General features: G+C 39.1%; 7 protein-coding genes and 5 long non-coding RNA genes across 27 annotated transcripts; 4 read left to right on the forward strand and 8 right to left on the reverse strand.

Moving 5' to 3' along the window:
- Positions 1-1,176: 1,176 nt before the first annotated feature.
- LOC131319074 (uncharacterized) lies at positions 1,177-8,224 on the reverse strand. Its single transcript, XM_058349185.1, has 8 exons — positions 7,938-8,224; positions 6,097-7,643; positions 5,788-5,977; positions 5,297-5,400; positions 5,087-5,192; positions 4,703-4,995; positions 2,173-2,478; positions 1,177-1,845 (listed from the first exon to the last, which is right to left on the reverse strand). Exons 2-8 carry the CDS (start codon positions 7,579-7,581, stop codon positions 1,510-1,512), a joined length of 2,820 nt encoding a protein of 939 aa, XP_058205168.1. The 5' UTR covers positions 7,582-7,643; positions 7,938-8,224; the 3' UTR covers positions 1,177-1,509.
- Positions 8,225-11,750: 3,526 nt separating this feature from the next.
- LOC131329126 (uncharacterized) lies at positions 11,751-15,058 on the forward strand. The gene is made up of 3 exons (XR_009200639.1): positions 11,751-11,866; positions 12,593-13,191; positions 14,940-15,058. It is a non-coding gene; the product is annotated as an uncharacterized LOC131329126 (long non-coding RNA).
- A 512-nt stretch (positions 15,059-15,570) lies between these two features.
- LOC131331240 (uncharacterized) lies at positions 15,571-16,137 on the reverse strand. Its single transcript, XM_058365125.1, has one exon. The coding sequence runs from the start codon at positions 16,135-16,137 to the stop codon at positions 15,571-15,573; it is 567 nt and encodes a 188-aa protein (XP_058221108.1).
- Positions 16,138-16,909: 772 nt separating this feature from the next.
- LOC131325864 (uncharacterized) lies at positions 16,910-18,020 on the reverse strand. Its single transcript, XR_009199857.1, has 3 exons — positions 17,839-18,020; positions 17,288-17,409; positions 16,910-17,183 (listed from the first exon to the last, which is right to left on the reverse strand). It is a non-coding gene; the product is annotated as an uncharacterized LOC131325864 (long non-coding RNA).
- Positions 18,021-19,845: 1,825 nt separating this feature from the next.
- LOC131331250 (uncharacterized mitochondrial protein AtMg00810-like) lies at positions 19,846-21,071 on the reverse strand. Its single transcript, XM_058365136.1, has 2 exons — positions 20,998-21,071; positions 19,846-20,896 (listed from the first exon to the last, which is right to left on the reverse strand). Exons 1-2 carry the CDS (start codon positions 21,069-21,071, stop codon positions 19,846-19,848), a joined length of 1,125 nt encoding a protein of 374 aa, XP_058221119.1.
- A 919-nt stretch (positions 21,072-21,990) lies between these two features.
- Positions 21,991-28,824, reverse strand: LOC131325825 (uncharacterized). 16 transcript variants are annotated; one of them, XR_009199823.1, is made up of 8 exons: positions 26,777-27,627; positions 25,331-25,856; positions 24,991-25,125; positions 24,840-24,912; positions 24,434-24,756; positions 24,052-24,224; positions 23,617-23,685; positions 21,991-22,918 (listed from the first exon to the last, which is right to left on the reverse strand). It is a non-coding gene; the product is annotated as an uncharacterized LOC131325825 (long non-coding RNA). The 16 variants fall into 16 exon arrangements; XR_009199826.1 differs by lacking the exon at positions 21,991-22,918 and adding exons at positions 27,635-27,711; positions 27,851-28,824 and having other exon boundaries at positions 22,927-23,685; positions 24,991-25,856; positions 26,777-26,913; XR_009199825.1 differs by lacking the exon at positions 21,991-22,918 and adding exons at positions 27,635-27,711; positions 27,851-28,824 and having other exon boundaries at positions 22,927-23,685; positions 24,991-25,856; positions 26,777-26,934.
- A 1,337-nt stretch (positions 28,825-30,161) lies between these two features.
- On the reverse strand, positions 30,162-32,271 carry LOC131325818 (uncharacterized). The gene has a single exon (XM_058358278.1). The coding sequence runs from the start codon at positions 32,115-32,117 to the stop codon at positions 30,456-30,458; it is 1,662 nt and encodes a 553-aa protein (XP_058214261.1). The 5' UTR covers positions 32,118-32,271; the 3' UTR covers positions 30,162-30,455.
- Positions 32,272-35,303: 3,032 nt separating this feature from the next.
- Positions 35,304-44,180, forward strand: LOC131318606 (T-complex protein 1 subunit theta). Its single transcript, XM_058348512.1, has 13 exons — positions 35,304-35,633; positions 36,360-36,622; positions 36,726-36,872; positions 36,963-37,124; positions 38,259-38,336; positions 38,589-38,722; positions 39,585-39,657; positions 39,744-39,821; positions 39,963-40,085; positions 40,273-40,367; positions 40,462-40,671; positions 42,116-42,173; positions 43,838-44,180. The coding sequence occupies exons 1-13, from the start codon at positions 35,486-35,488 to the stop codon at positions 43,904-43,906; spliced, it is 1,638 nt and encodes a 545-aa protein (XP_058204495.1). The 5' UTR covers positions 35,304-35,485; the 3' UTR covers positions 43,907-44,180.
- Positions 44,181-50,327: 6,147 nt separating this feature from the next.
- On the reverse strand, positions 50,328-50,718 carry LOC131330508 (uncharacterized). The gene is made up of 2 exons (XR_009201133.1): positions 50,524-50,718; positions 50,328-50,478 (listed from the first exon to the last, which is right to left on the reverse strand). It is a non-coding gene; the product is annotated as an uncharacterized LOC131330508 (long non-coding RNA).
- Positions 50,719-52,136: 1,418 nt separating this feature from the next.
- On the reverse strand, positions 52,137-54,797 carry LOC131331261 (beta-galactosidase-like). The gene is made up of 8 exons (XM_058365145.1): positions 54,780-54,797; positions 54,592-54,676; positions 54,310-54,435; positions 54,112-54,221; positions 53,794-54,021; positions 53,475-53,689; positions 53,093-53,326; positions 52,137-52,353 (listed from the first exon to the last, which is right to left on the reverse strand). The coding sequence occupies exons 1-8, from the start codon at positions 54,795-54,797 to the stop codon at positions 52,137-52,139; spliced, it is 1,233 nt and encodes a 410-aa protein (XP_058221128.1).
- Positions 54,798-58,794: 3,997 nt separating this feature from the next.
- LOC131333404 (uncharacterized) lies at positions 58,795-60,935 on the forward strand. Its single transcript, XM_058367910.1, has one exon. It carries the CDS (start codon positions 58,911-58,913, stop codon positions 60,672-60,674), a length of 1,764 nt encoding a protein of 587 aa, XP_058223893.1. The 5' UTR covers positions 58,795-58,910; the 3' UTR covers positions 60,675-60,935.
- A 1,043-nt stretch (positions 60,936-61,978) lies between these two features.
- Positions 61,979-66,373, forward strand: LOC131333484 (uncharacterized). Its single transcript, XR_009201814.1, has 3 exons — positions 61,979-62,250; positions 63,278-63,600; positions 65,458-66,373. It is a non-coding gene; the product is annotated as an uncharacterized LOC131333484 (long non-coding RNA).
- Positions 66,374-69,428: the final 3,055 nt, after the last annotated feature.

Raw genomic sequence — 69,428 nt, forward strand, 5'->3', positions numbered from 1 at the left:
GAAGCCTTTTTTGCGAACTTTAAGATTTGATTAATGAAATATTAAGGGCCAAGATGCTCTAACATCCCTTGAACCTTTTACCAGAACATATAATTTATTGACCTCCAAGAGAAAGCGAGCCGAATCCCGTTTGCAGAGACCTCATGTGGTACCATCTCCAAGAGAAAGCGAGCCATGACAACCGTGCCTGCCTACTCGCCGGAGATTTCAACGATCATGTGAGATTTTAACCTCTTTTTTAAGACAGAAAAACCTATCAGAGGTAAGACTGTAAGAGCATCATTGGCTATGCTAATTATGTAATGTCAACCTCTTGTTTTAGTGGTAAAGTATTAAAAATAATCTAATTTCTGAATCTTGCTTCAATAATAGGGCTATTGTTTCGTATTTTGGTCATACGATATATCAAATGAACCACAAAACCTTCATAATTCTGATAATAAAAGCTACCAAAATTCAAAAAGGAAAAGCGTATGCTGTTGAGAATAATGTATGATCGTAAAAATGGAACACTGAACAACGATGGAATAAAACAAGGTACAGCTAACAATGATCTACACTTTGTTTTTCTGGTGGGTTTGCTCCATATGCAATTGATTAGGGTTTGATTCTTGAAATCAAACTGCAAGAAAGTAATTTTTTGTGAAGCCCCTAGTTCCACACGGATGGCCTATGTTTAACCGGACCGGAGAGGATATTAGTCGAGGTGCCATGAGCTGACCCGAACACCCCTAATTGTTGGGGGGGAAAAAAAACCACACCAAACACAGCAATATTAAAGGGATACGGAGGAAGTGTGCAAGGACAAAGAGTTCATGTGCTGGAATGTGATGGGTCTTTCTTTCAATGTAGTAGAACAAACAAAACCAACCTACAACCGTCATCCAACGTAACTCTACAACCAATTCCGAAACAGAATGTGCACATACAAATTTGGCACTTTTAAGAGCCAGTGATCTGATGATGCAAGTGTTGTTCATCTCCGCATTGTACCAGAGAATCAATCACAGAATCACTCTAACCACACAAAAATTTGGCACTAAACTGCGTAAATATTTCCCACCGGCTCCGCCTTTTAGCTAAGATTACGTAGACGGTAGATCTATACATGGGGGACTTTAAATTGGAAAATTGTAATGCTTCAAGTAAAACATAACCGAAAAAGAGGCATGCGTCTCCAAAGAATAATAACCATAACTAAGAAATGATAATTGCTGACCTCAAATTGAAAGTCACACCCAAAGCCTTTGAACAAGAAAGAAACAATTGCAACACTTGAATCTCAACCCCCAATGAACAGCTACAGATACTACTAGCACAGGAGCAAACTAACCCTGCAGTTACACTAAAGTGTGCCTGATTTAAAGCCTTAGAAAAGTTATGGAAGCTCGAACTTTTAAAGTAAAAAAATTTCCCCAGTAAAACTGCAAATTAACAGCGTCACACTAATAGATTGACACCAGTATAATTTATCAATGTGAACAAAACAACACAGAATTATCTTATACATCACCCTCTCCTCTTCCGCTTCCTTCGTCTGTCGTCACTCTCATCGGAGCTTGATGACTCAGAGTCTGACTCGGCAGTTGAAGCATCTGACTCGGAAGAATCGGAACTCCCAGAATCATCTGGTTTCTGCTGTTGCATGATTAGACGGGGCATGTTCTTTAAATATTCACGCAGGTTCTCTGTAATTCCACCAAGTCCAATAGAAGTGAAGAAATTGATGGAAAATCTTGTGTTCTTGGGATTATCCTTCGGGAAAATCGACTCAAAAGAGTCCTGCATCGCGGGATCAGAGAGACGCTCGTTCAACAGGCGAATGCCAAGGTGCTCTGACAATTCCTGCACCATAAATCATGCAACCATAAAATTTCGCAACTTCTACGGACAAAACTAAAAAGCAATCTCCTTAGTTTCTGGAGTTAACAACCACCCTTACAGCATTGCTAAAACAAGAAAGTAGAAACCACCAAAAGAAGAATGCTAATGATATTCCCATCAAATATTCATTGGATATATCCCCCAATCAATGGTGATTTATGAATAACACGGAGGTAAAAATCCGGCAAAAGTAATCAAGGGAAACCATAATATCATAGTTTCAAAGATAAAACAAAAATATAAAATGTTACTGGAACTCATTTGCATAACCAGAATATGTTCAGATACCTGAAAGAGAATCTTAATGAAAATACGGGAAGATGAGGTAGTATCCTCTTCAGTCAACCGTATATAAGCTAGAACGTGCCAAGGAAGAGCATCCGTGCCAAGTAAATGAGCAAAAAACTTGGCCACATTACGCAGCTTATTCGTCTCAAGGCGATGAATCATGGAATACTGTTGCACAAAGCATTTCTCAAAATTTTCCTGGTGGATCTTGTTGATCATGCAGAACCGCTGCCCCAGAAGGCCATAATACCGCAGATACGTTCTCTCTTGACTGCAGCATTCCAAAAGCATGATGCACAGTTCCATCTGCAGTAAGCCAGATAACAAGCCCGATAAGCATCCCTATTTTATTCAAACTTGCTACAAGTTGAGAAAGTGAGATAGTTTCACACTAAAATTGATAATAGATGCATACAGATGCTCAGGGAGGGAAATGCAAAAATAGTTGAAACGAAGCAGTTTCTTAGTGACAGAACTCACACAGGAAAGAATCTCTCTACACAAATGTTCCAATAGAAACGCTCAACATTAATTGTATTTGCCTCATTATCAATTTATACCATAAATAAACAAGAACAATGCCAATTGCCAAGTGTAATAAAACCCTGAGGTTGTTTCTGGGTTGTTAAAAAAAGTGCCTCAACACAGGGCATTGTAGTATTTCCAGACAGCTAGTGAACACCATCTCGGCCTCATGCTGCTACTTCCTTTTTCTGCTCACTCTTTTTTGTTTCTTCTACTTTCTCTTATTTAACTCCAGTTCTCTCCTCTTCTCTCACTAGTCTTCTACTGTGAAGTGTGAGCAAAGGCGTAGGAATGAAGATATCTTCAACATCTTCTTGTGCTCACAGATGCTTTTGCCAGCAACTCTAATGGGAGTCCTTCCTTCTTCACCCTTCTCCCACAAGTTTTCTCCTTCTAGACAATACAAAGTACTGCGGCTCAACCTGTTTCATCTTTGCTTAGTGCCTTACAGGTCTGATCATTTCAGTTTGTTAGGATATCAATTCTTGGTTGGACTGTTTACAAATTAGCTGCAATGGTGGCTCGATAGTAGATTGTCTTGCAAGTGATAGAGAGGTGTTTAGTTTCACTTTTGTTGCTATACATACATTTATATGAGAGAGAGAGAGAGAGAGAGAGAGAGAGAGAGAGAGAGAGAGAGAGAGAGAGAGAGAGAGAGAGAGATGTTAACCATAAGGGGATATGTGTCGAGGATATGGTGGTAGGCACTTTCATAATTTGATTTGTGGGTATTCGGTTATCATCTAGGTCCAAGGTATTTGCACAACCAGCCCAACAGCCAACATAAATACGAAAAGGTATGATTAAGTGAGAGATTAATATTTCCGGCAAAAAAAACTCTCCTACCATTCTGGGGTTCCAACCAAATGCCAGTAATTCATGGAGAAAAATATCAACCCGGCGCGCACAGAAACAGATGGTTTCTTTTTTAAGACAGCCAAAAATATGAATTTCAGTTACTAAACTCAAAGTTCAGCAATAGCTGCAATACAAAAGTATACAAAAACAAGCGTTCTTGAAGATAAATGGTGTACATGTGCGTTTGTAGAGTTGCGTATGTGTCCGAGACTATGAAGCACGGATACTCTATTTTGGCCTCCGTATCACGTACCGTATCAGCTCCGGATACGCTCCAGATACGAATCGGATACGTTTCCTAGAGTATCCAGATTTTGGAATTAATTTTTGGTACCCCGATACGTTTCGGATACGCTTGGATACATTTCGGATACGTGCGGGGTAAATTTGTTATTTCTTAAAACATATGGGTTAAACTGCAATTAGGGCTATATGTGTTTCTTCTCCCCTATCGACCAGAAATTCAGAAACGAATAAAAGGTAGGAAGAAAGAAGACGATCTCCTCGCTGTTGTCTCTCATCTCTCTCGACCTGTACCTCTCTCTCTCTTCTCTCTTGCCTCTCATCTCTCTTGCTGTTTTAGTGTATATATATACATAACATAAAACAAACTGATTTCAATTCTCTCTCTCTCTCTCTCTCTCTCTCTCTCTCTCTCTCTCTCTCTCTCTCTCGTCTGTCATCTCTTTAATCATTAATGCAATTTTAGGAATGAAAAATTATATATATAATTTTTTTTTAATTTTATATTCAACGTATCCCCAACGTATCGTATCCTACTTTTTGGAAAAATCACGTATCCACGCATCCGTATATGTATCCGTGCTTCTAAGGTCCGAGAGATAGAGTAGGAAGGAAAATACACAAAAAACTCACCACATTTCATAAAGAAATGGAATACCCCAATCCCTTCCTATCTTTCCCTTTTTCCTTCTTGGCCAGTGACCAAACAATTTCAGTGAAAAGCTAAGTACAACAAACACAAAGGTGGACACGAAGTTCACAAAATTACATGTCTCCTTCCCTATGTTAAACTATGTTGGAAAGGGACACAACCAAGAAGGAGCATCTACGTTCCATAGAACTACAAATCTGAAGTAACTTCACTTGTATGACACAAACTGAAGTGAGAGCATATACAACATACCTCTTGACCAGGCTCAAGTTTAATCTTCAATAGTTTGTGGCCAGCTTCCTCAAAATCTACACTAGACATAATTGTCAGATAGATTGTCCTCCGAAGGTTTACAAGATTTGTCTCTGTCTCATCTTTTATTTCCATCTGCTCCTCGTCCTCTTCGTCGGATTCTTCATCATCCTCGTCTTCCGAGCCAGCATCTGAATCTGCTTCATCTTCAGACTCGTCGCCAAGGATGGCCTTTTTCACTTCTTCATATCGTTTCTCGTTCTCGATAAACTGTGTATCCAGCTTGAATATATCTGCATATAAGCAATAAAATTTATTATAAAGCTCAAAACTAACAGAAAATATAAGTACGTAAATCCATATACAAGAATCATTTAGAGATACCTAGAGTAGTTTCTGGGTCCATTTCCTCTTCCTGAAGAGATATTTCGTGTGTGAGCTGATCTTCTTGCTCGACAAGGTCCAACTCAGGACGAACAGCAGGGTACCCCTACATACATATAAACAGCATAGACAAACAACAGTTTGGGTTCTGATTACAATCGACTGCTAAATTCTCATGGAAACTATTCTACAAATAAAAAAATATTGCACCTGAAATTTTGCTTTCCTTATTGCAAATAAACCTTCGATCAAAAATTGAACTCTCTTGTCTATTTCTCCTTCGTGAAGAATCCCACGAAAACGCTCAAATATACCTGTGCACATGGGAAACGATTAAACAGTGTTACACAAAGTATCAGATTTCTTTACTCAGAATCCAAAAGAACTCTCATTCACGGAACTGGCAAGGTAAAAGATTTCCTTAGCTCCAAAGCATGCCAGTTAAAGAATTCAAGTAGAAGACTCTTAATACAAAGGCTACTACAGTTATAAAGTAAGCAGTTTATCAATGAAAAAACCAATCAGCTGGAGGAGTTCTCACAACCCCAACCACAAACATCAAAAACACATAATTTGTGATAAAGCACAAACATTCAAACAGTGGAAAAGAAGCCATAAAAATCAATGCAGATGAACAAATCGGTAATGTAAACCGTGAAGTAAACTGTGCTACTCACATCTTCTACTACAAGAAATCTTACCATGCAAGCCTCGAGGGCAAAGGTCTTGAAGAATTGACCCACATTCTGTCACGAAACCCACTGCTACCTCCACGCTGTCATCAGTAGGTTTGTCCAACAAAAGTGTGAGCAGCTCCAGAGCCACAAGCTCGTGAACCACTTGCTGGTTCACTAGATGTGCTATGAATTTAACAGCTGCTAGTAATTGTGGCTTTCAAAAGAAAACACCAACAAGGCATGACAAGTTAGCAAAACAAAGCTCACAACTAATTGAACTGCATAAAGACTGAAAGAGTGAAGCAACAGAAAAAGGATAGAAAATTTTCGCACCTTGTCATTGCGTTTGTAAGCTCGTTTGAGCTGCAATATTATCCTCCTCAACAAAAGATCACCCACTTCCGGAAACTTTGTATTCACCACAGCAACCAACGCAGCAAACACGTCTGTGAATCCCGGTGAGGCCATCTGAGACTTCATACATGACCGACAAAACAAGCCTCTACCACGAATCAAGTTCTCCGCGAAAAGTTCAGGAATTATGTTCTTAACGTTGGTTGCATTCACCTTATTCACCAACCCATTTATACTCTTCCTCAGAGCATCCCACGTCAACCTCTGGTACTCCACACTACTCTTATCTTCCACCTCTTTCATCATCCGCGCTAGCTTGAAAGGCGGAATGTAAACTCCCCCACTCCTCCCCAAATTCGCCGGTTCCACATTCAAGTTTCCTCCTTGCAACAAAATAGGGTTTTGCACCTTTTGATCTCCATTTGCCTTTTTCCCGTCTCTCTCCTCCTTCTCCCTCAAACTCCTATCATATTCTCTTCCCCCATCTCCACCCTTGTCTCTCTTGTGCTTTCTATCCCCATCATCCCTTTCACTTCTTATCCTCTTCTGATCTCTATCATCATCATCATCATCATCATCATCATCATCAACCACGTCTCTACCTCTATGTTCCTTATCTTCGAAATCCTCATGCCCACCCTTCACCCTCCTGTGCTTTCTATCCCTGGCACCCCTATCATCCCTTTCACTTCTTCTCCTATCATCTCTATCCTCGTCATTCCCTTTTTTATCCCTCTGTCTCATAACTTTGAAATCCTCATGCCCCCCATTCTCCCTCCCGTGCTTTCTATCCCTATCATCCCTCCCACTTCTTCCCCTAACCCTATTGTTATCATCATCGTCGTCAACCACTTCCCTACCTCTATGTCCCTTAACTTCTCCCTCCTCAAGCCCGCCCTTCTCCCTCCCGTGCTTTCTATCTCTATCATCACTTCTTATCCTATCATCCCTATCCTCCTCAAACCCTTTCTTAACCCCCATCCCCTTACCTTCAAAAATCTCCCCATCTTCTATCCTCCTATCTCCATTCTTATCTCTATCATCGTCTCGAACCGAATGCCGCTCTCTTCCTCTATCCTCAAACCCATCCCCTCTCTCTCTATCGCGCTTACCCCGTCCTCTCTCAACCGAACCCTTTTCGTAGTTAAACCTATCACTTCTCTCTTCGTCTTGCTTGCCCCTTTCTCTCTCAACCCTCCCATACTCCCTAACCGAACCCTTTTCGTACTTATCATACCTATCGTTTATCTCTTCGTCTTGCTTACCTCTTTTGCCGGACCATCGATGAGAGTCCTTGCGCTCTCGGTCATGGTCGGTTTTCCGTTTGCTGGCGTCGGCGTCCCTAGTTCGGTCGTTCTCGTCCGAATCAGATGAATTGCTCTTGCGGCGAGTTCTCCAGCTCGAATGGTTCCTTTCAGTGTCGTCTTCGTCGTCACTGGAGTCGCTCCTGTGCTTGCGCACCATGCTGATGTAAAACCCTAACTGGGTTGAACCTCTCGATGTATGGAGAGAGGGAGAGTATGGATCTGTGAGGGGTAAAGGGTAAAGAGAGTTAACTTCCGATTAAGTTCTGATTGAGAATCGAACAGGTAGGAAGCGCCTTAGAATTGGGCATTTAGATTCTTCTAAAATTAATTTGGAGCTTAAATTAAATTTTTTTTTTAGCTCTAGAATTCTTTTAAATTTATTTGGCTAAAAAACAATTACAATATTGCCCAGAAAGATAAATGCCCAATTCAGTAATTGGAATGTCCAGAAACCAAATCATTAACACAGGTCAATAGCTTAAAAGATAAATTCCCAAATCAACAATCACGTACCTTGGTTTTTGGCAGTCCGAAAGCGGTGACAACGTAACTGGATGAGGAGCGGACTTCAGCGGCCTCTCACAGATTTGACATTATCGGATGCTGTCGATTCCTTTGGTCACGGAGAAGCAGCCTTGGCGTACGAGGAGGAGGAGGAGTCGTTGTTGTGTTGTTCGCAGCTTCTGTGGTCCGGAGAGAGAGAGAGAGAGAGAGAGAGAGAGAGAGAGAGAGCGAGTGTGGGGGGTGGAGGGGGAGGATATCGGTGTTCAGGGAATCAGGAGAATAGAAAGAGGGTTAGGGTTTTTATTTTTATTTTTTCAAACACGGGGCGATTTTGACGTTACACAAGTAGTGCAAGGCCACTTTTTTTTTTTTTTGCCAATCGGGACTATTTATCATTCACATTAATTTATTACTGTAAGTTTTTTCTCGTAAATTTTGAAATTAATGTTTGTTTCGATGAGATGAATCAAATAATTATAAAAATATAGACCAAATTTAAATAAATTCATGCAGGATGACGCTAAAAACCAAAAGTTGCTTTTTTTGTCGTTGGTGAACTTTTTTTCCCTTCTCTTGATCATGATTTTTCTTTTTAGAGTCATTTTTTCTGAAACGAAAACGTAAATTTAAAGAAAATCAGGAAAGATGAAACTGAAACAAAAGTTTAGGAAGAAGATGGCCTAAGGCCCGTTCCACTAAGATTCTTATTTTTTAAGACCCCCATTCCGTTAAAGAAAATAAATACTTTTTTAAATAAATACTTATTTTTTTTAAATTAAAAGTGATGAGTGTGAGGGAATGACCAGGAAGTAAATACTCAAAAAATAAAAACTTTAGCGGAACTTATTTTCCGCTTTACGAGATAAGTCATTCTCTTACAATACATCACTTTTAATTGAAAAAAAAATACTTATTTTAATTAGCAGAACATGACCTAATAAGTACTTATTTTAGTTAACTGTATATAATCTCCCGTAAATATTGCTCCTAAAATGAATGTAAAGGTGGACAGTCGACACATGAGACTGTGAGAGCATCTCCATCTCCAATTGAGAGCCATTAGAGCATCCGCAATGGTAATAATCAAAATCAATAATCAAAATGTGTCACGTCAGCATTTGATTATCCATTTAGTTCACAATCAAACTTAACAACATCTACCTCCACATTGGTTATTTTTGCATCCCTAACCAAAAAACCCCCACAATATAAAATGCACATTTGTCCAATCACAAACGAATTTCAATTACGCACCCGACCACACCAAATTATTCGTCTCGATGAGACGATTCCAATGTGGGGTGTTTTTGAGTTTATTGAGTTTTGAGTTTGGTTTATTGAGTTTTGAGTTTGATTATTGATAAAAGTTGTTAAGTTTGGTTATGGAATGAGTGAAATTTGATTATTTACTAAAAAACTTGTAACTTTGCTTATTACAATGTGGGGTATTTTTTGAACATTGTTGTTAAGTTTGATTATCCAAACTCATTTGCTTATTACAATGTAGATGCTCTCATGAGAGCAAAAGCCAAAAAATGGCTTCAAGGTCCAACAGCCAGTGGTGAGACACTTGAGGCCTAGTGGGGGCCGTGACCTATTGGAATTTCAGCTGTTTTTTACATTTATTTACTTACTTTTTACTATGAGTATCATCTTGTGCATTGCTCTTATTCACTACAATACATGTGCTCCACTCATTCAAGTTTTGGCCTTCAATCTCATGGAGTCAGGCCGCAAGAGATAAAGCTCTTGTAAACTTCCTAGTCTCGATGTCGATGACCTGCATTTGATTGTACCGGAGAGGGGAAAAAATCAAGGTGCACCGTGCACGTAAGTTGGTCCGGACATCCTTGACCGTCGAACCAAAAAAAATACAATGTGAATGATCCAATGACTAAGATTTATCTTAATTTGTTTTCTAGATAATTGTGATTGGGAATGATTAACTGGTTGTGCTTATGTGTCATATTTGAATTATTTTTTTTTCATAAATCCAACCATTGGAATGTATTCTCTCACATGCCAAATAGTTCAGAAACGGAGTTTAAAAGGCATTTTGCATGTGTAGATAAAATAGTTTGTGTTTAAAAGTGAGTTAAAAAAAATGGTTAGAAGTTAACTTGAGGTATATAGCATACATTTGGCTTTGTCACCACTGGAGCGGTTCGGTCAAATTTTATAGTTAAAAAAGCACTGAAGGGAGCCACGTTATAGGTTTGGCTATGAAAATTTGCCTCCAACTAAGAGAGTCTTCAATACATGCCCTAACGTTACTATTTTTAATGCATTTTAAATTTTAGCTAGCGAATTTATAAAAATTTCACAGTATTGGACTAGATAAAAGGGGCCATAAACTTATCAACTGACTCCATACATTTGATCATTTACTTTAGAGTGAAAGAGTGGAAAAGAGAAAAGATAGAAACTTCTTGCTCAGTGTGTTTTTGAAATATTTTGATTTTTCTTTAAGGCAATGATTTTGTCACTCTCTTTTTTGTTAACGTCATTCTCCTGCAAGTATATTTTTGCACCAAAAATACACTTGCAGGAAAGTGGCGTTAACAAAAAATAGAGTGGCAAAATTAGTAGTCTTTCTATAATTCATTTTTCCACATGAAAGTGTGTGCCATTTAAATTTGTACACATTTTAGCTATTCCATTGGAATATCATTCACTCTACAACTAATTAATACTCAGATGAATAGGTTCCAATTTTATCGAAATCTAATCTACTCTCTAGCCATCACATTTCAACTCCAACCAAACCTTCATTTTCTTCGTTTTCTAAAGTATTGTCAGCACCCAACCATGCTTCTTTTGAATACTTCAAAACAAAAAGAAAAAATCACTTTTGCTTCTTGATATGAAGTTTCCGCAAAAAAAAAAAAAAAAAAAAAAAAAATATATATATATATATATATATATATATATATATATACACACACACACACATATATAAAAGAAAAATAATCTACATTTTCCTTTAACACGGGTCTAACTTCTGATTCAATATTTGCAATAATATTAAATGGTCGGATGTGGATGCTCTTATCTAAGGCCCTAAAATTGAAAGTGTGTTTTAGGTAACAATAGTGAGTCGTATGAGGGATTATTGGCCTCATTTAGGGCGTGTTTGATAGCTGGATTGGAACTTGGGATGGGACTCCGAAAGTGAAGTGTAGTTCAAGAAGTGTGTTTGATTGAATTTTTATCCCATGGATTACAAATCCCATGGGAATACCAATCCACCCATTTGATGGGATTAGTCAACCCATGGGGGGGGGGGGGGGGGTTATTACGAATCCCATCCCCATGGGATTGAGCAAAATCAGTTTAAAAACCCACCTCAATTCCAATCTCAATCCTAATCCTAGCCAAAACAAACATGTTATTTACAATCCCACCTCATTCTCAATTCCAATCCCAATCCTAATTATGTGCAAAGCAAACATGAGTAAATGATTTATCCCCTCATTAATAATCCCACCTCATTCTCAATCCCAATCCTAATCCCATCTCATTACGAATCCCTCTAAAACGAAATCTGCAATCAAACACGCCCTTAGTCTCAACCATAATTCAATCCCATCCCACCTAATTCAATCCCATCCCACCTGTTCGTTTTCCCAAGGGATTAGAAGACAATCTCTTACAAGGTAGGCCCCATGTGTTTTCTACTAATCCAATCACATCCACAATCCTCCCAATCAAACAGGCCCAAGGTGTTCAAATGGGACAACGAAATGCAACATTTTTTCACTAGCTGATACATGTCATAAAAATGTCAGACTAAAAATGGTCCTCAATTGCCAAATGTGGATACTCTAAGAGCATGTACACCAGAATAGCCAAACTAGGCATTTGAGCTATTTTAGCTACCAAAATAAGAGAGAGGCTCCCACACCATCCTCTGTTAATACATCGGTATATTAGAGCATGTACATGAGAATAGCAAAAATCATCTTTTTAGCTATTTTACCTAATTAAAGGTACCAAAATAGCTTACAGCAGCCTAGGTAAAAAAGAAGTAATTTTACCTCAACCCAAAAACCTCTCCAGATATACCGATCTACTGTTCACAAGGTATTCAATAAAATATTATTTTTTCTCTCTCCTTCCTCATCCTGTCTTCATGGTTTAGACTCCAGACCACATCTGACCCTCACTGATCCTCATCGGCTCGATTCCAAGTATGCCGTGGCCGTGCTCCAGTAGTAGACAAGCGGCGGAATAAGAATTGGGCAGCGGCGGAGAGGGTTTGATTGGGGAAAGAGAAAGGGGAGAGCAGCAACGGGGAGAAGGATCGACGTCAACGGGGAGAGCAACAACGGACAGATCTGCGAAACGATCGACGTCCATCTTCGTCCATTGATCTCGTTGGAGTATTTCTTTGGTTCTTCATCTCTGCAACGAACTATTCCTTGGGCTAGCTCTGACGATCGACGACGAAGGAAGTCTGGGATGTGGGTTGATCTCCGGCTCTCCACTTTTCGTCCGTTCATCTGTTAGAGTTTCTGGGTAAATTTTATGACAGTTTTTTTTTTGGAACTTCTATGATAGAGAGTCTGGTGTAGAGTTAAAGGAAAAAGTGAATCGGGAAAACATAAAAGCACCTTTTTGAGTAGGTAATTTTGCTAGGCTTGATGTACATGCTCTTACCTCAGCCTTCTGACCTCGCTTCTTCTACAGAGGAACTGTTCATGAGCAATCCAATATTCTATCAATTTATTCTCCCGCGCTTCACTTCTCCAGCGATGATTTTCTCCCGCCTACTCCTGCCTTTTCTCCCTCTCTCTCTCTCTCTCTCTCTCTCTCTCTCTTTGTGGTAAGATTTCCTTTCATCCCTGGATTTCTTCTCTCGTTTTATGTCGGGTTTGCATCTCAGGTATGAAATCCCTAACTTTTATTGTATTTTTTTTTTGTATGTGTTTGATAGAGAAATTAGTGTACAATGAATCCATGATCATAGTTAGGGCTTAAAATCTTGTACGAAACAACATGAAAATCTGCATTCAGATCACTAAGAGAAAACATGAAACCCTATATAACCAAACCGTTCAACTGAGCGATTGACATAGATGAGTGCAAGAGACGCAATTCTCTAATTTTTGTGCATAATACCTGCTACTGTTTTTTCCTTGGATAAGATTGGAGCTTTTGTTGGGAGTCATGTTGATGAACAAAATTGTTGAAGAAAACTGTTCACTAACTGTTCGATAAATTTACTGAGTGAGTTTTAAGGGACGCGAGTTTTAAGCATGGGGTTGTGTTTACACCCATTTTTGGCCAAAATTCAGCAAATCAATTTGTGGTTAGAAGAAGGCCTTAAATGAAGGTCTCAGGCGCTAAAAAGCCTCATGATCGGTCATCCACGAAATCGGGCCGATTTGAACACCACTAATCGAGTTGAGTTTTCAAAGGCCTGGGCCAAATTATGCCTAAGATTTCGTTATCACAAGCCCAAGCCCAAGATTGGCCGAAGACTTGGGTTGACCCACCAGATCTGAGTGTTTTATCCAGGCCTAGGCTAGTTCTTAGAAATAATAAGGCCTTCTAAGTGGGCCTAAATCAGTTAAAGCCCAAGTTTTCTTTCCAAACTTGGGCTCGCATTGCTTACAAAGAGAATAGGCCTATGATGCTCCTCAAGTTCAAGCCCAAGTAATAGATGGGCCTATTTCTTAAAGAAAACGTCACCTATGGCCTGTTAATTGGCAGGGAAAAAGGGCTTAAGTTGCTCACAAGCAGCTCAAAGGCCTAGAATGTTCCTGCTGGGTAAGTCCTGGCCAAGCTTCTCACAAGAAGCTCAAAGGCATAGAATGTTCCTGTTAGACAGGTCTGGGTAAGCTGCTCACAAGCAGCTCAAGGTCTGAGCTGGTAGGACCCCATTCTTTAGCATGAAGCAAGGCTTGGGACACGTGGCAGCCATGCATGGAGTCATCCTAAGCAGCTCAAGCCTGCATAAGCAGCTGCAAGCAGCTCAAAGGCCTAGAAGGTTCTCTCAAGCTGCTCACAAGCAGCTCAACTAGGCCTGCAGTATAAAAGCCTAAAGAAAGCAAGTGGTAGGGCACAAGTTCCACGAAATCTCTCTTTCCATATATAAATGTATATGTATATATATGGAAATGCCTAATAATAGCAAGTGGGCCCTCAAAAGGGGCTCAAGAGCCAATGAAATGGCTGAAAGGCCTGATAAAATTTTGGCCTTTGACCTTGGTGGGCCCAAGATCTTCTATTCAGGCATTCAAGCAGCTCAAAAGGCCTTCGTGATTCTGCACAGCCAATTCCTTTTGCCCTTTTACAAGTTTTTTATGTAGGAAAAGAGAGCTTTTTCAGGCCTTTCAGACCTTAGCTGAATTCTTGGAGTGAGGAGTAAGGCTTGGATAGGTGGCAATCGCTCATTGGAGGAAGTAGAAGCAGCTCAAGCCTAAGCCTTTACCAGGAGGACACTTGGCAGCCATGCATGAAGGCCTGTGGAAGTAGCTCAAGCAGCTCAAGGCCTGGAACTTCTGCCTATAAATACCACAGTTGAAGGCCTTGGCAGGGGTCTTCGACCATCAAGCCCCCGGCTTATGCAAATTTATGTTTTAATTATCTTTTATCTTTCGGTCCCCTACCAATCAAGCCCCCGGCTTACTCAATTTACATTTCAATTATCTTTAGTTTCCCGTTCAATCTAGCCAAGCCTAGATTTTATTTCATTTCCTTGTAATCAGACTTTATTAAACCGTTAATGAAGTCCTTTTATTTCTGTTTTAGGCCTTGCTCTACTTTTCTTTCCATTTTTCACACGATTAGAAAATTTTAAGTCCTTAGCCCGCAAAGGCAAACCACGAACCTCCTCACGGTCTCCACCCTTAGGCCGTGCACTTTCGTCCAGTTAGAAGTCAGATTAAGGCTTCCAGGCCTTGATACAAATTTGGGCAGCAATCCTACCCTGGCACGCCCGCATCAGGCCTAGAACTGCACTACTCGCTGTTCCTAGGCCAATTTTTACATTTGTGGAACAATCAGGTTGGGAGTTCGATTCTTGGCCTCTTCACTTTTTAGTTAGCAGTTCGTAACTCTGATCGATCCTAACCAGGGACTTGCATCTCCTAGTTCTCTGTTCCTAATGATTGGCAGGCCTCTCCCGGATTGTGATGCGATGCGCGTCTCTTTTTTTTGGGAAGAATCTTTCCTTATTGTGCCGGCGGCGTGATAAGTTCAGTACTCTTGGGCGACTCAACTTTGGAGAAAGTTCCTCTTGAAAGTCCTGCTTTGTAAGTGAAGCAAGTCAACTTATTTGCTCTTTCTTTGTTTTAGTAGGCTTTTGGTCGGATTAGCTCTAAGGATCATACAGTAGGCACTCGGGATAGTTAAGTCAAGCTAGTTCAGTTATCGGTCGGTGGATTAGAGAATACATCTCAAGTTTTGGTAGTCGTTCCAGTGGCTTAGCTTAGATAAAACTCCTTCTGTTTCGGGCGTTTAGCGAGCTGCAACAGTTTTTCGAACTTGTAAGCAAAAAGGTTTTGAACTGATTGTGACTTGAACTCATGACCAGAGGTAATAGAGGAATGACATAACCACAAGTTTTGTTGCCTAAATGAATCGTAAATGATTGTGATTTATTGAAGGGATCATTCATGTGTATAGTCTTTGTTGCCTAAATGAATCCACGGCATTCATTAACCGCTAGCAATCTAGCAATGTCGGCGGCATTTGGTGGCCTTAAATACTCTTCAGAGAAAACTTCATTTACTGCTTTAACAAAAAAATTTAGGCTTTTGATTGCAGTGCTTGCTCCGATCCTCACATATTCATCCACAGAATCAGCCGGAGCGCCGTAGGCTAGCATCCTGAGTACGCCGGTAATTTTTTGAAGAGATGACAAGCTAAGCTTTCCGGCACAATTTCTTTTCTGGGCGAAGTATGAGTCATGCTCTACTACCGCATCATGAATGCGAAGAAAAAGAGAACGACTCATCCGAAACCTCCTTCGAAAAAAGTGGGGAGGAAATACAGGCAATTCTGCAAAATAGTCATCAAAGAGTCTTTTTTGCCCGCCAAGAGTATCACGATTGATAACAGTGCGACGTCGGCTTAAGCTTGGACTCCCCTCTCCATTCTGTTCTTGATACCTCGCAATTGGTTCTAATAACTCCAATTCATTGTCAGAGTCGGAAAAATCCGAGTCGTTCATTATGAGATCACGTAGGCGATTGGGCGCCATGGATAGCTGATGAAGGAGCGAATAAATGGATTGAACAAGGAAGTAAATCTTTTTCTCAAAGAAGGAAGGAGAGCAAAGGTTGAATGATGGTTAATAAGAAGACAATGACCCGTTTTGTAGGTGGAAATTTTTACCGTTGGAAGCTTGAAAGAATCATCCCTGGTGTAAATGGTAGAAGTTGCAGCAGCCAGCAAGTTACCGTTTGGAAGGAGGAAACAAAAAAATATATATATGAAAGAATACATATTTTAATAAGTCATAGGTAAAATAGAGATGGTTTGTGTAGTTCTAACACAAAAATTGCCTAGGTAAAATAGAATTATGGGTTGTTGGGTAGCTAAATTACCTATTTCTTGGTGTACTTGCTCTAAAAGTTTGATATAAGTGGTCTTAACTATAAAGATCACAAGTACCAAGCTGTTTTAAGTAAAAAGACCTTGTCATAAAATAGACTAGCTCTGCTTCATCGAAAAGCCTATTTGCACAGACCTTTGAACAGATCTTGCACAGATTTCCAAACCACTCATTTTTCTTAAAATAATTTTCTAAAGAATTCCATAAAAAATTAACTCAATCCACAGTTTCACTCTAAATTTTAAAAAAGCACTTACTATATTGAATTGAGCTAATTTTTTTACGGAGTCCCTTAGAAACCCATTTTTAAAAAGATGAGCGATTTCGATCATTTTTGTGAAATTCGAAAAGAGCCCAAAAAAAAACCGTGTAATATCTGCGCAGATAGCAGGGTTCCTGATTCTTTCTTCTAGGCGTATCTGTCACCATAAGTAACAATTTGCACACAACATAAGTAATAGTAGTATTTACGATAATAATAAGAAGCCAACCGATTTCCAATTTTGGGAAAAGTTGGACAAGCTTGCACAACTCCAAGTTGTCTGCGATGAAGGATGCAAAAGAGAAACTCGAACATAGCTAATCCCAAAGCGCTTCGACGATTCTCGGAAGGCATTGAGGGTTTCTCTTTCCTATCAGCTTTCGAATTCGGAAGCCCTTCACAAATACAATGATTGTCATGTGAAACGTACCTATAGGCATAATGAAACTCCATTCCGTCAAATTAGGATCATAGAGACAAGCGCGAACATAAGAATCTTCAATTTGCGTGCAGCATCCAGGTGGAGTTGGGTACCTCACAAGAGAAAATATTTCACCAAAATGTAGCTCGTGTTTGGCGCCACTTGTTAAAAAGTGGGGCAGTAGTTCGAAGTTTCGACCACTCAAACATTTCAAGCCAAGCACAAAGCGGGTCATCTAAACACAACCACAAGTGAAACAACACATCATGAACTCGTCAAAGTTGCATAAGAGTTTCATAAAATACTTTCTTGCGCCCCATAAACCCGAACCTAGTACTAGTTCGATTGTCTGAGTTGATACTAATTCTTCATAAGAACAAAATAATCCCGCAACTATTAAAAACATTTAAGTTTCTTTTACTAGCCTCATCTTTACTTAGCAGCAGCAGCAGCCAAAGACTGGGTAAACCAAAAACGAAAATCACAAAAATACTAGATTCTAGGTACCATACAATATACATGCTAATCAGATGGCAGACATTGGAGGTAGACAAGTTCTCATTCAATACTTCCTCCTACACAAATCAAAATATGGCAACGTTCAGAAACCTTCACTCCCAATTTCTAGGTCTTTTTGATTCATAACGATCGAGATTTTGAGTACCTTAAGCGTATCTAAAGCCCTAGGAATCCCACCAAAACCTTTCCAAAAATATTGATTATTTTCTTTTTTTGACAAAACTGCAGAAATTGATCAATCCAATAAGTAACAGAATTCAGCTTAATTAAAGAACCCTAATCAGAAACGAAAGAAATGAAACAAAGTATACACCAACACTTTCTAAAATGTTCCCCGGCAACGGCGCCAAAATTTGACCGTGTCGTACCGTGTCAAAAATATATTTATAGAAACTTAGAGTTAACTACTACTCCGTAGAATAGTGGTTAAGACCGAGTGTCGATTCTCAGGGACAGTATGGCTAAGTTACGCTAAATTCGATTAACTTCTAGATTAATTCGGACAGAAAAAGTTGAATTGATTTGATTTTGAGAACTAATTAAATAAAAATAATAATAAAAGTAAGAGTTGGAAAGTTGATGGGAAAAAGATCTAGGGTTTCGAATCCACTCTGACCACGTAACAACAATATACATAGGCTCGGTTTAATTATTCGAATCAGAAGAGATTATCGCTAGGACTTGCAAACCCTTTAGATAATCGTCAAGAAAATAATTGCGTTGTTAAAAGGCATAGACTATCCCATAGCACGGACCGTCTCAGTAGCACGGTCAGGCCGCCTAACGGCACGATCCGTCTTACGAGCATAATCTATCTCAGAACTCCAATCATAATCAATGAAAACCATTGTATAACTCGTATTTGAAAGCGCACATACAAATACTCAATAGATTAAAACCATTAAAAATCATTCTATTGATCAAAACAAAACGGGTTCTTAGTTATACAATCGATCCGAATAATAAACCAAAATCCTACGCATAAACAGAATTACTTGATACGAAGTTTCATCTTCCCCCTAGAGAATGGAATTAGCCGGTCATGAAAACGTGCGCAGCTTTTTCTTCTACCATGGAATCTGTCGTCCGTGAAGCCATCTCCTGTTCCGTCCTCTGCCGAACTCACGTCCCAGGTCGAGAGCCAAATCACGTCCAATAATTGCCGCCCCATGTCAGTAGCATCATATTTTATATTGTAGGGTTTTAAGCCATAATTACATTAAGGCCCTTTGGACTTTGGGTAATAGTAGATTAACCATGCAACTTCTAGACAATTTGAACTATGACCCCAAGCTTCTTTTAATCTTCTTATTAATCAACCCAATTTGCACATTTTTGCACCCATCAATCTTTGAGGCCTGCAAACACCATAAAACACTAAAACGCGTCAAGTAACAAGGTAAACGGATAAACAAGGCGTAAATTAGAGGGAGTAAATGGGTGCTTTTCAGCACCTATCACAACACCTGCCACATTGATTAGATTCTATAAACATAATAAGTAACTAAATATACAGGTGTATAAAAGAAAAAGAAATAAAGAGGGAACCAGAGTATAGGCATAGATGCAGACCTAATCAGTTTGCAGCATTGTCCAATCCAATTGAGTCCACACCATCTCAATCATACAACTTCAGAGAATTATATAATGGGACTTGAGATGTAGAAGTTGTGACGTCAAGGGCACCTGGAGGGTTGCCCAAGCTCGGGAACCAGTTCATCACGATAAATGGGTCCAGGTCCGGATATAGGAGGTCCTCCTCCTGATTTTGTCCTTTGCATAAGCATTGGTTTTTGACTACTGTTGTGTCACTGAAGTCCGATTCATTTGCAGCTTGAGTAGAGCGTTTTGCCAGAAGAAGAATAACGTTTTTAGTGGATATACATTGCTGTTGGGTTGCAAGCTTACGATGTGTTGCAAGGCTGCTGTGACAAAATTCAAGAAGAAAGAGGATTTCATTCATTGATCATTGTTCTCGATACAAGACTCAGAAGAAACACACCCTTTTATAACCCCAAAACTCAAACTCCTATTGGATCTCAAAATGACCTCCTGGATTGCTGAGCTGGACTACACCCGAACTAATGCCTTAATAGAAAATACAAATGACAAAATGCCACACAATATGAAACTGAAAGAAAACTAACTGCACTTAACCTCCCTTATCTTCTATTCTCTTTACACCCCCTTGCAAACTCATGGTTGGAGAAGATCCAACCTTGAGTTTGGACTTCAGAAAAACAAAACGAGATACAGGCAACCCTTTCGTAAAAATATTAGCCACTTGAGCATGTGATGCAATAAAATGAAGCACCAATTTCTTAGCCAATACTTGCTCCCGGATAAAGTGATAATCAATTTCAATGTGCTTGGTACACGCATGAAAGACGGGATTTGATGCCAAGGCCATGGCTGATCTATTGTCACACCACAGAACATGAGGTGGAGCAATAGAAACCTGCAATTCAGTAAGCAGCTGCGGGATCCAAACTAAATCTGCAGCTGTTTGGGCCATGGCCCTGTACTCAGCCTCAGTAGAAGAACGAGCAACTGTGGGTTGCTTTTTAGCACTCCATGAAACAGGTGTAGCACCAAGAAAAACAACAAAACCAGAGGTTGATCGTCTATCTACGGGATCACCAGCCCAGTCGGCATCAGCATAAGCAGTTAAAGAAAGAGGACCATCAGTAAAATAAAGACCATGATTGATAGTACCCTTGATATATCGAATCAGACGTTTCACAGCCAGAAAATGACTAAGTTTGGGCTGATGCATGTGTTGGCAAACCGTATTCACAGCAAAAGCTATGTCCGGCCTAGTTAATGTAAGATACTGCAAGGAGCCCACAAGAGTTCTGAACAAAGACACATTATCAAAAGGAGGATCAGAAGGATCATAGGGTCCTTTGGTAGAAGTTGGAGAAGCACTAGGCTTACAATCCTCCATTCCTGCTTTAGTCAAGATTTCTGAAACATATTTGGACTGAGTGAGACACAGACCATGCTGAAAGTATGTCACCTCTAGGCCAAGAAAATAATGCAAGGAACCAAGATCTTTCATCACAAACTTGGAACCAAGCAAAGAAACTAACTGAGACAGAAAAGGAGAATCACTTCCAGTCAAAATAATATCATCCACATAAACCAAAATGAGAGTGATGGAAGTTGGTTTATGAAGAATGAACAAAGAAGAATCTGCCTTGCTGCTTACAAACCCAAGTTCTAACAGATAAGTGGAGAAAACTGAGAACCATGCCCTAGGAGCTTGACGTAACCCATAGAGAGCCTTTGTTAGTTTACAAACATAAGTAGGGTGAGCTGGATCCTTGTACCCCTGTGAGCTTGACAAAATTCAAGAAGAAAGAGGATTTCATTCATTGATCATTGTTCTCGATACAAGACTCAGAAGAAACACACCCTTTTATAACCCCAGAACTCAAACTCCTATTGGATCTCAAAATGACCTCCTGGATTGCTGAGCTGGACTACACCCGAACTAATGCCTTAACAGAAAATACAAATGACAAAATGCCACACAATATGAAACTGAAAGAAAACTAACTGCACTTAACCTCCCTTATCTTCTATTCTCTTTACATGCTGCTTCGTTTGCTCCGATGTAATGGAATAACGCCCCAAGCGTAGGGCCTAAAACGTCTGTTGAAGCATAATAAACCGGAAATCCGGGATCGTACCCAAGGGAATAATTATATGGCTTGCTCGGATTTGTAGATGCAAGTAGGGGCTTTCGGCTTTAAGACAGCCAACTTTGTTTTACTTTAACGGTGGAAATAAAAGGGCTAAATTAAAAAGGAATTAACTAGAGAAAAGATAGGCTAGGTCTAGGAATTATTAACACCCAAGACTCAAGCTAAATTACACTTTTCACCCAACTACACAATTTAAGATACTTGGTTAAAGTTCTCAAATCGGAAGATAAAATGATTTGAGAACCAAGCTAGCTCTAGAGTTCATTTGGCAAATACTTCGTGTGAAAGAGCTCTAAGCATCATGTGTGGTGGGTAGGCGAAGCTCCCACCTACACATGATCAAAGAGGTTAACACCTCGGTGATTTGACAAACAAACCCGAACCCCAGATCAATTTTCAAATCAAAGTTTAAAGCTTTATTGGGTGCAAAATGCAATTTTCGCCCGAGTCATGAGATGCTAATCATCCCATGACCTAACCCTTGAAACTACTCACTCATATCTAGAGATATAAAAGCAAGCAAAAATCTACTCAACATAATTGAAAAGCAATACTAGAAGAAAATTAGAGATTAAGATAGATCGGGAGAAGATAAACAACTTTAATTAAGGTAACAATAACAAAAAGTAACAACTAAGGACAGAAAATTAAAAGATAAGTGCTGAAAAAATGAAGAACAACAAGAACACTCAAGAACAATTTGAATCTAGATCTAGATTTAAAATTAGGTAAGCAAATCTAATTCTACTTTTTTCTACAATGAAATAAGCTTTTATACTTCTAAGCTCCGCGCCTGGAATATTCCCTAGATGCTTTGAAAATCCCGTGTTAAGCCCCTCGGCATCGATGGCAACGGCCTTAGAAAGCTCTGCTATGGGGCTCGGCATCGATGTAAAGAATTGGAGTCCATCGATGCCGAAGCTATTAACGGCCTAGACGATTAAGCTGCTCGGCAGCGATGTAACATGGATCTCTCCATCGATGCCGAGGTGGATAAGAGTCTTGATCACTAAGGGGCTCGGCATCGATGGGACTTATCGCTTGACATCGATGCCGAGGTCGTTAACTCGACGCTTGGCTGCCTGCCTCTGCCTTGGCTGTCTGCCTCTTGCTTGGGCAAGTCTTGTTTTGCTCGGGCGAAACTTCTTCTGCCTTGGCCATTTCTGGTTCTGCTCGGGCGAAACAACTTCTGCTCGGGCAAAACAACCTCTGCTCGGGCAAAACAACTTCTGCTCGGGCTGTTTCCACCTTGACATGCCTTAGGCCTCAAAGATTCCTTTATTTGGCGATTTATCTACAAAACATAACCAAAGCACTATACGAGCAAACATGTTAATAATAACTAATAAGTAATTAAATTAGACTAAAACTATATACTAGCGCACCCTACATTACATTCTCGGGTGCTTATCAGCTGCCGATAAAAAAAAGGAAGTGATGTAAGGCTTTGGTGGGATTACAGGTTTTGGCCAAACATGTCTTCTGAAAGATGCAGGCTTACACTTCAGGCCAAACCTGAAAACAAAAACTTAGATAAGTTATCATACATGTCTAATGCAATTCAGTAAAAATAACAGATGATGAATGCTAAAATGACTACTCCAAAATAAGAAGATTGATGTGTCAGGACAAGTCAAGTTAGATGATGAATCTAGGTTAGGAACAATACAGATTACTTGAGGTTTCTGAATTACAAATAGGTTTGCGCTTTCAATATGGTAGGCATAGCTAAAACTGTCTGCTAAACAGTTCTCTTTCAAAACATAGAGTGCATGTATTAGTTGCCATTCCCTTACCTATCTTCCTACCAAAGCTTTTCCAAAAGTTCACATGGCATTGTTCATATTCTGTCAGATTCATAGATCACATACACCTATAATTGATTCTGGATGACTTCAATCCCCACCCCAACACTCCCACATCCACCCACCCACACACAAATCCCTCCCATGCTCTTTGGGGCAAAATTAAATCGCAAGACCAAATGCTCAGCTGATATTGCCCACTCCATCTCTAGGAAAAGTTGCTGCAAGAGCTTAATCCTGACTTATTGTGGTTGCAGTGCGGTTTTCTTATACAATCACCTCTGGGATTGCACAATATTTATGAAATCCAGGGGTCAAAGCTTCCACAACATTTACTGGTGAAAGGAAAAAGAGCAACATGGAATAAATCGGAGGACAGATAAATGGTTTTTGCCCACACCCCATCACCTTTTTCCCGTCTCAAGGCTTCCAAGTCTTGAACAGATTGGTCATGGCATGAAGGATCATCTTCTTCACCTGTCATTGCCAAAGAGTGAAAAAAAAGAAAGAAAAAACAGCTGCTTTGTAAAACAGAAACATATGCTTGCATGTGAACGGAGACTGTTTGGATCATTGGTTTATGGACGGATTTCAGTAGACAAAAAGGGTTAGGAGAAAGATGAGAAGATGATGGAGGAAGAAAATGAATCTACTTTTAAATTTTCCTTTCAATGTTTTTCTTTTCTCCACAAATTTAAGATTCAGACATGGCCTAAGAGAATACAGTGGCAGACATTTACAAGAGACATGCTTGAACAAAGAGAGGGAATGCCTCTAGTTTGACCTCTCTAGCCTTGTGGATTTAGCTAGGAATTTATTGAAACAGTTCATGCCGCGACGTACCACTTCAAGTGAGATGGAAGCTCCGCGTAATCGTAAGCATACACAGACGTTGCCACAGCTGAACACTTCTCCTTGCCAGCGATCGCCTTTTTTTTTCACTACCCCCATGAAACATTAAGTCGTGGAGTGCATAAGCCCATTCTGGTTTGAGAAAGGAGCACTGACCAATCACCCTGAATGAATAATACATCAGATGTTAAGCTCATCAAGCAAGCGCAACGACAATGAATTTTTCAACACCCGAAGGTAGCCACAACCCAAGGCATAAAATAAGCATTTTCTGTGGATGCAAAAAGAGTGGATTCAGGATGTTTTCCATTTCCCATAGAATCTCTGGAGCTACTATGAGTAATGATGCGTAGTAGAGTTCAAAGATCAAAACCTTGCTACAGGAGAGTCTTTCCCCTATGACCAGTGAAGAATCTCCTAACATATCCAGCTCTTCGGCAGTCGTCGGACTCCTAGTGAATCGAATGCACTTATGGAGATTTTCAGGAGAAACAAAATCCAGAGCAACTTTTGTACATGACTGTGCAAGCAGAAAATAGATATACATAAACAGATATGTGCATTCCATGGTCAAATTGAAATTTCAAAAAAAGGTGAAGAAATGTATTTCTTTAAGACTTCTGATTTGATGCGGACAACCAGCAGGAATACACGCCGCCTCCTCAAGATGTTGCTCAAAAGTCCATAGATCTATCCCTGTAAATTTCCAAAATGAAGATGTTACTGAAGTTTATCAAGTCAGTATCAGTAAAAACATTGCCGCATAGTTAAATACTGACCAAATTCCTCCTTGAGTTTCCATTTAGGCTCCAAAGTCAGGTAGAAGCATTGATCATAAATTGGATGAACCACCTAATCAAAGCAGGAAAATTCTTTAGAGCCCAATGTACATACATGGCTCAATTAAAGCCTCATTAGCTACAAATTTACCTCTTCGACTGGAGAGCCATAAGTATGCCTAAATTCTCTACAATCACAGTTCATTGAGGCCATCAATTGAACACATGGAGTGCTCTTTCTCTTCCGCATCGCTCCTCGGTTGTTGAATGGATAATTCACCATTCTCTGAGTCCCACATTCACAAAACCAGTCACATAAGATACATGGAGATGATCTCACAAAGTAGAACACAAGATAAAACACATAAAGCTATCAATGAACTCAACAATAAATAGAACTCTCGACCATAATAACTATTGTCAGAATTAAGCAAACTTTGTAAAGTTAATACTCCTAGTATTGAACGAAACTTGCACAAAGCATTACGTACCTGAAGGCTTCAATTAAAGTGGCTGATGACCCTAAGGCTTTCACTTTGATTTGGTTAATGGCAAATCCTGCTATAGAGATTTGGACTCCCCATGAGAGAGGGATTCCGTTTAGGGCAATCTTAATCAAACAAGAAAATAATAAAAAGGAACTGAACTAATGGGTATCTCAAAGAACAAGATAAACTTCAATTTAAATGACAATCAGCCATATAATATAAATATTAACTCCCACTTGAGAAAACGTAAAGGATCATGTGTTTTTGCAACACTCAAAGTTTCAAACTTGATAAAACATAGAACGCTTAAATCACCAAGTTAGGAGTACAAACATGGAAAAAGCAGCAAATAGAGAACTACCTATGCGAAATTATGCCTCTATTCCTTACACAGCTGGAAAGGCTTCAGACAAGATGGATCTTCTTCTGGAAAACATAAGTCCTCTCCATTAACGTTGATACCTTCCTTTGCGACTGTCAAGCCCTTCACCATATACGACAGCCATTGTTTCACACTACTAGGAGATGGCTGCAGAGAAAGAGGAATACAGAGATTAGGAACACAGAATAATACTGAACCGTAAGAAGCTCTCAAATAAGAAGGGAACGACATAATGCACCTATAATGTAATCGAAGAACAAAATCGCATCAAATGAGAATCTTGGAAAATCAAACCAAAAGCGTACTTGCTAGTTATGAAGCTGATGAACTCGGAGACGCATTCTGGAACAGTATCGTTGGCATACCAGGCATAGTCATATTTATCCAATAAAAAAAATCAGAAAATCAAGCATCTCTGGCCCTAATAGCTTGTACACATTACCCATGTCCTCTTTGCATCTTTCCTCTAATTCCTACTTCCTCTTGCTTTCCATCTCTGTTGCCCTCAATCTCCGTAGGTTAGCTATGGCCAATCAAAGGAATAGTTGCTTCTAGAAAACCAAAGCAATCAGATGGAAAGACTTTACTTACGAAAATCACAAATCAAGTAAGTGAATATTGGATTTTATTTTTTGAATGGGTAAAAATCGCTTTTAGATATTGCTTGGAGCAATTTTTGGATTTCAATATGATTTCGGTGACCACATATAGAAATAGATGAGTAGAGAGATTTCAAACATAAACCACAAATCAGTAATTGAATGGTAACATGAGCAATAATGCAGAAATGGCATTATGCACCACAATAATCATGAGTATTAGAGCTTCCAAACGCAAGCAGCAAACTACCAGAACACATATAGAAGAGCTTTGAAAAACTATTACATGTTTGTAAAAGGTTTTGAAACCAGCAAAAGGGAACCACGAACTGAATGCCATTTAAGCAGAAATCAAACAATCAATGGAGATTAGGGCTATATTCCAGAATCTATCGATGAAACTGAAAACTTATTTGATCGTCGTGTGTATGTGTCGGCCTTTTGTTGTGGAGAGAGAGATTTTCAGACCTTGTTATCGCCGTAGAATGGAGTAGTTCTTCTCGCCGCTTCTGTTGCAGCTTCGCCATCTCGAGCGAGAACCCCATTGCCGTGGAGCGAATCTCTAGCAGTTTATGAATGGCATAGAGAGATGTGCACAGCGTGATCTGCTCAAAATACCCATCATCCTAATTGTCAAAGAAAACTGGCTGTATTTGGAATCAGAGAAGACATGAAGGAGAAGCTCATGTACGTGGCAACCCAAAACCCCCAAACAAACACAAATTCAAACCACTGGAGTAAAGCATACGGAACAAAAACAAGTAAAATGACGGAAAGCCCACGAACACACACACAGAAGTTAATCATTTTTTTCTCTCTGGAAGAGAAATGCATCCCAGGTTGTTATTTTTCATGGTTTACTTGGATATGGAGGAACAGTATAAAGATTTTAAAAAAAAAGAAAAGAGTTCATGTGGCGGAACGTAATTGGTCAATCATACAATGTAGAAGAATACAAAACCTGTCCTCATCGGATCCACCTTTTAGTATAACCAATTCAGAAACAGAATGTGAAGAAAGATAACTTTGAACATGTGCTATGCTATTTATTTTCATGTTGTGCAGGGAGATGAAGTCACGGAATTACTCAAAGCAAAAAATGAGACCCAGGGATCAATTTTGCAACCGCAAGTCAAAACTGGGTTAGGATTTAATGTCAGCAAGGGAAGGGAGAATGGGGACTGGGGAGGATGGGATAATAATCAAGTCACTTCTTTTTCCTTTTCTTTAAAAGAAAGCACCAAAATGGCAATGCTTGAAGCAAAACATAACACGGTTCAAAAAAAGAAGTAAAACATAACCACCCAAAATGAGGCATGCACTTACAAAGAGTAATAATCATAACCCAGAAATGTCCTTGTTGCCATCAAATTGAAAGTCTTTTAAAAGCTTTGATGATATCACTGGAAGAACAAGAAACAAACAACTGCAACACTTAAATATCAATTAAAACCCAAAGCACGGCTAGATACTACCAGGAAAGGACAAAACTAACACAGCACTAAAAAATGCCCGGTAAAAAGCCATAAACTAACAATTTACCTTCCACAGTCAAGGACGAAAGGCTACAGTTGCAGATCTTCACCCTATCAGATTGGCACTATAATCTCCAAACTGCTACAATGACAAGACATGCAACGCTCTTCTATATTCACGCAGGTTCTCCGTAATGCCATCAAGGCCCACAGCAGTGAAGAAGTTGATGAAAAAACTGGAATTCCTCGGACTATCTTTCGGGAATATCGTCTCAAAATTGTCCTGCACTTTGGGATCAGAAAGACGTTCATTCAACCGGCAAATCCCAAGGTGCTCTGACAATTCCTGGAAGAAGGTACCGAGGGTTTGTCTTTCCCTTCACAACGATTTTCATGTGAACCTAATGCAAGAAGCTCAAATTGACTATTCAGAGAAGAACATAAGAGGCATAATAAAACTCCATTCTGTCGATAGGATCACACAGAGACAAGTTCATGCACATAAGAATCTCATAAGGTTTGCACCATCCAGGTTGAATTGGGTACCTCAAAAATAGAACATTTCACGAAAATGTTGCTCATGGTTGGCTACGTGTTAAAAAGTGCAAAAGTGCGGCAGTAGTTCAAAGTTCTGACCACTCAACATTTCCAAACAAGCACAATGTGCGTTATCTAAACACAACCACATTGAAAACCACAAGTGGAACGGCACGTCATAAACTCATCCAAGTTGCATAACGGTTTCATAAAATAGTTAATTGTACCCCATGAACTTTTTTTTGTACCCCATACACTCGAACCTAGTACTAGTTCAATGGTCTGAGTTGATACAAATTCTTCATAATCCAGGAAAAAAATATACCTGCAACGATTAAAAACATGTTTCTTTTACTTGCCTCGTCTTTACTCAGCAGCAGCAGCCAAAGACAGGGTAAACAAAAAAAGAAATCACAAAAAACTAGATCCTAGGTTGTATACATAATAATCTGATGGCAAGAACTGGAGGTTGACGAGTTCTTATTCAATACTTCCTCCTGAAGAAATCAAAATAGAGTTAGGTGGTGTTCCAACTAAAGGAAAAGAAAGTTTTGGAAAAAGAAAGGTAATTTCAAGCTTAAAAATCATGTGTTTACATAAATAATTTTTCTACCAATATGGATCTTATTTGATAGATTTCATTGAAATTTTTCATACGGTGCAAGAAAAATCAAAAAATTATTTTTCATTTTCATTATATTTGAGTTTGAAAATTGAAGAAAAAGAACTTTTAAAAAAAGAACCTTAGTTGGAACACTAAGGCTTTGTTCTGACAAAAAATCCCATTTGGCTTATTGGCAATTCCCAAAAAAGCCATTTCCCTGACTCCCCCGTCTGACATACACACCAGACCCGACCCCACCCCAGTGTTCCAAAAATACCCCTTGTTGGGAAGCCAGAACAAGACAAATATCCAGGGCAATTTGGTAATTTCACGCCTCTGTCGTCCAGCTTTTTAAGGTTGGCTTTTTTTAGTCAGATATTTGATGGCTTTTTTGGCTTATTTCCGGCGGGAAAGCCAGCTTATTTTTTTGGCCGAACAGGCCCTAACTTTCAGAAACTTTTACTCCCAATTTCAAGGTCTTTTTGATACATAAAGATTGAGATTTTGAGAACCTTTAACTCCTTAAGCATATATACTGATTCTTCACTTTTATGGAAAAAACCAGAAAATTGATCAACCCAACGAGTAACTATAGAGAAGTGAAAGAAATGAAAAAGAGCAAACACCAACACTTCCTAAAATGTTCACAATGTCGTAAATGCGCTGTCTAACACCTGCCTCTTTGATTTGATTCAATAAACACAATAACTAAAAAAAAAATACAGGGGTTAAAGGACACGAAATAAAGAGGGAACCAGAATATAGACATAGATCCAGACCTAATCAGTTTGCAGCATCGTCCAATCCAATGGAGTGCACACCATCTCAATCCTACAACTTCAGAAAGCTACCGCCCCCCCACCCCCCCCCCCCCGAAAAAAAGAAAGAAAGAAGTGATACTAATCAACCAAAAGACGCCAGGAACTAAACAAAAACAACAGTTGAAAAATACTAAATATCAATTACAACAATAAAGCACAACATACATATCCACATGGTTAAGCAAAATTTCTTGTCCAAAACTACCCAATGGTCACCATACTCACATAATTTTACATATCTATCTAATTATCACTAAGGGGAACCCAAAATTGAAGCTGGCTCACACCCCACTCTAAAAGGATATAGATGTCTTGATCCCATTTCTCATAATGTTTTCATTTCCAGGGACATAAAATTGCAATGCTTCAAGCAAAAGATTACCAGCAAAAATGAGGATTGCACTAACAAAGAATACTAATCATAACCAAGAAATGATCAGGTCGTCATCAAATTTAAAGTCATATTCAAAAGCTTTGATGCTATCACTGTTAGAACAAGAAAGAAACAACTGCAACACTTGAATCGATGATAAAACCCAAAGCACAGCTACCTACTACCAGTGAAGGACAAACCCAACCCTGCACTACAAAGTGCCTAATAAAAGGCCATTGAAAAGCTGTAAACAAACAAACTAACAATCTGACTTCCACAGTAAAGGCTACAGTTGCAGAGCTTCACCCTATCAGATTGGCCCCATATTGACAAATAGCTACATGATAAGGCATGGAGCGTTGCTCTTCATGTATTCTCGCATGCTCTCCGTAATGCCACCAAGGCCCACAGCAGTGAAGAAGTTGATGGAAAATCTGGAATTCCTCAGACTATCCTTGGGAAAGATCGACTCAAAATAGTCCTGCATTGTGGGGTCAGAAAGACGTTCATTCAGCAGGTGAATCCCAAGTTGCTCTGACAATTCTTGGAAGAGAATCTTGACGAAAATACGGGAAGATGAGGTAGTGTCCTCTTCAGTCAACCGTATATAAGCTAAAATGTGCCAAGGAAGAGCATCCGTGCCAAGTAAATGGGCAAAAAACTTGGCCACATTGCGTAGCTTATTAGTCTCGAGGCGATGAATCATAGAGTACTGTTGCACAAAGCATTTCTCAAAATTTTCCTGGTGGATCGTGTTGATCATGCAGAACCGCTGCCCCAGAAGGCCATAATACCGCAGATACGTTCTCTCTTGACTGCAGCATTCCAAAAGCATGATGCACAGTTCCATCTCTTGACCAGGCTCCAGTTTAATTTGCAATAGTGTGTGGCCAGCTTCCTCAAAATCAACACTAGACATAATTGTTAGATAAATTGTCCTCCGAAGGTTTACCAGATTTGTCTCCGTCTCGTCCTTTATTTTCATCTGCTCCTCGTCCTCTTCAATATCAGAGTCTTCACCATCCTCATCTCCTGAGCCTGCTACCGAATCTGCTTCATCTACAGACTTGTCACCAAGTATTGTCTTTTTCAGTTGCTCGTAGTTTTCCTCGTTTGCCACAGCTTCGGCCTCCAGTTTGAAGACATCCAAAGCATTCTCGGGGTCCAATTCTTCCTCCTGTAGAGAGATTTCATGAATTAGCTGATCATCTTGCTCAACAAGGTCCAATTCTTTACGAACAGCTGGGTACCCCTGAAATCTGGCTTTTCTTATCGCGAGTAAACCCTCGATCAGAAACTGAACTCTTTTTCTAATTTCTCCTTCGTGAAGAATCCCACGAAAACGCTCAAATATTGCATGCAAGCCACGGGAGCAAAGATCTCGGAGAATTGAGCCACATTCGGTGACGAAACCCACTGCTACCTCCACACTGTCATCAGTAGGTTTGTCCAATAAAAGGGTGAGCAGCTCCAAAGCCACAAGCTCATGAAGCACTTGCTGGTTCACAAGATGCGCCACGAATTTAACAGATGGTAATAGTTGGGGCTTGTCATTGCGTTTGTAAGCTCGCTTGAGCTGCAAAATTAACCTCCTCGACAAAAGATGACCCACTTGTGGGAACTTAGTATTGACCACGGCAACCAAAGCAGCAAAGACGTCTGTGAAACCAGGGGAGGCCATCTGAGACTTGATACAAGCTCGACAAAACGGACCTCTACCTCGAACTAAATTCTCCGCAAAAAGTTCAGGAATTATGTTCTTAATATTGGTTGCATTCAATTTATTGACCAGCCCATTAATACTCTTCCTTAGAGCATCCCAAGACAATCTCTGGTACTCAACAGAGCTCTTGTCGGCCTCCACATCTTTCAAAATTCGGGAAATAAGCCCTAAGAGTAGCAGCTCCTTGAAACGACACAGTCCTCGTACTGGTTTGTTTCGTATCACCATCATCGCTGCTTTCACTACTACTTCTGCTCCTCTTACATCTATCATCATCAACAACAACAACTACCTCTTTTCTATCTCGTTTAACCCTTATTCTCTCTACCCTACCGAAACGCTCCTCAATGAATTTGGAACTAGCCATGAAAAATACTGACAAAGACGACAGAGAGACACCGCGAGAAGACAGAGAGAGAGAGAGAGACCTCTTGTTGCCGCAGGTCTTTCTTCTCGATTCAGGGCCCGTCCGGATAAATAAGCCACGGAGGCTTATTTTTTGTCCTTATTCAAATTTTTTTCGTATTACTTGGCTTATTGTCATTTTTTTGGGGGACTATTGCATCCTCACGACAAGAGGAATCTAAAAAGTAAAAAATTTTGACCGAAATTCAAATTTTTTTGAATAAAGACGAAAAAAGTGGCTTATTAATTTTTTTTCATCTTTATTCAAAAAAAATTGAATTTCGGTCAAATATTTTTACTTTTTAGATTCCTCTTGTCGTGAGGATGCAATAATCCCCAAAAAAATGACAATAAGCCAAGTGATATGAAAAAAAATTGAATAAAGACAAAAAATAAGTCAAAATGGCTTATTTATCCGAACACCCCCTTAGGGCTTCGGAACTGAACTTCATACACCTACTAATATTACTATTACTGTCAATGATATACATTATATATAAGGCGCTGTTATTCGCAGCCCTCTATTTTCTCTCATAACCCGTTAAAAATTTTCAATTATACTCGACAGTTCGTTATCGAAATTGAGATATATTTTCAGCATTCAATTACCGAAATATAATATTTTTTTCAACAGATATTTACCGAAAATGTATGTTCGGCAGTTGTTTACCGAAAGTTGAACATATTTTCAACATGTAGTTACCGAAATATAATCTTGTTTTCAACAGCAATTTACCGAAATGTTATTTATGATTTTCAACAACCATTTACCAAAATGTAATGGACTATGAGAGAAAATAAAGGGTTGCGCCCTATATATAGATGCTCCTAACCCTAAGTCCTAATCCTATTAGGAGTATAACTTTAGCCTTTTCGTCCCTAGGCTATTGCCTTGTTTTTTTCCTTCATCCTTCAAGTATCAATTCAATCTAGTCCACCCTTCAACTATTTAATTTTAGTCTATTTTTTCAAATAGTACTTGTTTTAGTAGTACTAATGTGTGATTAAACTAATTTTTCGTGTAGATACTTTTCTTTGCACAATACAAGAAATTTTTCTTTGCGCAATACATGAGATTAATTTATAAAAATAAAGTTTTTGAATGGGTCCCACAAATAAGAGTATGGAGATTTAAAAAAGAAGAAGAAGATAAAGGGTATGAAGAGACTGACCATTCTCATTTACATGAAATGGATTAGGTGGTTCTTTAAGAAAATCCAATAGTTGGATCGGCATATCAAAGGCGGTGGGGGCATGGATTGCAGAGATGGCGGTGGGGGCATGGATTGCAGAGATGGCGGTGGGGGCATAGATTTCAAATCTTTACAAGCTTTTAATTAAGGAAAGTTTATTGTAAAATGGTTTCACAACAAATTCTATTTTAGTTCTTTGAGTATCAATTGTACAGATTGTAACACTATGGCGAAGAACGGAGAAGAACGTCCGTTTGAAAGTATGGCGAAGAACGACGACTATCAACAGGTGAGACCGTTGGTAAACGAAGAAGGCCGACGACGAAATGGTAGGCGACTTAGTGCTTTTCACGAACTGTCTAGGGCTTTTCACGCTTTTCATGAACAGTATCGTTCGTTCTGAAAAATGTGGGGGGAAGGGGAATCCCATTTGTATTATAGATTGTATTATAGATTGTGAGAAATTTCTGGGGAAGGAAAATTTCAAATCAATGTTTTCGAAATTGATGGAAAAACGGGGCAAGCGGGAGAATTTTTCATAAGTTCACTATAATACTTTCCAAACCCACTAAAGTCCACTTCTAAATTCTAAAACCCACTAAGTCCACTAACCTATTATTAATGATATAATAACCCTGTCTAGTCTAATATATCCCTGTTTTTAAAAAAGTTTTTGCCCCGTTTTTCCATCAATTTCGAAAACATTGATTTGAAATTTTCCTTCCCCAGAAATTTCTCACAATTCAGTACAAAACTAGTGCTAGCCCGTGCCTACGGCACTATGCATTCCGGTTGGAAGGGAATGGTGTGTGATTTAGGTGAAAATCATAGGCATTTAACCGAGAAGTGAGAGGATGCACTTCAGCCTTTGGATCGAATGAATCTAAGCCGTTCCAACAACTTGTCCCCACACTCTTCTATTTTATTCAGTACAAAATGGGATTCCCCCTCCCCCCCTTCCCTCCACATTTTTCAGAACGAACGATATTGTTCGAGAAAAGCGTGAAAAGCCCTAGACGGTTCGTGAAAAGCACTAAGTCGCCTACCATTTCGTCGTTGGCCTTCTTCATTCACCAACGATCTCGCCTGTTGATAGTCGTCGTTCTTCGCCATAGTTTCAGACGGATGTTCTTCTCCGTTCGTCGCCATTCTTCGCCATAGTGTTACAATCTGTACAATTGATACTCAAGGAACTAAAATAGAATTTGTTGTGAAACCATTTTACAATAAACTTCCCTTAATTAAAAGCTTGTAAAGATTTGAAATCCATGCCCCCACCGCCTTTGATATGCTCAGCTTTTCCCAATCCAACTATTGGATTTTCTTAAAGAACCACCTAATTCATTTCATGCAAAGGAGAATGGTCAGTCTTTTCGTACCCTTTATCTTCTTCTTCTTCTTTTAAATCTCCATACTCTTATTTGTGGGACCCATTCAAAAACTTTATTTGTACAAATTAATCTCATGTATTGCGCAAAGAAAAATCTCATGTATTGTGCAAAGAAAAGTATCTACATGGAAAATTAGTTTAATCGGACATTAGTACAACTACAACAAGTACTATTTGAAAAAATAGACTAAAATTAAGGGAAAATGACAGCTAATGACGTGTTTTGATAATTAATACCCGCCAAGGACATTTTCAGTATTAACAAATGTTTTTAGCTTGTCCTTGGCGGGTATTAATTATCAAAACACGTCCTGGCCCGTCATTTTCCCTAAAATTAAATAGTTGAGGGGCGGACTAGATTGAATTGATACTTGAAGGATGAAGGAAAAAAACAAGGCAATAGCATAGGGACGAAAAGGCTAAAGTTATACTCCTAATAGCCTAATAGGATTAGGACTTAGGGTCAGGAGTAAGGGTTACGAGTATATAAAATGTATATCATTGACAGTAGTAGTAATATTATTAGGTGTATGAAGTTCAGTTCCGAAGCCCTAAATCGAGAAGAAAGAGCTGCGGCAACAAGGTCTCTCTCTCCTCTCATAGACGAAGACGAGCGAGCATACTGAAGAAGAGTAAAGAAGAGAGTTCGGAAGAAAATGGTGTACGGAATGCAACCCTATGGGATACAATCAATGCTAAAAGAAGGGCACAAGCACCTGTCTGGACTCGACGAGGCTGTGGTAAAAAACATAGATGCCTGCAAACAGCTCTCAACCATCACCAGAACTTCTCTCGGTCCCAACGGTTTGTTTCTCTCTCCCTCACTCTCTCGCCTTCTTTGAGATCTCATATGCTACGTGATTGATTGCTTCTTGCCGCCACTGTGTGAGATTTTTTACTTGCATATTATATATGTGAATTTAGAGTTTGAGATAATAAACATCAGTACGGGGAAGATTGCTGGCTTCCAAGTGTTTCGAGGTTTATAGCATGTCAGCTGTATTATACAAAACTATAAGACACAGTTGTTGTATTCGTAGATCAGTAGCTGGTGCTTGGTTTTCTTGCTTACCGGAGTTTCTTATTTCCTTTTTTTAGAATGCTAGGTCCTGCATTTGAATTACTTTATGGTTCCCTTGTCTATAAACTACTGACCATTCCAGTCGCTGCAAAATTGCTACTTTCATGTCTTAAAATATATGTTGAAGTAAAACTTGCATAGATGCATTAATTCATTGAATAACTTGAAGGAAAGGACATTCTCAAATGTTATGCGCTATATATGTTGAAGTAAAACTTGCATAGATGCATTATTTCATTGAATAACTTGAAGGAAAGGACATTCTCAAATGTTATGCACAGAGTAGGCATGATTCTTTTTCTTTGGAGTTAAGCGTTGTTGTGCATTGTTGCTGTTTATTCTGGGTATTCTGCTCTTATAGATGTAGTTTAAACTTCCGTTGTTTGCTTAGAGAATTGTCAAGTTTTTCCATCAGTTCTGTTTGGTTGTTAATGTAGTTTAATATTCAGGTATGAACAAGATGGTTATCAATCATTTGGACAAACTTTTTGTCACAAATGATGCTGCCACTATTGTGAATGAGCTCGAGGTTCAACATCCTGCGGCCAAGATTTTGGTTTTGGCAGGCAAGGCTCAACAAGAAGAGATAGGCGATGGAGCAAACTTGACAGTTTCTTTTGCTGGGGAGCTCCTTCAAAATGCCGAGGAGCTTATAAGGATGGGACTGCACCCAAGTGAGATCATCATAGGCTATACGAAAGCGATTAATAAGGTTGGTCATTCTTTTATTGTGTGACTGGGATCACTTCGATCTCTCGCTGTACAAAACTACTAGTGCTTGCACTATCTAATTGTTTTCCCCCATTTGTTCGCAGACCATTGAAATCTTGGATGAATTGGTCGAGAAAGGTTCTGAAAAGATGGATGTGAGGATTAAGGAGGAAGTTATTAAACGAATGAAAGCTGCTGTTGCTAGCAAGCAGTTTGGGCAGGAGGATATCTTGTGTTCTCTTATTGCTGATGTATTTATTTCCTGGTGTTCCTCTTATTAATTTTGGCAATAGCATGTGGTGTGGTTGGTATTTGACAATTATGATATTGTTGCATAATAGGCGTGCATTCAAGTATGCCCCAAGAACCCTGCAAACTTTAATGTGGACAACGTCCGGGTTGCAAAGCTTTTAGGTGGAGGCTTGCATAATTGCACCATAGTTCGAGGTATGGTTCTAAAGACTGATGCTGTTGGATCCATAAAGCGAGTGGAGAAGGCTAAGGTTAGCAAAAATGTATCCGTTATTTTGTTCTTCGTTTTCAACTATTTCCGTTCTCAACCTCTGATGTTGTACTGCTGGACAGAGATTGCAATTTTCTTCTCTTATTTGATCCTGACTTTGTTTCTGTTTCTCTTGGCTGTCATTTGATTTTTGTGTTGGAAGTACAACCAATTTCTTGTAGTTTGATGCTTGATTGCTTGGAATAGGATAGGACTTAGCATCTGTCTTTCTTTGACTGCTATTCATAAGTTTCAGTTTTTTGGGTGCCATTAACCTTTATTTGCATGACACTTTCTGTTTCGGATATGGTACTAGAACAATATATATGGCAGAATGGAATTTTGCCATTACTCATGTGGGGAATAAGTTGCAAGAGAATCAAGCTCTAATGATTTACTAGGCAGAGTGATTTTTGCTAGTACTCATTGTTGGTTGTAACATTCAAAGTATTGGTCGTGAATCAAAGTGCCTGTACTTGTGGTTACAAGAATGATAATGGTGTGATGCTTGATGTGAATTTAGACTCCTATATTTGCAGTTTGGACGATTGAGATACTGAATGGAGGTATGAAGAGTATGAGAGGATTGAGAAAAGTTAGAAGGCAATGAGCCTTGAAACTCACTTTAGTCACCAAATACATGCAATATCTATCTAGGGAGGGACTGAATGCTTGTAGATATGACGTCCTTGAAGGTGTAAAAAGCTAAACAAAATTTCAGAGTTAAATAAGCAGTTCAATAATCATATCATTTATGTCTTTGATATCAGTTACTCCACTAAGATTTGTATAAGGTTGTAAGCGTATTCAATAAGAAGTTCTACATGATTCAAGTTTTAATATTTGTGTTGAACCCCTGATGGAGTAAACTGTCATCGATAAACATTTTGCTCTTGAGATCGCAGTAAGTTTTGCTTTTGTCTGCAATTAGATTTTAAAAGCTCATCGTGAAGTGAGTTTTCTTGGTTATCAACAGAGTTCTTTTGCTTTTTTGATTGACCACGTGAATAACTGCATAAGGATAGTTTTTTGGCTATAAAGATGTGTCTGATGTTTTCAACTCCACGTGTACATGCTTGAGATGCTAAGTTGCTCTTGCTCCAGCTAATGCACAACCTATTATTCTCTTTTGTAGGTTGCTGTGTTCGCTGGTGGTGTTGATACATCTGCAACTGAAACAAAAGGAACAGTGCTTATTCATAGTGCTGAGCAGGTATACTCTAGAGGCAGTTGTTTATGAGATGGCTCCTTCTCTGCATCCTACCCTGTCCTTTTCTATACTTAGTTAACTTTCTTTGGAATTGTCAATGCATTCTTGGATTCATTTTTTTTTTTTTTCTTTTGGATTATGGTTTTGGACTTATCGATGCATTTATCTGTTTCAGAAATCTCTTGGATTGTATCTATATTTTCTTTATGCTAAATTTTCCTGGCAAACTCTTCTTGCCATCTGCGTATTTTCCAGCTAGAAAATTATTCGAAAACTGAAGAAGCCAAAGTTGAGGAGCTTGTCAAAGCAGTTGCTGAGTCAGGTGCCAAGGTTATTGTTAGTGGAGGAGCAGTTGGAGAGATGGCACTACACTTTTGTGAGCGTTACAGGTACAGTGATTCTCACCTTTTCTTTTGTTTTTTATTTGATTGTTATTTTATTTGCACTCTCATTTCTGTGGGTTTGAACAATTTGTAACAATTGTCAATGCTCTATTTGACGTTATCATTTTGCAAGGGTTATTATATTTAAAAATGGTCAAAGCTCCATAATGCTCCATTTGACATTCTTGTTTTGCTGCTGTTATTACATTTAACTATTAAGTATCTTATCCCATTCATTGTATGAATATGGTAATAGCCAAGGCAAGCGGCAAGCGGCAAGGGGTTTTTACGTTTAATATTGGACACCTAAGGAGGTACACCGCAACTTTGAGGATTTAGTCGTCCTATAATTAATTAATCCAGAGAACTAAATGCATTGCAACCCCCTTAATTGAGCAAGGGTGGCTGTGTTTACCCTCCAACAAAGAGCAATCCCAATTTTCCCTTATGAAGCAACGACTGGGATTAATATGCAGATGCTCTTTTAACTCGGGATTTTTTCTTCCTCTTTCATTGGTAATCTGACCGAATATCCATTAAATAAGCTTCTATTGATGCATCAGCTGAAACGAGCTATTACTCTCTTTTCCTCTCTTCTCACTTTTTGCATGTATGATCTTTTGGTGTGTGCGTCTTGGGGTGACATAGTTAATCTGAAAGTACCAGCCACGCTTCTCTTTTCCTCTCTTCTCACTTTTTGCATGTATGATCTTTTGGTGTGTTTGTCTTTGGGTGACACAGATAATCTGAAAGTACCAGCCACGCTTTTCTTTCTTCGTGTAGATTTCTTCCTTGTGAATTATGTTTGTATTGTGTAAGGCTCTCTCATGGTGCTTAATAATCTGTTGCAATTCAAATTTATTCACAGGCTAATGGTCTTAAAAATCAGCTCGAAGTTTGAACTGCGACGATTTTGCCGTACAACTGGTGCCGTTGCTATTGTAAGCATACTTGTGTATTAGCATAAGTAGCAGTTCAATAAGTGGGAAAAAGATTTTCATCCTTGTGTTATTAACTTTTGAAACAGTTGAAGCTTGGCAGGCCAAACCCCGATGATTTGGGGTACGTTGATTCAGTGTCCGTGGAGGAAATTGGTGGTGTTAGGGTATGGCAAACACCTTTCTTTTGTCCTAAGATCATAATTTGTGGTTGTGATTTGTTTATTTTTTCTCTAGGTTCTTTGTTTTGTTTCTATCTTTCTTTCTTCTTCTCATGCAATATGATGTTTGTCTGTAACATGTAATAGGTCACTGTTGTGAGAAATGAAGAAGGTGGAAACTCTGTTTCAACCGTGGTTCTACGAGGAAGTACTGATAGTATATTGGATGATCTTGAAAGAGCAGTTGATGATGGTGTGAATACATACAAGGTAGTTCTGTAGAACATGACAGTTCCATAATTTTTGTTAGTAAGGTCATGCTTTACTGTAGTCTTTGGATTCTATTGGAAACTTCAGTGAGTTTTGTCGCATTGATGCTTGAAAAATAGGTGTTTCAGTAGTTTCTAATGGATGCTGAGTAGCAGTCCGGATGATGCTTTAAACTTTTCTGTGCCAGGCAATGTGCAGGGACAGCCGTATGGTGCCTGGAGCAGCAGCCACAGAAATTGAGTTAGCTAGAAAACTGAAGGAGTTCTCTTTCAAGGAAACAGGGTACGCTAGAAAGTCAGAATTCTATTTTGACCACTTTTTGGTGAAATTGTGCTTGGAGCAACCAACAGGGCTTTGTCAAACTCTTTCTTTGCAGATTGGACCAGTATGCTATTGCAAAATTCGCTGAGAGCTTTGAGATGATACCTAAAACCTTGGCTGAGAATGCTGGTCTCAATGCTATGGAAATAATATCTTCATTGTATGCGGAGCATGCATCTGGAAACAGCAAGGTGGGCATAGACTTGGAGGAAGGTGTATGCAAGGATGTTTCTACTATGAATATTTGGGACCTCCATGTCACCAAGTAAGCTATTTCTTACTTTTTAAAGCTGTTATCTTCTTGCCTGTCTTGATGTGTTAGGATTTCTATGTTTGGTGTAAACTACAGTAACCTCCACTGAGGTTTAAGTAGAATAACAGACACCATGCTTATGTACCAAAATTGAATTGGCTGCCAATATCAGAATTTGTATAGCCTAGTGGAGTCTACAAATTGCACTTAAGCCCCTTATTTTGGAACATTTTAATAGAGCATCAAAAGTGAACTAAACTCCATTCAATGAACCATCTCTCTGTTGCAGAAACATCTCTCGAGCCATCTCCACCATCTACCCAGGCCATCAACACTTCCTCCTCTCTGCAATCAACCAAACACCACATTACACTTACTTTCTACCAACTTCAAATTCCCCGTCTTTGTATTTGCATTCTCCCTCTGTTCGTGAATCCATACCCTTCCACCACACTAGCTCTCTCTGTTGCTCTTTCCTTCAATTGAACTGGATTAAAGTGGACGGTCAATTGGCGGCTGGTGGATAGCCAGATAGACCTTTGTGTAATATGAGAGAGAGGGTTTCCTTTGGGGGGGGGGGGGGGGGGGGGGAGGGAACTCATGCTGTCGGCATTTTGACCTCTTACAATCCTGCATCAAGTTGGATTCCATATGAAACTTTCTCTAAAGCCACTTTTGAGCAGAGGCCATACTGTTGAGGATTTACTACAATTGAGAGTACAGAAGCAGATAAATGTAAAGACTGAGTTGGAAGGCTTGTATATCAGTTGGCAATTAGTGCTTTGAGTACAGGATGAACAAGATTTTCTGAAAAAGCCTCCCAACTGCATGGGTTGGAGTTGGACATTTGAAGCCCTGTTCCACGGTGGAGGGCCTCGGCATAGTATGCAATTTACCTTTGTGATTTTTAGTACTGAATATGTGCAGTTATGACAATAGTTGATAGGTTTTATCTGCACCTGTCTCACGGGTAAAATAGGCTCATACAGCTATGCTATGCTACCACGTGTCAGGATATGATTGGAAGATCGTGGTGAGGCCTAATTTGGCTTGGACAACACAACCCGATAGAGGAATCGTTCGCTTTAGTTACACAGTTTGATGTTAGATTGTAGCATTCTGGTTTATAATCTATTGGCTTTCTGATTTCAAGCTACTGTACTTATGGCTTCTCAGTTTTAAATTCTAATACTTCACTGTTATTTGTTTTGAACGGCTAATACTTCACTATTATGAATTTATGATGACCACCTTTTTGTGCCATATTGTGTCTGCTAGTGTTAGCTGAGGTGGGGTTGGCTTTTTCTTGACCTGCAAATCAGCCCTGCTCAATTCCTGACCTAGTTAGATGTATGAACAGAATGCGGATCCCAATTATTGAGAAAGGGAATCAGTATGCTTAATGTAATGACTTTCACCTATTTTATGAGACTTAAACTATTTGGTTTGTGTACAGGTTCTTTGCCCTCAAATATGCTGCCGATGCTGCTTGCACTGTGCTACGGGTAGACCAGGTAATAAATCATTAAGACATTAACTGTTGGTCCATGGTTTACTTTCTGTTGAGACATCAGAGTTGACTATACTTCAACTAGGATCCACCTTTTTAGTTGTTTCCCTTTGAGTGGTAGAAGTTTATATACCAACTAACCAAGATATGTTGCGAAAATTATTTATAGCCGTTTACATGCATTTTTATTATTCTTTCGTACGAGTGTAGAAGGCATTAGTTAAGTGAGAAGGTTTTTCTATTGAGTATGATTGCGTAGCCTTACTGTTCCTCGATGAAGTACTTTGAAGATTAACTGAAAAAAATGAAGCAGTTAGTCGGAGGCTTCTTGAACAATACATTATTCATCGCAACGTAGTAGTATGTTGACAAATAAGTGGATCATCTTTTATCATTCTGAGACTGAGTTGCTGAAGGGAAGAAAATCTGTCCTGCTCCGAATACTTTTCCTATCAATCTTATGCTGGAGTGAATATGAGATATTCCACTCCACTTCCATAAATGTGAAGGGGAATGAAGCAGTTCTTTATTCTTATATTTGTGATGGAGGATGAGGTTAATGAACATATAAAAGATCTACTTGGAAAGATTTGGACGGCACGTAATAGAGAGAACTCAGAGAAGCACAAAGGTATTTGAACTTAAGAAAGTTGTAGGCACTTGTAGATACATGCCACGTGGCTCCTTATAACCAGCGCCACCACACCTGCATAAGAGTGATCACCATGGGTGGAGCATGTCACAACATGGCTGTGCAAATATCCTTGGGCATACTAACCACAGGATGCCTTCTACTGCAATTTGAAGCTGCCACCACAGAGTAGCCACCAACGAACCCCACAAAACCTCCGAAGCAGCCACTACCATTTATTACTGTGCTACTCACTGCGGTACAATCTAAAGCTCACACCAAAACCTAGATCTTAAGGGGCAGGACTTAGGCCTAATGTCAAAGCTCTGCCCTCCTATATAAAGATGGTCATATGCCCTCACTCTAGACACCACATTCATACTATCCTCAGAGCGTGCTCTCTCTCCAGACTTGTGTCATACATGGATTTCCACTCCTCAGGAACCTTGCCATATTTGACGTCAAGACCTTCTACGACACCTATATTCCTTTGTCCAAGAATTTGAAGTTCAAGAGTTCATTTTTCAGGAGCAGAGAAATGGTTTTCATTTATCTTGTCTTTTCTTTACTTTCTGTATGTGATAGCCACTGATAGGGTGTGTGATCAAGTAAAATAACTCAAGAGGAAGGGTTTTCCTATTCGAATCTTGTTGTTTCCATACTTAAATTCGGAAGTTGAGTTTGAAAAGCCGATGCTACCTCAGGCAATTCTTTTGTGGAGTTGAGAGTACTAAGAGGGAATTGGGTGGAAGGTTGATTAAGATTTTCATAAGGCATGGTCGTTGCTTGTCATCCCCCTTGATTGGTTTCCTCCATGGGATGGGGTTTTTGTTTCATAGACCATATCTAATAGGATCCATATAGCTGTAAGGTCAAAATGATCCCTCCAATTAGGGAAATGGCTTTCCTCTGTAGATTTAAGTTTATTTTATTGCCATTCCTTCTTACATTGTTTACCTCTATGCTTTGTGCATTTTAAACATACAATCCAAGGGATTTTATTTCTTGGAGTATTATGCCTGGGCTTCATCCTGCAGATTATTATGGCAAAACCAGCCGGTGGGCCAGGGAAGAGGGAGCAGCCTGCAGGGATGGACGAGGACTAATTTCTGCATGAGCTGGGCAAGTGATTCTCTAATGACTGTGCTCGTACCCAACAAGCTGAGTTTTTGTTGCCTTTGCATGCCCACGACTTGGGCCTGAAAAACTTTTGCTTTGCAGTGAAGTTTTGTCCATTTTGATTTTGTTTCTTAGGTTACCGTTGATGGATGATGTAAAATTCCTTTCTTTTATGGCTGCGGTGCATAACTTGGACCATTTGAGTTGAGAGTTGTTCCCACATTACACTCTTTCAAATTAATGATTTTCTCACTTCTTGTTTGGGATGGTAGTTTTAAAAGTCCGAATGATGTGTTTGCTAAATTAACGTTGTCACCCTACTTGGTGAATTTCCATTACTAGAAAGCTGAGATATGCTGTGGTAAATTTTCGAATGGTTTAAGATACGGCAGTCAGAGATGTGAATTGGGTCTCCTTTTAAGAGTTGCTTTGCCCTTTGACGGGCTTTAAATTTGAGCATAGTAGTAGGCTTTTTATGGTACCACTGTTGAACTTAGGAGTAGAGGTCTAGGTATGAAGTACCTGCTGGATTGAAAGCTGCAATAAATCCTACTCCCTCCGTTCCTAAATAAGTGTCCGGCGGGCAAAACTAGGCTTTACAAAGCATGCATATTTTTTATTAAAAAAAATAATTTTTTTTCACAATCTAATAGAACTCATTGCTATCTATTGATTTGTGAAAAAAATTAATTTTTTTAACGAAACAAATGTATTTTTTTGAAGGTTTAGTTTTGCGTGCCGGACATTTATTTAGGGACGGAGGGGGTAATAATTATCTTCTACCATACCGAGTAAAATTGAATGCAGGAACACTAATATAGAGTGCAACAGGAATCTGGAATTATCGAGCACGAGGCATGACGTTCATAATGACAGTCAATTTTTTTTGGTGTTGTTGGTCTTGTATGTGTGGTGCACGAAGCACTTAGAACTGTTGAATATTGGTGATGCGTTTGTTGACCTTTGTGTCAACAATGAAGAGAGCAGATATTGAGCTAGCCGTAAATGTCAAAGCAGATGGTCAGCGCAGCAATGGCCAGCCATTTGCCTGCCACTTTGGGGCTTGGCAATTATTGGTTGCAATTCGTTATGTGGGTTTTTGTTGCGTCCTCTGCTTAGGCACAGGCAATTTTACCTGTGCTCCATTTTATTGATGGTGTAATACTTCACTCTTGGAAAAGCACAAAAATCAGGGCGTGAGGGACATTCAGCCGGCCGGTAGGCATGGAAGCTGGAGTTTGTTAAGTGGTGAATTGAGGATAGTTTTCGTAAGAACATGCTCCTGTTAGAGTGTGTGTAGCAGGCTAGCCAAATAAGCATTTTAACCACAAAAGACATCCTCCAGCAGCCTCAAAGAGACTTGGTGATCGGGCTTTGCCCCTAAGGTGTTTGGACCTCGGTCCTCTGGATTTTTTCTTTTCATCCAACCCTTGGTTCCCCAACTGGTTGTACCCATTGTCAAGTTTTCTAAATAAAACTTTTATTGCCTATAGAAAAAGAAAGAGAGACTTGGGAAAATACCTTCCATTATAGTGTCTTGTCAAATCTGCCGATTTCTCTCCCCATTACTATACTTTGACCTTTTCCCCCCACATTATCTCCTCATTTCTCTCTTCCTGTTCTCTATAGTTCTTTCAAGTTCGTGCTCAATTTTCTCTCGCCCTTTTGGTGTTTGTTTTGACAACTTGTCTACTACCAAAAAAAGGTATGAACCTAACTTCGTCTCAATTTGTTTGTAAATCTCTTATAAAGGAATCACCGTATAACAAATTCATAGTTGAAATTTTAGGATTAAAACGAGCAAAGAAACAACATTGAACTCTATTAGGAATAAAACCCTTCAAACGAGAGATTGAGCATCGAGGTCAGAGAAGAGAAATTTTCTTATGTAACCCTTTGCTTAAATATTTGTTATTTTAGTGAGGATTTATCTACCATTTGACTCATGGCAAGTCCCACTGATTTCGCCACTGTGAGCCTGTGGCATTGGTTTAAATGGCAAAAATATAGGAAGAAGGTTATCATATAAAACACGTTTTATTTATTTTTTTATGCAAGTGGAAAGTCTTAGTGCACTTGAAGAGTCCAACGAACTTCCTACAAATGCTTCTGGGTTTGATATATATATATATATAGAGTCTCCTTCTCCTAAGGACCATCTTAACTTAATAAAATAAGGACCTCCCTTTCCCGATAGAATTTCAATGATCCAAGCCGCTCAATGTGTTCAAAACGTGATTTTAAGGGTATCCGCGAGAAATCAGCAAAAAAAAATAACCGGAAAGGCTTCATCCGAGCAGTTTTTGTTTGTTTTTTTATCGAACGGTTCAAATAAAAACTGCTCGGATGAAGCCCTTCCCGATTATTTTTTTTGCTGATTCCTCGCAGGCACTCTTAAAATCACGTTCTGAACACATTGAGCGGCTCGGATCATCGAAATTCGAACGGAAAATGGGAGGAATGGAAAGATCCTTATTTTAACTAAAATAAAGACCTTCTTATTTGAAAATGACTGTATACATACATATATATATATATATATATATAATATATATGCAAGTGGAAAATTTTCAGTGGAAGATTTGACCACTAAAATAAAGCTGGGTGCGTATGATGTGTTACTGTTTGGAATTGTTTTCATTTTCCAAAGAAAACACAATAGAAGGTTCACAATCACACACGGTGTATGTTTTTCTGCTAACACGGTTCTCGAAATGGCGTCTTCAAACCCGTGAGTTGCTTCCAGGGAAAAAATTCCAAATTCATTTTTGGAAATAGTTTGCCAACAAGTTTGTCGATTCAAGGAAACAAAAAAACAGAAAATGAGAATATTACCAAACAGGCGTACGTATGGTAATATCGTGTTAATTAGTGTTACAGCTAAAAGCAGAAGACGATTGATTAGAAGTTCCAAACTGCGTATGTAATTCTTTTCTTTGAGTCCAAATAAGTCTTATATGAATGAGCTGCACCCACTTTTCTTTGTGCATGTTCCCCATCTTTGCTTCTCTAGCTTTTAAGTAAATTCTGAGAGGATACGATCGAACTTGAGAAATGCAGGTTTTAGCAGTAATTCAGAGGGCATGATTGAAGTTAAAACACATTTTGACTCTCCAACAAGATCTCTTAATTAAGCTCAGAGCTTGTGTTCTCTAACTCTAAATCTTCACCCCTTCGCCTGTTGGGTTCCGTCGTAAGTCATTTGACAGTGAGCACACCAGATGCAACTTATGCACTGGGATTGGAAAGATCAAATTTCCACAGCATACCGCCCTTTTTGTCAAATTTCAGCATTATTCCTCCAGAATCTGGCCGGACGAAGGATTTCGATTTGTGGAATCCTTTTACGGTCGAGGAACTTTTGTCCACTTGGGGTGCAGGGAAGCAGAACAATGACGTTGATACAAAAAGCAGGGAAAGAGAAGCAGATCCAGAGGGCGAAGAGGACGACAACAATAAGCAATTGTTTGACAGAAAAAAATGAGCAGAGTTTACACCAGTGCGCCGCGGGACTTCATAATCCTTGACAGGGTAAGTGATTTTACCTATAGAAACCAAAAACTCTTCTACTTCCCTCTGCAGTCATATACTTGCAAAGTTGCAATGGCAAAGCAAATGTAGAAGAAAATACTAGTATATTTCAATAAACTAACTCTTCAAACAGCGGTAAGGTATTTCTGTTTGTTTTGTACGCTGTAAGCACCACACAGATTTGACTCCGTGGGATGTCTGATCGGTTGATCCTTACTCTTACTGATGCTTTGGATCGAAACAATCAATACCACTCTTGTTAACTTAATACTCCTAGAACATATCAAACTAACCAAAATTTGGTTGTTGCCGTCACTTTGGATATTATTTCTTTGAAGCAATCGCCAATCGGATCTTTAACACACACACACCTTTGTTTTCCTCTCGTTTTCTATACTTGCATGTGTCAAACGGGGTAGAAGAAACTCAGTTGTGGTACAAAGAGAAGGGTTCATTCAATTAATTGTACATGTTCAGTCCAGGCTCAGCTCATGAATGGTACGGCAAATATGCCTGCATATGCGTTGGACAATCAGCCCTGCTCGAGCCCAAGGATGGGACTAGGGGAGTCTAGTGGCGGCGCGACCGCCACAACAAAAATTTTAGAAAATGCAATTATTATGTGTAAAAAAAAAATTTATGCCCAACTTATATAGTCTCGCCACCACAAAATTTTTTTAGTATACATTTCGCCACTGTTAGGGTAAAATCCTAATTCCGTCCTTGCTCGTGCCTATAATATTGGGTCCTAAAACTGTATGGAGAGGTACACAACATTTGCACAATCCAAATCTCTAAACACAGGACACAATTGGAGATGAGGAACATTCAGAAAGGAGAAATTTTTGTAGGGTTATGAGTGGAGAGAGAAATGAGACTAATAATTGAAAGTAAGGTAATGATTGGAGAGAAATGAAAATAATGATTGGAGATAGTTGTGAATAATGATTGGAAATATGAGTAATAAGTATTTTTTTAGTTGAGAATTTTTTTTCAAAAATCAATCAAAACAAAGCATTGGCTATCGGTAAAAATTGTTAAGTTTGGTTATGGAATAGATGAAATTTGGTTATTTGCTAAAAAAACTTGTAATTTTGCTTATTACAATGTGAGGAATTTTTTGACCATTATTGTTAAATTTTCTTAGGGTAAACTATAGTTAACCCCCTCTAACTAAGCTTTGCGTGCACTTTGCCTCCTATAACTTTTTTTTTGGCACTCAACCCCCTCTAACTAACTGAAAATCAAACGGTCATAACTTCTTCGTTCGAAATCGAAAACATGCAAATTATATATCGATTTCGAGGTCTTGAAGTCAGCTTTCTAATGACACCAAAATCACATCACGATTCAAAGCACACAGAAAGTTATGATCAAAATGGTCTTTCTGTCTACCAGCCCTTACTCTTTTGATCATAATTTTCTGTGTGCTTTGAATCGTGATGTGATTTTGGTGTCATTAGAAAGCTGACTTCAAGAACTCGAAATCGATATATAATTTGCATGTTTTCGATTTCGAACGAAGAAGTTATGACCGTTTGATTTTCAGTTAGTTGGAGGGAGTTGAGTGCCAAAAAAAAAATTATAGGAGGCAAAGTGCATGCAAGGCTTAGTTAGAGGAGGTTAACTATAGTTTACCCAAAGAAATTTGTAGAAAAGAGCAAGCGAGATTGAATTGTCTCTAGAAGGATTTGACAGAAAAAGCACGTGGGCCACGTGATATTCCCATTGGGGATTCTATAACCACTCTCATTCTCTCTTTGATCAGCAGCGGTTTCCGAATTTTCAGTGGGTAATGCGTGGCTAAGAGCCCGTTCCAGAACACCTTTTTAAAAAATAAATACTTATTTCACATTTTCAAACTCAAAAATAATGTAAATGAAAAATAATTTTTCAATTTTTTTTGCACCGTATTAAAGATTTCAATGAGTTCTTTCAAACAAGATCCATAATGTATATTTTTAGATTTCAATAAGCCCATCATTTTTTAGCTTGAAATTGCATTCTTAAAAAATAAGTATTTATTTCGCGTTCCAAAACGGGGCCTAAGGGGCCCTTTGGGCGTTTTTGCGGATAACAAAAAAAAAAAAGTGTGGCAAAGGACATAAACCTAATTATCTGTGGGTAACATAGTTAGGTGGATCACGGCCCACCCCCACCATGAGAAAAGCCTTTCTACCGGATCTCGAGAGCATCTAGTGAGCTCCCTGCAGTGCGGCATCCAAGTCATTAATTCATTTTGATAATTAATGATTTCGATATATTTGTTAACTCTTATAAGATAAGAGGGTGTTTTAGTGATTCTGAATCATTGATTGTGAAAATGGACAATCGGCTACTGCACTACAGGTTGCACCGTGCACTAGAGGGAGCTCACTACAGACTCCCCGAGTCCATTTCTACCACCCTTCGTCCCATTTTGTTTGTTTGTTACGAAAAATTGTGTCATTTTGACACCAAAAAATAAGTTAATTTTAAGAATAGTTTTGTACTATTGTGCATTGTTCAAAAGTTTCATTGAGATCTTTGAATGGTGCTAAAAACTCGAATATTTATTTCAATATATTTTTAGATCAAAATGACACAGTATCCCGTAGAAATGATGAGACAGAAGGAGTACTACTAAAAATTAAGCTTTGAACATAACTTAAGAAAATATTGCCCAAGAAATATCGGGAGTTGGTATTCACAGTCTATGAACATTGCTTGCACCAAAAAAAGAAAACGAGAATGATACGCACACCGCCTCTCACCCACCGAACAATCCACCGCATCACCCATTGCCCGACACGTGGCGGTGGGCCCCACCATTTTTAAAAAAAGAAAGAAAACCAGAAAAGTCCAGTCCCTTACCCCACCCCCCCTCTCTCTCTCTCTCTCTCTCTCTCTCTCTCCTCTTTCTTCTTTCTCTTCTTCCGCTTCCCTCTCCTCAGTCCTCACCACCAAACCACCCCCCACCGCCACCACAACCGCTTCCTCTGCCACCAACAGCGGCGGCGGCCCCTTACCAAAACCCATCTTCGACGCCCTCCTCCACTACGGCTCAACCCCGAACTCCACTGCCAGCACCGACAGCCTCCGTCGATCTTAAATCCATCACCGCCGTCCTCCCGGCGCTGCCCCAAAATGCAACTTCCTCATCTTCGGCCTGACCCACGAAACCCTCCTCTGGCACGTCCTCAACCGCAACGGCCGCACCGTCTTCGTCGACGAGAACGCCTACCTGGTCTCCAAGCTCGAACAAGCACACCCGGACAGCCTATGATTATTCTCTGATTGCAGGGTTCTAGTTCTTTTTTTTTTGATTTAGTTGTTGATTTTCCGGAGGAGCTTGGTGTGTTAGTTTTTGTCTGGGATTTGGAGTCTTTTCTAGAGGGAGAAGAGGAGAGGGTGTGAAATGGGGGAAGAAAGAGAAGGGGGCGATGAGGAAGGATATCAGGGATTATCGCCGGCGTACTTGGAACGGAGGTTTGGGGGACGGCGGTCGTGGTGATCGTCGGCAGTGGTTGTGGCCGTCCTCCTCCTCTCTCTCAATTGGGTGTGGACTCAATTTCTGGTTTGTTTTCTTTTTTTTTTAATGGTGGGGCCTGCCGCCACGTGTTGGGCAATGGGTGATGCGGTGGGTTGTTCGGTGGATGAGAGGTGGTGGGCGTATCATTCTCCAAAAGAAAAGCAAAATGCATCTTTTCCTTTGAAACCTACTCTACTTTTGTCACCATAACAGCTGGTTTTCGAATTGAGCCTCTTCAAGTGCATATGTGAAATTATGTGGAAACGTTCAATCTACTGCTAGAGGGGGGTGAATAGGAGTTTTGATAAAAAAATACCAATTTTTTGATTTAAAAAATTAATATGGATGAACGGATTGATTATCTCGATTAATCCAAACCAAAAATCAAGTACTGCAGTAAAATAAAAATTGTGACAAGAGACGCACAATTTACGTGGAAAAACTTATGGTCCCAAATAACCCTAAGCCAAAACCACAGCCTAACACTACTGCTTTATTCTATTAATCGAAAAAAAGTACAGATTGCGAAATAGCAAAAACCTTACCCAAGCCTTTACCTATTCTCGTCAATCTCCGATGCTCCCAGAGCTTCTTCAAGATCCAATAGATGCACTACGGACTTCACACCCGAGCTCTGGATTCAACCGGCTCCGAATCAATTTCTAAAAGATTCGGCCACAGCAGCAAACGGCACCAAAAATCACGAACAGTGAATGAATGATATGAACGTGATTTATACAAAAAGCGTTCGACAACGCAAGATGAAAGAAGCAAACAAGAATGTGGGCTACAACGGAAAACTGTCAAAATCCCGTAAGTGTCGTGCAGCCCATCCTTCCTTTTCCAACAGCAAAATGTCTCTCGACTCCACGAAAAACAAAAACAGCCGGGCAACCCTTTCTTTTTCTTTTTATCAAAACAAAAAATTTCTTCACAGGGTCGTAGCCTCCCTATAGAGATCAGCACCTTTTATACTTCAATTTCCCCTTTAAAACAGAAGTCTTATAATTACGCTTCATATGGAAAGCAAAATTTCGAACATTTTTTAAGAAAATTGATTTAGGATACATATATATGGAAAACGAATTTTCGGAGAGATTCACCGGAAAGGAAAACGAGCAAGAACAAAATTTCTAATCTTGGAAATAATATACATGATGTGTTGTGTAATATTTTTACCTTTCACACAATGGGCTTGATTCCGTAGCGGTCAATTTGGCGCAGATAATGGAAGGAGCATTGAGCGAGACACTACCCCTAATTATCCTACCCATTACAATCAAATGTAGTCGATATAGCAACGACACCAAAGGAGGTTTTGGACAACCCCGGAAAGTGCCAAAATATCTAACAATCTCCCCCTTTGGCATTTCCGGGACAAAACCAACTGCACTAAAACACAACGGAAAAATACAACTTAAAGAGATAAACACTAGCCTAAACTAGGCCTATCCAATGAAACTTGAGTTGCACTTCCAATACCTGCAAAAAAAAGCTCAACAAAAACTATGCGACAAAATATGAGTTGCACTTCCAATACCTGCAAAAAAAGCTCAACAAAAACTATGCGACAAAATATATGTTTCGAAAAGAAGAATGGGTCAGCATAATTTAATAATAAACGACACGCAGCATTATATCAAAAAGCAGAAAACTAGACCAGCGATTCATCAAAAAAATCAATCTCCCCTCGTAAATATCTCTCCAAATGAACAATAGAACTCAAAAAAAAAAAATTCTCCATCTTTTATGCAAGACTCAACAACACACATTACTCTCACTCCCCCATACCATGACCATAAAAATTCTCCCACTTTTTGTCACGGAAAAACAAAGGAAAAGAGCATACTGACCAAATTTGAATAGAGAGTTTCGATGGAAACTCGATTGATGGTTCGGTGGACCAAATTCTAGACAGTGAGTTTTGATGGACACTCGAAGGATAGTTTAGTTGACCGACTTTACTCCAAAAAAAAAAACATTTCAAATAGTCCAGCCGCCTCGTCCCAAAACGTTATACTGTTAATGACAAATATGACTCGATTTTTAAAAAATGGAGTTTGATGAAACTACACTTTCAACTTTACTCAGTTAGTAGTAATAACGAAACAGACAGCGAACAAGTAATTACCTTTCGCACAATGTCCAAAGCGCCGTTCCCTCCTTCACAACTGTCTTTATAGAATGAACCACAAGTTCCTTGCGGGTCACCAAAACTTGCAAAACTAATAGCAGAAATGGGGCGACCTTGGCATGACAATTCCATATCTTTGTTCTCATAGGCATTTCCACAAACAGTCCCGGCCGCGTCAGTTTGGAAGTTAACAAGCGATGGGTCATGGGTTGCCTCCTAATTCTTCGAAAACTACCAATGTATTCACGTCGTTGGTCATAAAAGAACGAGGGACATGGTACCTAAGCATCAAAATTTAAATTAATTAGGCATTGTACATAATCTCAAAAAGAGTTATTAACCATGAAAACAATTACGTAGAACTGAATTTTTCTCTCACCATCTTTGTGTAGGTTGCCGACAGTTCGAAACACATTTGCTACTGTCGTTTTTACCGCGATAATCACAAGGCTCGGTGCTACAGCCATCTTCTTCAGCCAAGTAACTTGGCCAATATCGGCCGATATTCTGGCCATTGACCCAAGCTTCACCTTTTCCCATGCCTTGCAAATCCAATGCCACTGGATCTGTACCCAATGGAGCTTTGAATGTTGTCTGATAAAAAAGGAAAAACATATATAGTCATTTCCATTTCCTAATCAAAAGAAACAATTTATAATTTCGGGGGATTAGTCATGCGAACTCTGTAATTGAATTACCTTGTACCATGTCATCATCCTGTTGATCGGGAGATTCTCTGCTTGCCATTTTGACGGATATCGCGAATCTAAACTGTACACCTTGTTGTCAAGACCATGCAACCCAACCTCGTATGTCCATTTATGCGATGACAAATCCTTAATAACGCTCTCATCGCCCTTTCTCCCAATTAACTCAACAGGACCAGGTAATCCAGATTCTATCATGTCGAATTTTGGACCATAGTTCTGCGCAAAAATAGGAAAAAAAAAAAAGTCCATAAAAAAATCAATTTACAGAACTCTTCCAATCCAAGACATGATTTGTGAAAACTTTACCTGGAATCCAACAGTAGCACTTAGCAATGTGATTTGGTTTTTTCCAGGATTCAACTTCTCTTTCTTCTCGAAGACGTAGTTGAAAATTCCAGATGTCGCCCAATGAGAACCTACCACGGAATTTAAGTTTGACACAACAAAATAAGTATAGAAAACCTGTAACGAGTAATCTTAACAAATAAGATTGGGATAATTTACCTATGTATTTTCCATTGACGTAAGCGTGAAGCATATGACCAGTGCCGTTAACTCTGATTGACATATCGTCGCTCCAGAGTGGGTCATCTTCTTTGATATTCACGCCATTAATCAGCAAGATATACACTTAATAAGTTAGAAATATAGAAAATAAAAGTTACTGCAACTGCATAAAAATGTATGAAAAAATTAAGGGCTATAATTACCTTGTCATATACCATAGGTAATCCGAAATGTCGTTAAGTACTTTTTGATCGACCAAATGACTTGCTGCCACGTGACCTTTTCCAAGTTGAACAGTGTCATTAGTGGTCTCAGGCCGCCATGTCCAACGCAGAGCAACTGGTTCACTTTCTGCTTGGTTTTCCTAAATAAAAGGCATTTGGCATATATATGGCATACAGTTAGTTTGTGTTTAAAAGTTAGTTAAAAAAAAGTGGTTAAAAGTTAACTTGAGGTATATGGCATACAGTTAGCTTTGTCACCATTGGAGCGGTTTGGCCAAATTATAATAAAAAAACATTGTAGCCCAAATTATAGGTTTGTCTTTCAAAATTTGCCTCCAACCATTGGAGATGTTCCAAGAGAGTCTTCAATACATGCCCTAAAGTCGCCATTTATAACGTTGTTTAAATTTTAGCTAGTGAATTTGTGAAAAAATCCTCTCTAATGGACTTAGATAAAAAAGTCATAAACTTATCAACTGACTTTAAGTCATCATTGGGGCGGGGCGGGCCAGCCCGCCGACTCACTGTCCAAGCCCGCCCAAGGGCCGGACCGACCGGGCCCTTTTTTTTTCGGGCCGAGCTACCTACCATAAATTGAAACCCATGGGCTACCCAATTGACGGGCCGACGGACTTAAATTTCCTTGGGAAAAAATAGAGGGTTTTGTGGGATTTCGGGCTAATGGGCAGGCTCGTGAGCAGGTACCATGGGCGGGCTACCGGGCCGGTCATGGACTTCGGGCTAAATGATGACCTTTAACTGACTCCATACATTTGGCCATTTACGTACTTAGAGAGAAAGAGTGAAAAAGAGAAAAGATAGAAACTTGGGGAAATTACATATCAGTGGAGAAAGGGGTAAATAATGCCCAAGTGATGGAGAGGTTTTTTCAAAATTCCATAAATATGGAACGGAGGAAAAATAATTCCCCATACATGAAACGGAGGAAAAATAATTCTCCATACATGGAGTCCGAATCTGGATATCATAAGTTGCCATTTCTATAAATTTAAGTTGCTCCTTCTATGTACCTAAGTTGCCCCTTCTATGAAACTAAGTTGCTCCTTCTATGAATTTCCTGGGTATTCAATTTCTTGAGTATTTCTTCAATCTCCTTACCATTTCTATTATTTTTTGAGAAATTTGGAATCTGGGTTACTTGTAGATTTGCATGAAACGAACCAACTGAAATTCTCTATGTATGAAATGGAGGAAAAAAATTCCCAAAACAAGAAGTCGATTTGTAGTCAAATCTGAGTTTGAATCTAAGTTGCTCCTTCTATGAATTTAAATTGCCCTTTCTATGCACCTAAGTTGCCCTTTCTATGAACTTAAATTACCCCTTAATTAGCTAGTAGCATAACTTCTTCACATTTTCAAGTAAAACCAAACAAGAAATTTTAAGTGGCAATTCCTAAAATCTAAAAGCAAAAGTATAAAGTGGATGTTAGAAAACATATATCTTATTTTCTCTATCATTTTTTTTTTAAAATTAGCCAAAATACACTAATCTCAAAATACTTTAAAAACTCAAATCTACAAGTAACTCAGATCTCAAATTTCTCAGAAAATAATAGAAATGATAAGGAGATTGAAGAAATGCTCAAAAAATTGAATATTTAAGAAGTTCATAGAAGGGACAACTTAGGTTCATAGAAGGGACTTAAGTCTATGAACCTAAATCTATCCGCTTCTACATAAATCTATGAACCTAAGTTGTCCCTTCTATGAACTTCTTAAATATTCAATTTTTGAGCATTTTTTCAATCTCCTTATCATTTCTATTATTTTTTGAGAAATTTGAGATCTGGGTTACTTGTAGATTTGAGTTTTTAAAGTATTTTGAGATTAGTGTATTTTGGCTAATTTTTTAGAAAGAGAAATGATAGAGAAAATAAGATATATGTTTTCTAGCATCCACTTTATACTTTTGCTTTCAGATTTTAGGAATTGCTACTTAAAATTTTTTGTTTGGTTTTACTTGAAAATGTGAAGAAGTTATGCTACTAGCTAATTAAGGGGCAATTTAAGTTCATAGAAAGGGCAACTTAGGTGCATAGAAGGGGCAATTTAAATTCATAGAAGGGGCAACTTAGATTCAAACTCAGATTTGACTACAAACCGACTTCTTGCTTTGGGAATTTTTTTCCTCCGTTTCATGCATAGAGAATTTCAGTTGGTCCGTTTCATGCAAATCTACAAGTAACCCAGATTCCAAATTTCTCAAAAAATAATAGAAATGGTAAGGAGATTGAAGAAATACTCAAGAAATTGAATACCCAGAAAATTCATAGAAGGAGCAACTTAGTTTCATAGAAGGGGCAACCTAGATACATAGAAGGGGCAACATAAATTCATAGAAATGGCAACTTAGGAGATCCAGATTCGGACTCCATGTATGGGGAATTATTTTTCCTCCGTTTCATGTATGGGGAATTATTTTTCCTCCGTTCCATATTTATGGAATTTTGAAAAAACCTCTCCATCACTTGGGCATTATTTACCCATTTCTCCACTGATATGTAATTTCCCCTAGAAACTTCTTGCTTAGTTTGTTTTTGAAATATTTTTATTTTTCTTTAATATATATTTTGCCACATGAAAGTGTGTGCCATTTAAATTAGTACACATTTTAGCTATTCCATTGGAATATCATTCACTCTACAACTAATTAATACCCACTGAATAGGTTTCAATTATATCGAAATATAATCTACTCTCTAGCCATCACATTTCAACTCCAACCAAACCTTCATTTTCTTTGTTTTCCAAATTATTGGCTTCTTTTCATACTTCAAAATGAAAAAAAAAAAAAAAAAAATTCACTTTTGCTTCTTGATATGAAGATTCCACAAAATAATATTAAAAAAAAAAATCTACATTTTCCTTTAACATAGGTCTAACGTCTGATTCAATATTTGTAATAATGGGTCTCCAAATATATATCAAACAATAATCTATCAAAAAAATAAAATTGGATGGGTTTATTTGGATGAGTTTAATTTTGTACACTTATATTTAATAAATATTATACAAAACCTTGGGGCATTTCTTTTCTTTTTCCAAATTCTTTTAAACCCAAGGGAAAAAAGCTTGAGAGAATTTTAGAATCGAAAATGATATATGTACCGATCGTGTGTAGGGAAACCGTACCGATCGGCTGCACCGGGCCGTCTCCGATCACCGGACGGCCAATCCGAACCGTCCAAAAATTTTTTTTAAAAAAACCGAGGGGCCATTTGAGGGAATCAACGGCATCCGATGTGTGTATGATGCTTGATCTAAACAACCTTTTTTCATGTATATATATACACATATACATATACACGAAAAAATGGTGTTTAGATCAAGCACTATACACACATCGGATGCCGTTGATTCTCGCGAGGGCCCCTCGGTTTTTTTTTTTAAATTTTTTGGACGGCTCGGATCGGCCGTCCGGTGGCCGGAGACGGCCCGGCGCGGCCGGTCGGTACGGTTTCCCTACAAATCTGTTGGTACACATAGCATGACTCTTTTAGAATAGAGTCTGTGTTTAAAAAATGTTTTGTTTTCGTCCCAATAGGATGAATTTTCGTAATTGCCTCTTCATTTTGAATTTGATGGTAACAGATGTGTTTATTGGGAAGCAAATAAAATACAAGTGTTACAACCTGTACAATTGATACTCAAGGAACTAAAATAGAATTTGTTGTGAAACCGTTTTACAAGAAACTTCCCTTAATTAAAAGCTTGCAAAGATTTGAAATCCATGCCTCCACCGCCATCTCTGCAATCCTTACCCCCACCGCCTTTGATATGCTCAGCTTTTCCCAATCCAACTATTGGATTTTCTTAAAGAACCACCTAATCCCTTTCCCTGCAAAGAAGAATGGTCAGTCTCTTCATACCTTTTATCTTTCTTTTTTTTAAAAATCTCCGTACTCTTATTTGTGGGACCCATTCAAAAACTTCATTTGTACAAATTAATCTCATGTATTGTGCAAAGAAAAATTTCATGTATTGTGCAAAGAAAAGTATCTACTCAGAAAATTAGTTTAATCGGACATTAGTACTACTAAAACAAGTACTATTTGAAAAAATAGACTAAAATTAAATAGTTGAGGGGTGGACTAGATTGAATTGATACTTGAAGGATGAAGAAAAAAACAAGGCAATAGCATAGGGACGAAAAGGCTAAAGTTGTATTCCGAATAGGATTAGGACTTACGGTTAGGAGTATATATAATGTACTCCGTATATCATTGACAGTAATATTATTACGTGTTTGAAGTTCAGTTCCGAAGCCCAAAATCGAGAAGAAAGAGCTGCGGACGAAGGTCTCTCTCTCTCTCTTCTCGCGGTGTCTCTCTGTCGTCTTTGTCGGTATTTTTCATGGCTTCCAAATTCGTTGAGGAGCGTTTCGGTAGGGTAGAGAGAGAAAGGGTTAAACGAGATAGAAAAGAGGTAGTTGTTGTTGATGATGATAGATGTAAGAGGAGCAAAAGTAGTAGTGAAAGCAGCGATGATGGTGATACGAAGCACACCAGTACGAGGACTGTGTCGTTTCAAGGAGCTGCTACTCTCAGGGCTTACCTTCCCCCTTTCAGGGTTTCCCGAATTTTGAAAGATGTGGAGGTCGACAAGACCTCTGTTGAGTACCAGAGATTGTCTTGGGATGCTCTAAGGAAGAGTATTAACGGGCTGGTCAATAAAGTGAATGCAACCAATATTAAGAACATAATTCCTGAACTTTTTGCGGAGAATTTAGTTCGCGGTAGAGGTCTGTTTTGTCGAGCGTGTATCAAGTCTCAGATGGCCTCCCCTGGTTTCACGGACGTCTTTGCTGCTTTGGTTGCCGTGGTCAATACTAAGTTCCCACAAGTGGGTCATCTTTTGTTGAGGAGGTTAATTTTGCAGCTCAAGCGAGCTTACAAACGCAATGACAAGCCCCAACTATTAGCATCTGTTAAATTCGTGGCGCATCTTGTGAACCAGCAAGTGCTTCATGAGCTTGTGGCTTTGGAGCTGCTCATCCTTTTATTGGACAAACCTACTGATGACAGTGTGGAGGTAGCAGTGGGTTTCGTCACCGAATGTGGCTCAATTCTCCGAGATCTTTGCTCCCATGGCTTGCATGCAATATTTGAGCGTTTTCGTGGGATTCTTCACGAAGGAGAAATTGGCAAAAGAGTCCAGTTTCTGATCGAGGGTTTATTCGCGATAAGAAAAGCCAGATTTCAGGGGTACCCAGCTGTTCGTAAAGAATTGGACCTTGTTGAGCAAGATGATCAGCTAACTCATGAAATCTCTCTACAGGAGGAAGAATTGGACCCCGAGAATGCTTTGGATGTCTTCAAACTGGATGCCGAAGCTGTGGCAAATGAGGAACACTACGAGCAACTGAAAAAGACAATACTTGGTGACGAGTCTGAAGATGAAGCAGATTCAGTAGCAGGCTCAGGAGATGAGGATGGTGAAGACTCTGATATTGAAGAGGACGAGGAGCAGATGAAAATAAAGGACGAGACGGAGACAAATCTGGTAAACCTTCGGAGGACAATTTATCTAACAATTATGTCTAGTGTTGATTTTGAGGAAGCTGGCCACAAACTATTGCAAATTAAACTGGAGCCTGGTCAAGAGATGGAACTGTGCATCATGCTTTTGGAATGCTGCAGTCAAGAGAGAACGTATGTACGGTATTATGGCCTTCTGGGGCAGCGGCTCTGCATGATCAACACGATCCACCAGGAAAATTTTGAGAAATGCTTTGTGCAACAGTACTCTATGATTCATCGCCTGGAGACTAATAAGCTGCGCAATGTGGCCAAGTTTTTTGCCCATTTACTTGGCACGGATGCTCTTCCTTGGGACGTTTTAGCTTATATACGGTTGACTGAAGAGGACACTACCTCATCTTCCCGTATTTTCATCAAGATTCTCTTCCAAGAATTGTCAGAGCAACTTGGGATTCGCCTGCTGAATGAACGTCTTTCTGACCCCACAATGCAGGACTATTTTGAGTCGATCTTCCCCAAGGATAGTCCGCGGAATTCCAGATTTTCCATCAACTTCTTCACTGCTGTGGGCCTTGGCGGCATTACAGAGAGCATGCGAGAATACGTGAAGAGCAACGCTCCATGCCTTATCATGTAGCTATTTGTCAATATGGGGCCAATCTGATAGGGTGAAGCTCTGCAACTGTAGCCTTTACTGTGGAAGTCAGATTGTTTGTTTGTTTACAGCTTTTCAATGGCCTTTTATTAGGCACTTTGTAGTGCAGGGTTGGGTTTGTCCTTTACTGGTAGTAGGTAGCTGTGCTTTGGGTTTTATCATCGATTCAAGTGTTGCAGTTGTTTCTTTCTTGTTCTAACAGTGATAGCATCAAAGCTTTTGAATATGACTTTAAATTTGATGACGACCTGATCATTTCTTGGTTATGATTAGTATTCTTTGTTAGTGCAATCCTCATTTTTGCTGGTAATCTTTTGCTTGAAGCATTGCAATTTTATGTCCCTGGAAATGAAAACGTTATGAGAAATGGGATCAAGACATCTATATCCTTTTAGAGTGGGGTGTGAGCCAGCTTCAATTTTGGGTTTCCCTTAGTGATAGTTAGATAGATATGTAAAATTATGTGAGTATGGTGACCATTGGGTAGTTTTGGACAAGAAATTTTGCTTAACCATGTGGATATGTATGTCGTGCTTTATTGTTGTAATTGATATTTAGTATTTTTCAACCGTTGTTTTTGTTTAGTTCCTGGCCAAAACAAGGTTGATTAGTATTACTCTTCTTTTTTTCTTTTTTTCTTTGGGGGGGGGGGGGGGGGGGGAGGAGGGGAGTTGTTTAGCTTTCTGAAGTTGTAGGATCGAGATGGTGTGCACTCCATTGGATTCGACGATGCTGCAAATTGATTAGGTCTGGATCTAATCAATAATAGTGCAATCTGATAGGGTGAAGCTCTGCAACTGTAGCCTTTACTGTGGAATGCAGATTGTTAATTTGTTTGTTTACTGCTTTTCAGTGGCCTTTCATTAGAGACTTTGTAGAGCAGGGTTGGTTTTGTCCTTTCCTGGTAGTATGTGGCCGTGCTTTGGGTTTTAACCTAGATTCAGGTGTTGCAGTTCTTTCTTTCTTGTTCTTACGGGGATATGATCAAAGCTTTTGAATATGACTTTCAATGTTGACATGGTCATTTCTTGGTTATGACTTATGATTATAGTTCTTTGCTAGCGCATGCCTTACTTTTGATGGTTATGTTTTGCTTGAATTATTGCAATTTTATGTGCCTGGAAATGAAAACTGTATGAGAAATGGGATCAAGATATCTAAATCCTCTAGTGTGTGGGACTGTGGGGTGTGACTTCACTGTTGGGTTCGCACCAACGAGGGGTGTGAGCCAACTTCACTGTTGGGTTCGCACCAACGAGGGGTGTTTCCTTTATAGAAGTAATAGATACTGTAATAGACAGATGTGTAAAATCATTTGCGAATATAGTGACCATTGGGGAGTTTTGGACAAGATATTTTTGCTTAACCATGTAGATATGTATTTCGTGCTTTATTGTTGATTGATGTTTAGTATTCCAATTTCCAACTGTTGTTTGTGTTTAGTTCGCCGCCCAAACAAGGTTGATTTGTATTTGTTTTTTTGGGGTCAGTTTTCTGAATATATACGATCGAGATGGTGTGGACTCGATTGGATTGGACGATGCTGCAAACAGATTAGGTCTGGATCTATGTCTATACTCTGGTTCTCTCTTTATTTATTTTCTTTTTTACCCAAGTATTTTTGGTTACCTATTGTGTTTATTGAACCTATTCGATGTGGCAGGTGTAGAAAGACGGCGCATTTACAACATTGCGATCAGTTTAGATAGTTTTGGCTTATGCTCTTTTTCATTTCTTTCGCTTCTGATTAGGGTTCTTTAATTGAGCTGAATTCTGCTACTCATTGGATTGATCAATTTCTGAGGTTTTGTCCAGAAAAGCGAAGAATCAGTATTTTTGGTGGGATTCCTTGGGCTTTAGATACGCTTAAAGTACTCAAAATTTTGATCGTTATATATCAAAAAGACCTAGAAATTGGGAGTGGAAGTTTCTGAATGTTACCCTAGTTTGATTTGTTCCGGAGGAAGTATTGAATAAGAACTTGTCTACCCCAGTTGCAGCTATCAGATTGTTATGTATGGTACCTACTACCTAGGATCTAGTTTTTTGTGATTTTATTTTTTCGCTTACCCATTCTTTGGCCGCTAATGCTGAGTAAAGATGAGGCAAGCAAAAGAAACTTAAATGCTGGTAATAGTTGCGGGTATATTTTGTTCCTGGATTATGAAGAATTAGTATCAACTCAGACAATTGAACTAGTACTAGGTTCAGATTATGGGGTACAAGAAAGTCTTTTATGAATCCATTATGCCAATTTGATGAGTTCATGATGTGCCGTTTCACTTGTGGTTGTGTTTAGATGACCCACTTTGTGTTTGGCTTCAAATGTTGGAGTGGTTGGAACTTCGAACTACTGCTGCACTTTTTAACACATGGACAATCGTGAGCAACGTTTTCGTGAAATATTTTCTTGTGAGGTACCCAACTCAACCTGGATGCTGCACACAATTGGAGATTCTTATGTGCTTGTGTGTGTCTCTATGATTGTATTGACAGAATGGAGTTCTATTATGCTTTTCATATTCTTCTCTGAATAGTCAATTTGAGCTTCTTGCAATAGGTTTCACATGACAATCGTTTTGCAGGGCTTCCGAATTCGAAAGCTGATAGGAAAGAGAAACCCTTGGTACCCTCCAGGAATTGTCAGAGCACCTTGGGATTAGCCGGTTGAATTGATGTCTTTCTGATCCCACAATGCAGGACTATTTTGAGTAGAGAATCCCCAAAGATAGTCTGAGGAGTTCCAGATTTCCCATCAATTTTTTCACTGCTGTGGGCCTTGGTGGCACTACAGAGAGCCTATGAGAAGACATGAAGAGTGTTCCATGTCTTATGATGTAGCAATTTGGAGATTATAGTGCCAATCTGATAGGGTGAAGCTCTGCAACTGTAGCCTTTTCTGTGGAAGGTAAATGGTTAGTTTATGGCTTTTTACAGGGTATTTTTAGTACAGGGTTAGTTTCATCCTTTCCTGGTAGTATCTAGCGGTGCTTTGGGTTTTATTGAGATTCAAGTGTTTCAGTTGCTTCTTGTTCTTCCAGTGATACCATCAAAGCTTTTGAATATGACTTTCAATTTGATGGCAACAAGGACATTTCTATGTTATGATTATTACTCTTTGTAAGTGCATGCCTTATTTTTGGTGGTTATGTTTTGCTTCAAGCATTGCCATTTTGGTGCTTTCTTCTGGAAAAAAGAAAAAAGAAGTGACTTGATTATTGTCCCGTCCTCCCCGGTCCCCATTATCCCTTCCCTTGCTGACATTAATTCCTAAACCAGTTTTGACTTGCGGTTGCAAAGCTGATCCCTGGTCTCATTTTTTGCAGCGAGTAATCTGTGACTTGATCTCCAGCACAACCTTCAAAATACAGCATAGCACACGTTCAAAGTTATCTATTTGCACATTCCATTTCTGTGACTTGATCTTGCAGCACAGCATGAAAATAGATAGCATAGCACACGTTCATAGTTATCTATCTGCACATTCTATTTCTGAAGTAGTTATACTAAAAGGTGGCTCCGATGTGGGTAGGTTCGTACTCTTCTACATTGAATGATTGACCAATCTGGCCGCATGAACTTTTTTAACATGACACTGTTCCTATCCTATTAAACCATGAAAAGTATCAACTTGGGATGCTTTTCTCTTTCAGAGAAAAAAGATGATTAACTTGTGTGTTTCTTCAGGGAACTTGTGTGTTCTAAATGCTTGAAGATGCAATCAACTTGGGACACATTTCTCTTCAGAGAAAAAAGATGATTAACTTGTGTGTTTCTTCAGGGAACTTCTGCGTTCTAAATGCTTGAAGATGCAATCTAATTGTTCTCTGCAGACAACAACCAGTTGGATACATCTTTGCCAATTAAAAGAGAGTACGTAATAGGGAAACTGAGAGTACGTGTATGGCTTACCATATTTTGCCCTTGCTATTTGGTTAAAGGGCATGATGGTGTTTTCAATCTTTTTTTTTGGAAACCAATAAGTCCAAGAAGCCAGATCTTTTTTTTGGGATTGGTCCGACTAGATGGTCTTGTAATCATTGGCATTGTTTGGCTGGAGAAATCCTATTGATGTACTAAAGACAGGTTTTGGGCCAATTTCCCTCTATTGGGTTTGGTTGAAGAGTAAGAGTTCATCAGTTTTGTAGTTGTGGTTTGTGTAGAGTCATTGCACAACTGAATAATGCTCCAAGCCTCTGACCATCTCGACCCTCTCGGCTTCAATCTCAAGCATTAGACCTCCTTTTGCCTTCCCTCTCCTTCGCACCAAGGGAAAGCTTTGAATCACGTGTGGACTGTAGACTGCAAGAAGCAAAAGTGGTACATCATTCTCAAAAAGAAGGAAAACCTAAAACAGCAGTCGTTTTGCATGTGTTCTTACAGACTTTTGTCACGGTGTACTATGTGTTTTTATTGTAGGTTCTTGACTGGCAAAATCTTCTAACTGTAAGGTCGGAAACCTTTTCTCCATTTAAAATGACAAAAAGGCTAGATTTCTTTCTTTGTGGGTTTGTTTCCGGTGAAAATATGGACCTTGATACGCTGATGAACTGTTTTGATCTTCGTCTTATTTTCTTTGTGCAATATTGTAGATGCTTTTGTCACATCTGTAGATTTCGAATAACGAAAAAGTTTTCTTTTGCCTGCAGTCAAATTTTTTAAAATTGTACGAGCAAACAAAAGAAAACTAAATTCATGGCAGACTTTTTCAAATTCTTGGTTTTGTTTTTTGCTTCTTATGTCTCTATGCGTGCTTTGCCTGCAGAGATGCCACATCCGGTTGAGATTGACGCAGAGATGGCAGCAACGAGAGCGAAGAATCTCCCACCAGCCGTCCGATTCGAGGCCACAGACACCAGCGTCTGGATTCCTCCTCCACGCAATCCAATCCGACGTAAGCTCCTCCTCTCTTTTTCCAAGCCGTCTTAGATCGTCAGAACAGAGTCAGATGTTTGGAAAGAACAAAAGAAGAAGTCTAGTCCACCATCACCATATGATGGATGCTAAGGTTGCGAAAGACTTGAGTGCCGCGATTGTTGTGGAAAAGATCTTAGGTAGGACGAATTACGTTCATTTAGCCATGCTTCCGAAAGGGGAATGGCCAAAATGGCGCAGGATCCTGCGGTGGTAGTGGCCTTAACAATTATTCTTGTTGTTTTTGGGGCGGTGATAACAGGTATGTACTGGCCTTCCCTTTCATGAAGAGAAAATCAAATGACACCAAGATCCCAAAAAGTACGAAGATGACTTCTTTTCTGTGCAGTTTAGGCTCCGTTTGTTTCTTCGTAAAACATTTTATGATGTAATATATTCTTTCGGTAAATAATTTTACCAAAAACTGTGACGCCCCGCCCTTGGAAGTTCCAGGTAATGGTCGACCGGCCTGAGGGCGATTGGGACCCGTGCGGGGGCTATCTGATCGGTGACCAGAGGGGTCAGCCGGGGGTGATCCCACATCGCTTGGTGAAGTACAAGTTGTGTGGTATAAATAATAGATCATGCCCTATCTTGTACAAGGCCTTTTAAAGCCGTAAGGGCGGGCCAAAGTGTGTTGAAACTTTGCAGTTAAGCGTACTCTTTCTGGAGCAATCCAGGGATGATGACCTCACTGGAAAGTCTATGGGCTTTGGGCGTCCAAATCGGACAATATTGTACAAGGTTGGAGTGGGTTGTTACAAAAACAATCTTATTGTCTTTATTTTTGGGTGTTTGGTTGACAAATAAAAATTAGGTAGTTTTTATTGAAACAGCTATCCAACCTTTTAAAAAGAAAATTGACTTGAGCTGTAGTGGTTTTGCATAAACATAGCCACGAATACACACGGGTAAATATAAATGTAGACACACACGTGTGTATATATGTAGCTAGGTATATACAAACTGACACAGAGAGCAAGTTTATGCATGAACTTTGTACTGTAAGACACACATGATAATCAGTTCATGCAAATTTTGTCGAATTTCTGATTGACCAATTTTTTTTTTTTTGGTCGGGTATTGATCCCCAATGGTCCTCGTTTGATATTGTTCCCATGGAGAGATTGGTGCACGAGAAATGTGCTTTCATGGGTTGTCGGATATTGATCCCAAAAAATGTGGGGTTTCTTCAAAGAAAACGTTCTATGTGTAAATGTTTTTTGCACTTTTTATCCAAACAAACAAGGGAAATGGGTAAAGCATTTAAGCATTTAGATGGAAAGCATTTTACTCTAAAACAAACAGAGCCTTAATGTATTTTTTTCTAATAAAAATACCAAGCAAAAACCACCCATAGGTGAAGGGACATAGAGACAATGGTGGACAGCCGACCCCACTAGTTGTCAAATTTTTATAGAAATAGGTATAATTTTTACGTCATTTTCACTAATTTGACCCCACTTTAAAATTTATTTTAGCCCTACCCCATATAAAGGTTTTGTACTTAGGGAAAAAATTAGTCAAAATAGAATTTTCACCCACAAAATTCTCAAACATAGCGCTAGTTTGTTCGTTCCTCAAAGAAATCAAGGGTTTTTGAAATCATTATAAACGAGGCTACCATCCATTCTTTCCAAAGTACGAAAAGTCATCGAGGTCAATTGTAAATCGAAGCTACATTTTGTTATTAATATATATCTACTTTTTGATTAACTTTTTAATCCTAATTGTTTCTTTCAATTAACAACTAGAAAAGTGAATTACACATAATTCAAATTTCTGACCCCACTTATCAAATCCTCGCTCCGCCATTCACTATCATATACCCAAGTTCCCTACGGTGGGGTAATCTTCGGCCATCATACTCTCTCTCTCTCTCTCTCTCCATCCAATGAACTTTCCCTTAGTTTTTGCCATGGGTGAATGACTCTCTCTCTCTCCAATGAACTTTCCCTTAGTTTTTGCCATGGGTGAATGACGATCAATATGCTTTGGGTTGACTATCCCTATTGAGCCAAAGAAATAAGTTGAAGATCTCAATTATGGATCCCTAGAACAAGAATTTGTTTGAGTAATATGCGACTTTGTTGTATTTGCACACCTGTGGGACTAACAAACTCTACGGTAAATGTATTTTAACGTAGAGTAAAATACGAGCTATGGTGTCTAGAAGTTATGAAGCACTGACACTCCAAAAGGGTGCCGTATTCACGTATTGGACATGTGGACATGGCGGGGACATGTATTGGACACGCCACGTAGCGTGTCCCATAATTTTTTGATAGAGGACACGCAGGGAACAGACCGGGAACACGGTTGGGGTCAAAATGTAATATTTATAATTTTGGAGGGTTAATATAAAATTATTTAAAATATTTGAATTAAACTGTAATTATGCCTTTAGAAAAAAATTATTCAATTTGTGAAATTATTCATATACAATGGCTCTTATGGAGTATTTTATTATATCTGTTTAATTTTTTAATTGATTTATACACGTGGCGTGTCCCTCGCCGTATTCGTATTGCCATTTTTTTAAAATTGTCGTGTTCCGTATCCATGTCTGTATCCGTGGTACATAGTCTAGAAGTCATCTGTTCTTTTGAGTTCCGATCGATAATATTTTTGGTTGAAACGAAGATTATATTTCGGATTTGTACGTCGTTATGGCGATTTACCCCGCGTGAGCAGTATCAATTGCCTCCAATCCATACTTCAAGTTCGGAAGGCCGGGCTAATTGAAAGGGGGAATATAAACCCTTCCTCCTTGAAGCGACACAGTCCTACTATGTTTCGTAGAATACTACTACTAGTCTACTACTACTACTTCTTCTTCTCCTCATATGACCTCTATCGTCATCGTTGTTTTAATCACCATCAACAACTATCAGGTTTCTATCTCGATCTCTCTCTATTTTCCCGTACATCAGCCATGAACAAATCGAACAAAGAAGCAAAGAAAGGGAGAGAGACTGACCTCGCGCAGCTATCTTCGAGATAGAGTGTAATTCCAATAGCACAAAGACTAATTCCAATAGAATTGGTAGAGTTTAATTCTAATAGCACAAGACTAATTCTAATAGCACAAGACTAATTCCAATAGCACAATACAGAGAGATTAATTCCAATAGCACTCCAGGGATTGTGCTGCACAGCAAAACAACGTCATTTGACACTGTGCTGGTCCAAGTTTTTCTGCCAACAAGAGCTCTGTTTAGCTGCCCAAAATTCTATAATTTCACATTATACCCAAATCAAAACAGAGTATTTCACCACAGTTTTCGATGTCTGATGGACAACCAAAGATGAACAAATATGTATTTCAGCACAGTATTCCGCTGGGAACAAATCAAGTCCACTAGGCACAAATCAAAACAGAGTTAAACATCCCAAAGTTTTAATCAACTGGGCAACAAAACAATATGAACTGGGCAACCATAGCTTCGGTCAATACCAGCTTATTCAATTAATTTTTTAGAACCAAAGCAAAACCAAGTGCCTTTTGCTTTTCTAATTTTTTAAGAGCAACAAACGCAAATAAACTAATGTTTATGACCACTAACTTTCACACACATATTTCAAACCCCTGTTTGCTAAATGACTACTAACAGTTAGATACAACTGTCATATGTCTTTTCTTTTTCTCAAATCATGAGTATAATTTCATAAATCAAAAGTTCTGGCATGCCTTTTTGAACGGTTTTGGAGACCTTCTCCGGTGGAGGATCGATCAGAGGTAGAAGGAATCAAAGATGGAGAAGCAACAATAGGAGTCCATGAGGGAGGAGGAGGAGGAACGATTTTGGCAGGAGGAGTAGG

Source organism: Rhododendron vialii, chromosome 1a (genome assembly GCF_030253575.1).
Source record: "Rhododendron vialii isolate Sample 1 chromosome 1a, ASM3025357v1".
Lineage (NCBI taxonomy): Eukaryota > Viridiplantae > Streptophyta > Magnoliopsida > Ericales > Ericaceae > Rhododendron > Rhododendron vialii.

Coding starts and splice junctions, on each gene's coding strand:
- LOC131319074 (XM_058349185.1), bottom strand. CDS start 7,581: ATGGTGCGCAAGCACAGGAGCGACTCCAGTGACGACGAAGACGACACT. Junction 5,978..6,096: donor CTTACAAACGCAATGACAAG/GTGCGAAAATTT, acceptor TTCTTTTGAAAG/CCACAATTACTAGCAGCTGT. Junction 2,479..4,702: donor AACTTGAGCCTGGTCAAGAG/GTATGTTGTATA, acceptor GGCTTACTGCAG/ATGGAACTGTGCATCATGCT.
- LOC131331240 (XM_058365125.1), bottom strand. CDS start 16,137: ATGGCGCCCAATCGCCTACGTGATCTCATAATGAACGACTCGGATTTT.
- LOC131331250 (XM_058365136.1), bottom strand. CDS start 21,071: ATGAATGAAATCCTCTTTCTTCTTGAATTTTGTCAAGCTCACAGGGGT. Junction 20,897..20,997: donor ATCCAGCTCACCCTACTTAT/GTTTGTAAACTA, acceptor GTTTGTAAGCAG/CAAGGCAGATTCTTCTTTGT.
- LOC131325818 (XM_058358278.1), bottom strand. CDS start 32,117: ATGATGATAGATGTAAGAGGAGCAGAAGTAGTAGTGAAAGCAGCGATG.
- LOC131318606 (XM_058348512.1), top strand. CDS start 35,486: ATGGTGTACGGAATGCAACCCTATGGGATACAATCAATGCTAAAAGAA. Junction 35,634..36,359: donor AACTTCTCTCGGTCCCAACG/GTTTGTTTCTCT, acceptor TTTAATATTCAG/GTATGAACAAGATGGTTATC. Junction 37,125..38,258: donor AGCGAGTGGAGAAGGCTAAG/GTTAGCAAAAAT, acceptor TCTCTTTTGTAG/GTTGCTGTGTTCGCTGGTGG.
- LOC131331261 (XM_058365145.1), bottom strand. Junction 54,222..54,309: donor CGTCAATGGAAAATACATAG/GTAAATTATCCC, acceptor ATTCCGTGGTAG/GTTCTCATTGGGCGACATCT. Junction 54,022..54,111: donor GTGCTACTGTTGGATTCCAG/GTAAAGTTTTCA, acceptor ATTTTTGCGCAG/AACTATGGTCCAAAATTCGA.
- LOC131333404 (XM_058367910.1), top strand. CDS start 58,911: ATGGCTTCCAAATTCGTTGAGGAGCGTTTCGGTAGGGTAGAGAGAGAA.